At 36.1% G+C, this 72,089-nt stretch overlaps 4 protein-coding genes and 1 pseudogene across 5 annotated transcripts; all 5 read right to left on the bottom strand.

The window, feature by feature from the left end:
• Positions 1–10,396: 10,396 nt before the first annotated feature.
• Positions 10,397–11,077, bottom strand: LOC148871183 (uncharacterized; annotated as a pseudogene). The gene is made up of 2 exons (XR_016107272.1): positions 10,802–11,077; positions 10,397–10,702 (listed from the first exon to the last, which is right to left on the bottom strand). The product of XR_016107272.1 is annotated as an uncharacterized LOC148871183 (transcript).
• Positions 11,078–19,005: 7,928 nt separating this feature from the next.
• Positions 19,006–21,338, bottom strand: LOC148871182 (uncharacterized). The gene is made up of 4 exons (XM_088968743.1): positions 20,922–21,338; positions 20,036–20,247; positions 19,678–19,945; positions 19,006–19,483 (listed from the first exon to the last, which is right to left on the bottom strand). The coding sequence occupies exons 1-4, from the start codon at positions 21,171–21,173 to the stop codon at positions 19,175–19,177; spliced, it is 1,041 nt and encodes a 346-aa protein (XP_088824869.1). The 5' UTR covers positions 21,174–21,338; the 3' UTR covers positions 19,006–19,174.
• A 19,080-nt stretch (positions 21,339–40,418) lies between these two features.
• LOC148871181 (uncharacterized) lies at positions 40,419–43,096 on the bottom strand. The gene is made up of 5 exons (XM_088968081.1): positions 42,655–43,096; positions 42,114–42,367; positions 41,801–42,012; positions 40,984–41,248; positions 40,419–40,867 (listed from the first exon to the last, which is right to left on the bottom strand). Exons 2-5 carry the CDS (start codon positions 42,363–42,365, stop codon positions 40,571–40,573), a joined length of 1,026 nt encoding a protein of 341 aa, XP_088824207.1. The 5' UTR covers positions 42,366–42,367; positions 42,655–43,096; the 3' UTR covers positions 40,419–40,570.
• A 3,563-nt stretch (positions 43,097–46,659) lies between these two features.
• LOC148871180 (uncharacterized) lies at positions 46,660–51,765 on the bottom strand. The gene is made up of 5 exons (XM_088971589.1): positions 51,574–51,765; positions 51,038–51,291; positions 50,698–50,909; positions 47,576–47,840; positions 46,660–47,207 (listed from the first exon to the last, which is right to left on the bottom strand). Exons 1-5 carry the CDS (start codon positions 51,662–51,664, stop codon positions 46,911–46,913), a joined length of 1,119 nt encoding a protein of 372 aa, XP_088827715.1. The 5' UTR covers positions 51,665–51,765; the 3' UTR covers positions 46,660–46,910.
• Positions 51,766–62,075: 10,310 nt separating this feature from the next.
• LOC148871179 (uncharacterized) lies at positions 62,076–64,519 on the bottom strand. Its single transcript, XM_088972852.1, has 5 exons — positions 64,387–64,519; positions 63,881–64,134; positions 63,568–63,779; positions 62,783–63,047; positions 62,076–62,666 (listed from the first exon to the last, which is right to left on the bottom strand). The coding sequence occupies exons 2-5, from the start codon at positions 64,130–64,132 to the stop codon at positions 62,370–62,372; spliced, it is 1,026 nt and encodes a 341-aa protein (XP_088828978.1). The 5' UTR covers positions 64,133–64,134; positions 64,387–64,519; the 3' UTR covers positions 62,076–62,369.
• Positions 64,520–72,089: the final 7,570 nt, after the last annotated feature.

Genomic DNA, 72,089 nt, shown 5'->3' with positions numbered 1-72,089 from the left:
AAAATGTGCACTTTTAGTGACGTTTGCTAAATGTCACCAAAAGGCTTGTTTTTGTTTTGTTAAAGTTGCATTCTTTTTTTTTTTCATTTAGATTTTTTTAGTATCCCAATGATTTCAAATTACCTGCTTTACACTTAATTCATCACATTCATCCATATAATCATTTAATTGACAATATAAATATATATTAAAATATAATAAATTAAATTTCAAAATTATATTTAATAAGAAAAATATTTACAACTAAACACTTATGTTTAAACAAAAAATATATAAGAAAAGAAAAAAATGTATCACCCAAAGTGAAGGGATTTCCCGTTTACATTGGCATTCTCCCTCTCCCTAATCGTTACATGTGCATGAAAGGACCTTGTGTCAGGTATCTCTTTGATATCACAAAAGACAAAATAATGATGCTATTTTTTTGCCAAAAGATATGAAAGTATAAATATAATATTTTTTTGACAAGTATAAACATAAAGTTAAATTTGACTTATTGTATTGGGTTTGATGATGGAGTTGCATCATGGGAATGGAGATCTCTAAGGGGAATCCAATTCATGACTTTGCATAAGGGAAATATCATCATTTAATTTGGGAGCAATTTTTTTCCAACATTCTTGTATTTTTAGGTAAATGTTTTTTAAAGGAAAAGCAAGTTAGATGTGTTATTCATTGATACATATATAAACCTTGATTGGTTAAACTTAAAACCCCAAAAAACGTGAAGCACAATCAAAAACATTGTGCCAAATTCAAAACAAATGCAAATGAACCCAAACCAATTAAGTTGAATGTCAATCAACATTCAATTTCAAATTCGGTTCTTTCTTTTGAGTGAAATTGGATCGAACCAAACTGTGAACAATCATGTTTCTTTCATATTTAACATGACAACTGGTGTAATGGGATTCATGTAACGAACCCCAAATAATTGGTGAATTAATGATACTTACGATATCAACTATAGGTTCCATGCATATATCTAAGGTGGTTTTTATGTATTGAATGGTAGAGAGCAAGATGTATGACACCATAAAAGTTTTAAACTATGGATTTATTTTGGATTTAGATATTGTAGTTTTAGTTCTCAATAAGGGAGAGAGAGAGAGAGGCAGAAATGCACTTCAAAGAAGTTTAATGGGTTGAGAGACAACATACTCCAAAAATGATAAGACCAAGTCTCCTGGTACGTGGTCTCCAGTCTTCTATATAGTATTATTTTTGTGAAATCATACCTACAGAAAATAGCAAACATCTGCACTAAGTGAATTAGATATAAGAAAAAAAATGTCAATGTGCGGAGAGAACTGAAATCCATTAGATTAATTATTAAAATATCCAAAACAGATGGTCCAATTACAATATCCAAAGTAAATGGTCCAAATGAAAATCAAAACATATAAAGATTAACTACCTCTCTTAATACTTAGGGGCCATGTGATAGCAACTGAAGTGGCTTAACTGAATTGACTTATTGTTTTCTCTTTTAGTGTATAAAATAATTAAATAATAAAATATTCAAAGGTAACATACCCAACCTAAGTTCAACTTTAGCCACTAAGTAGCTCACACCATCCTTAATAACTTATTCATTAAGAGACAAAATCATTTTGTTTAGCTATTATTATTATAAAACAGCCCCAAATAATCTTGATATTCATGAAGTTTCTTATAGTGTTAGCACCAATATTGTATTAATGCAGGACTGAAGTGGCGCGGAAACGTTGGGATGGTGGGAAAGGTTTTCGACGACATTTATCTGAATGTCATTAAAACTAGAGCGTAGATATCACAAAATCTCATGTCGTTAAAACTAGTGTTAGCACCAATATTTACTTTTAATGAGTTTAACCCAAAGATTGTTCTCCTCATTTAGTATTTTCCATCCTAGTTTAGCAAGATTTGCTTCATTACCCATTGGAGAACTCCTAAACCTCCCCATCTTTCGGGGGTACAAACGCATTTCCATTTCATTAAGTGAAGGGGTTTCTTCCCATTATTGTTGGTTCATAAAAATTTACTCTGAATTCTTTCCAGATCCTCATGATATATTGGGGCATCATGTTAGTAGTGGAGTTTATTAGAGTAAGTCTTCCCGCCAAGGAAAGGGAATTTTCTTTCTAATTTGCTGACTTTTGGATCATTTTCTGTTGGATGAAGGAAAATGCATTATTTGTAACATCCTTGAGATCATTTTTTGTTAATTAATGGAGCTCTTAAATAGTTCTTCCTTTGGAATTCTTAACATCCTCGAGATCATTTTTTAAAGCTTTGGGTGGATGTTATTTGATATAAAGACTAAGGATTTGTTGAAATTTGGCGTCTGGCCTGATGCTTTCTCATAATTTCAAAGGATCTCCTTATTTTTCATGCATATAGGAACTATAGTATTTGCAAATATAATAAAATCATCATCAAATTGCAAAATGGGAATTTTTGGACCCCCTCTAGATATTTTGTACCCAATTTAATTGGTACTAGTTTCTGTATCTTTTTTTAGATTCTTTGCAAGAGCCTCAGCACAAAGAACAAAAATGTAAGGGGAAAGAGGATCCCCCTGCCTAATACCCTACTTGGTTTGAATTCAGTAGTAGGGATCCCATTAATTAAAATTCTGTTAGAGACAGACTTGATACATTCCATTACCTAGGAAATCCATTTCTTATAAAAGCCAAATTTTTGTAGAACATTTCCAATGAAGTCCCATTCCAACTTGTCATAGGCTTTCTCCATACCAATTTTGCTTGCCATAATTCTAGTCTTTCCCTCCTTTTTTTCATAGAATGAATCATCTCATGGGCAATGATAACATTATCATTAATTTGTCTATTAAGAATAAAGGCACTTTGATAAGGGGAGATAATATTGTCAAGAAGTATTGACCAGAATCTTTGCAATTATTTTGAAAATGACATTACAAAGGCTAATTGGCATGTAATCATTTGCACGTTTTGGGTTCTTTTTCTTTGGAATTAGAGTAATAAAAATTTGGTTCAAAATTCCACACATGTTCCCATTATGGAAGAAGGCTTTAACAAAACCATAGAGGTTAGAATAACCAAACAATGTCCTTAGTGCTCATCCAGACTATAATTTCAAATAAATTAGTCTACCACAAAGATCTCAGAGGAGATTAAAATGTCATAAAGAAATCTCCCCTTGATTAAGAGTATTCACCTCAGTTCTTAATTCATATGCATGGGCAACATTAAGTGCCTGAGAATGTCTCAGCCACATTATCCCAAATTTCTTTAGTTGTCTCCATCCATTAAGTCTCATTTTACTTGGTTAACCAACCCGCTACTGACCGAACATAAAAAGATACAACCCAACCTATTAATAAATGGGTGGGTTGGACGGATTCAATGGGTTGGGTTAGAAATTGCCACCCCTACCCACATTGACCTGAATAGTCTTACATATGAAGTTTCGAGTAGTAATTAGTAATCGCTTTATGTAGACACGGCTTTATGATTGCTTTCTGTGGAGTTTTTTATTCTATCACTATTCATCTAACTCCTTGTTCGTCATTCCAGGTCAATCACCTTGGCCACATCCCCTGGTACCCTTTCTGATATAAAGATGCTGTCACTATTTGCTTGTGGGTCATTAATTTTTAGAAGTGCTGCATGTATAGTGAATGACATTCTGGGCCGTGATATTGACTCAAGGTATTGTTTAACTGATGTTTGGTCCCTGGTTAAAATTAAATTTTTGATCTTTTCCCCATTTTACTGGGGAAATGCATTTTTAGTTTGTACATGTTCTATATTCACCTTCTGAGCTTCAGTGAAGTATGATTACTGGTTAAGGGAACGATGAAATCTTAAGTTTTGGGTGTTCAATTGACAAAGCATTGTGTACAGTCATGTTCTATTATTTCGTTTTCATGTATAAACTCATGAGTACATGTAATACTATAAATTTGCTATGTTGTTTTTGTATTTCTCATTTTTCTGATATATTATTATAAGTACATATTGTTCATCATGACTGCGATGGCAATGAAGGTATCAAACTAGAATCACATAAACACCCACGGTGACACATAAGTCAAAGAGGACCTACGACGAGCTCATAATTGGCCATTGACCTATGATGAGCTCGAAGTCACCATGGACCTGCGATGAGCTCAAAGTCACCATGGACCTGCAATGATCTCAAAGCCACCACGGATCTACAATGATCTTAAGGCCACCATGAACCTATGATGAGCTTGGAGCCACCATGGACCGGTGACGGACGAAAATACTATCAACCAAAGTGACACATAAGTCAAAGAGAACCTACGACGAGCTCATAATTGGCCATTGACCTATGATGAGCTCGAAGTCACCATGGACCTGCGATGAGCTCAAAGTCACCATGGACCTGCAATGATCTCAAAGCCACCACGGATCTACAATGATCTTAAGGCCACCATGAACCTATGATGAGCTTGGAGCCACCATGGACCGGTGACGGACGAAAATACTATCAACCAAAGTCGTTCGTAACAGGACATTCAGTAGGATTAAGCAGGACACGTCAGACTAGCCCTGACACCACCTATGCCATGTCAATATAGGAGACATGCGAAAAGAAGTAGCACACGTGTACTATGAGAATCTTTAGACGAAAGGAAATTTCATCTTAGAGAGATCCCATGAGACACGTGGCAAACCCCTAACAGTGTCCCCCTAAAAAATGACATCGAATCAAAGATTCTATTTCCAAATAGGAGTCAAATCCCTTTTGCCTTTAAAACCTCAAGATCCCCCCTTATAAAAGGGGGTGTGAATCACAACAAACGGACGACTCTGTCGATAGAATCTTATAGCCTACCCTTGCTCTTAGCCTTCCTTTGTCCTTCAAGAAGACCACCACACTTAGCCTTATCACACCATTTACAATTATCATCTTTCATTATCCTCAATGGGGTCAATGAGGGGAACTACTATGGGGGCTCCTAAAGATTATGATATAACATATTCAGATTATAGATGCTAGATCTTTGATATTCAGATTTAACTCTTGTTCCATTTTGGTTTCAAGATCAGCCATTCTTGTAGGTGACAGTTTAACTAGATGGGGTTATGATAATTTATTAGGATATGTTTGATAAATTAAAGGTAGTCCCCCTTCCCTTTTTGGTCCTGGTTATTCATGGTAAGGATAGATAGGCTTTCCTGATTGTACTCTGTAGGTGACAGTTTAACCAGATAGAGTTATGATAATTTATTGGGAAATTTTCTAATTAGTACATTGCACTTTGGGCCTAGTGCCACTTTGATCCCTCAAAGTTTAAAATGCGACAATTCAGTACCCAAACTTTCAAAACATGACAATCTAGTACATGTTGTTAACTACTATTAATTGGCATTTGAAAAAGACACAAATGCCCTTTGAGTGTCATCTAATATTCTTTATCAACCATATCCAAACATTGACAAAAAATTAACAACATTAGATCATTGCCTCTTCTATTCAAGAAAATTGGAGTCACCAAAATGCACAATCAAACATGACCCCAACTTTCTTGAATGGAAAAGGCAAAGATTTGGGACTATTAATTTTTTGTCAATGTTTAGATGGTTGATAAAGAAAATTAAATAATACTTGAAGGGCATTTGCATCTTTTTCAAATGTCACTTAACGGCCAGTTAACAACTAATTAATGATAGGTACTATATTGTCACGTTTTAAAAGTTTGGATACTAAATTGTCGCATTTTAAATTTAGGGGACCAAAAGTAGCATTAGGCCCAAACTATAAAGTACTAAGTGAGAATTTTCCCTAATTTATTAGGATATGTTTGACAAATTAAAGGCAATCCTCTTTCCCTTTTTGGTTCGGGGTATTGAGGATAAGGATGGATAGACTTTCCCGATTGTATTTTGTTAGCTTCCTTGTTTTTATCATTGTAAATTCTATCTTGATAGAGTCTTACATGTATTAGCCTTATATTCTGACTTTTGTAGCTAAATTTGAGGTTTTGTAAGACATTTTACATTTTCAGCATTATTATACGTTTTTTAGTTGCAAATTTTAAGTAAAACAAAAATAAAATGAAAACTACAAATTGTATTCATCATCATTGTACTGTATAGTTTCAGAGAGAAAGGCTAAAATATTGCATTAATAAAATATGAGAAATACATCATATTTATAAATGCAGAAAGATAACTCTCAAAACACTTCAAAATCTTTCCTCACTCTCATCCCAATCTTATCCTAACTCAACCACTCAAATTATCTGTTACAATAATTCCTTACACGTCCCCTCAAACACATGTGGATTAGGGATGATTCTGCATATGTTCGATCAAATTGCTTGCTGCAATTTGATGATGTCTCCAAACCTCCAAGCTTGTTGCGATTATGGCATGTGGCAAGAAGTTGATTTTGATGTCGTGCTGAGCAAAAAACTGTGGTTATTGAAAACATCAATGGGCCAACACGGGCCAAATTTAAAATGGGCCTGTGGAATTATATTGTCACCTGGAGGGGTTGAATTGACTTGGTTCTTTTATGGAATCGTCAAATTCTTCTTTTGGCAGCGTAAGACTACATGCTCATATTCCTTATATTCATAGCATTGTATCTGAGATAAGTCATTCGATTTGGATATATTCATCAAAAATGTTCTCTAATCCAAAATCTAATTTTGCATCAAAAGCAGACTAACTAATGAATCTAATTTCTTCTCTGAGGGATTCTCCCAAAACTGCATCAAGAGTGGGTGAAGTGCCCCTACTCATATGCATTAAAAAATGCATCAACTTTCTGTTATCAAAATGTTCTTTCATAGCTCTAATGCAGCAAGCAGAATTGGAATCACCCATATGGACCAGCTCATGTTCTGTTTACAAGTCTTTTCACCCTAATTGTAAGAAATATCTCTTATCTCTATTTGTTACCCTCGAACGACGGTCAAACCTTTTTAACGACCTAATTGCCCTTCATCTAATATTGTTTGGATGCATTAAAATAATATATTGAAGGCTGGGGCCTAGATGCTCTCAAAGAGGCAAGTATCAGTGTCACACTTAATGGTGGTGTTGCTTCTCTAATCGATCAAGATAACAAAAACTGTAGTCTAGACCTCATTGTGGCCTCCTTTCCTCTCTCTGTTGCAGATGCTATCATGCAATGTTGGACTCCCTGTGAACACGCACATGGAATGGACTATTGGCGCAGTGGTAGATCCAGGACCTTTATTTATTTGAGTGAAGGCAGTTGTAAAAAAAATAAGTTTCTTCGTATACATAAAACATTTTCAAATCTGAGTGGAGCCAATTATCCACACAGGCTTTTACATAGATTCGCCGGTGACTATTGCAGAATGGCTCTCTTGTTACACGAGCTGTGAATTTACCTCTTTGCTCCGTGCTTTGGCATTATTAGTGTTGCTGGTCAAAATGGGCTGAGGGCGATATTATTAATTCACTCCCAAGGCGAGGTGGTGCTGAGATGCGGTTGATGAGGCCGAGGTCCTAAGTGGCTCAGGACTAGTAGGTCGGTCTTGCATGGAGTGAAAAGAGGAGAATATCAAAGGCCCCGGGTTGGAAATCAGGGCAGAGATTCACAGGGGAGGTATAGAGTGGACGAGGTCTGAGGTATGAACACTCAGACTCAGATGCCGTCCATACATGAAGAGCGCGGTCATCTGGAGTCGCCAGGTGACTCCGCGCTGTTGGTTCCGCAAAACCCGTCAGGTTCTATCCTGTACGAATGCCGCTAGGGGTGAGCATTCGGTTTGTTCGGTTAAAAACCGAACCGAAAAAACCGAATTTTCAAAAACCGATATATCTATTTGGAAACCGAACTTTGCAAAAACCGAACAAACCGAACCGAAATTTTTTTCGGTTAAAACCGAATCTACTTGCTTCTCTCGATCTTTCCTATGCGTTTATGCAAATGCATATAAAATTTACGAGACAAATTTTAAGCAAAGCACTTAAAAACTAACAAAAATACTAGGAAGAAGTGAAGATTAAAAGGGAAAAATAGAAAAAAAAAATACTTGTAATTAAAGATTGAAATGGCAAAGAAGAAAACAGGGAGGGAACTAAAATGAACCGAAAACTATAGATTAAAGAAGACCCACCGGACTCTCACTTGTTGCTGCCTGCCGGAAAAATTGGTTTGCTGGATGTTGAACCTTGGACTTGGAGTAGTAGAACTGGAACTCGTAGCTTGCTGCTACTTTCTTGTTCAGACGCTCACCGCTGCAAGGGACTCACCAACGTATACGCTCACTGCTGCTACTTTCTTGCTCAGACGCTCACCACTGGATATTGAACCTTGAAGATGAAGGTCGATGGTCAAAGAGACAAAGACTAATGGGTTTTGGCCTATGGGTAATAAACCTTTAGGCTTTTCACTATATTTGTCTTAAAAGTTCAACTTTTTAGGTTTTGACTAAAGGCTAATAATCTTTGTGCTTTTCTTATATTTGCATATTTATTGATTTACCCCGTAAAAGTTGGGTTTTTTCGGTTAACCGAACTATTAAATCTCACAACCAAAACCGATAACCGAAGTTTGACAAACCAATTTTTAAAACCAAAACCGAACTGATTTTTCAAAATAATCAAACCGAAAACATCAAAACCGAATTTTTGGTTTGATTATTTGGTTTCAACCGAATTCACCCCTAAACGCTCCCCGCCTAGCAATGTAGGCCCGCTATTGGGCAGGGCCACATGTGCCTACATCAATTAGAATCTTTGAAGGTGGTGGTAGAGCTGAGGTTAGACTTCATTCAGATTGAAGGAGATGAACAAGTAGTGATCACTTCTCTGTTGGAGGACCACTCTGATCCTCCTTGGAGGATTCAAACGATTCTTGCTGATTGCAGAGACTTACATTCTAAGATTTCCCACTGCTCAGTGAATATATCAATAGAAGATACAATATGGCAGCCCACCGTCTAGCGAAGCATTTTACTTCTCTCTCCACCTCATTATATCTCTGATCTTTTATTAGAGGACTGTAAATTCCAGAGCATTGGTTCCAGATTAATGTATTTCTAGTTTCCACGTGTCTAAGATTCTAATCTAGGACCCCTCAGCATTTGGGTAAGTGTAAGAGATGCCGTTCTAACATTTTCCTTAAAATGGTCCAAGAAGAATTGGATATTCCTCCATTATTTCAAAAATAAGCAGTGGTTTCCCACTATTCACCAATGTTTTAAAAAATGATTCGGAATCGGTTTTGGTCACCAATTTCTAAGTCAGAGGTTCGACCATCTGATTTGAATGAATGGTCCATTTCAAATTTAAAAAAAAATAATTAAAATAAAAAACAGTTAAATTCATTGTTTGAGTCAAACATGTTGACAATTTGATTGTCGGAATCAACGAATCATTGACCAAGTCAATGGTTTTTAGCTAAAAAACATGCTTGGGTAAAATAGAACTGGTTCCCGAGAACACTGCTTCCCACTTGACTCCACTGACAGTAGGCTTTTTGCTACCATCTCATCAAAATAAAGTTTTATTTATCATCCTAAGGTCGGGCTGAAGTGGTTGAACTAAATAACTTATTATTTTTCTTTTTAGTGAATATATAAAATATTTGAATAATAATATATTCAATGGTATTGTGAAACAATAAATCCATGGCTCAGCCTGTTTCCTATGTCTGCGAGAGAAAGAGATGAAGAAATTCATTATATATCAAACAATGGAATACAAATATGAATACTTTCAAACTCTAGTGCCCCCTACACCCAAAACCTTATCTCTGTTTGCCTTGTGTTTCACTCTCTTCTGTTGAATTTTAGGCTTAGTTTGGAAAGAATACAAATACAAATATATACAGTATAAAATACATATAAAATAATACAGAATATAAATATATATTCTGTTTGGAAGGAGTACAAATACAAATATGTAGAGTATAAAACTTTGTACTTTGCATTATTTGCACTGTACATATTTGTATTTGTACTCCTTCCAAAAATAGCTGTACAAAAACAAATATGTAGAGTTAAAACCTTGTATTTTGTCTTTATTTTGTATGTATTTATTCTGTACATATTTGTATTCCTTCCGACCCAAATATGTGAAAATGGGTTGGGTCCACCCAAGCCCTTTGCATCCTCCACAGATCTCAATGAAAAAGTGAATTCAAGGCACAAACACAACGAAAGGTATATAATAACCTTGGTTTAAGCTTCAGCAATCAAGTAACTCACAATCTCCTTAAGAACATGTTCAATTAAGAAACCCACAACATTCAATATGAATTAGAGATTCTACATGAAAACCAATTATTTCAGTAAAGAAGCCATTTAGAAAATAAAGCCTCCTTAACAGCTTTTGTTAAGAAGAAGGCAGGATAGACTGTTCAATTGTTCATGGAGCAAATTTATGAATCCAAATGAAATTATAGCAGCAGTAGGCTTTTAAATAAAAGGCTACTTTCCAAGAAGAAGAGCCCTTAAAATGTCTTCACATGTCCTAGTATCAAACAGGATCAGATGTCCACCATCAGGAACCTCATGATACTGAACCCAAGGCAGCCTTTCTGAGACAAAGCGTTGTAGGAGAACTGGTATCATCCTATCTTCATACCCTTGCCAAATGTGAACAGAGCCCTTATTATGAGGGAATGGATTACTTAGCTCCATAGGATCAAATTCCCAGGTGCCAAACGCCACCATCAAGTCTCTATGAAGAGATTCAAACACACCTTGCTGCTTTGCCTTAACCTGAAATTTGTAAGCATCATTGCTTTTTGCTATCAGGTACTAGATATGACCCAAGTAAGGAAGCTTTAAAGACCTCCATTGTACAGGAAGAATGCCTACCTGTTTACTACTGCCCATGGTTCCTGATATCTTCTTCAGGAGTTCTTTGTCTTTGCTGGAGAAAATTTCCGGTTTCCCCATGGCAACAGAGGATGAAGGGAACCAGTTCTGAGTCATCCACCAGTACAGTAGTCTAGGGGTATAATGTGCTATTCCCAGTGTCCATTGATCCTGCACGAGCTGCTTCCTGTATGCCTCTCTTGAAAGGTTTGAAGGAAAAGAAGGCCACCAGTAATTGATGGCAGGAACTACAAGTGATGCACCTGCTAGCCTGTAAATATGAGTTTAAGGCTAACACATAATAGAATAGAATGTTTAAACAAGAAAGATCAGAGTGACAGAAATTACAAAGTTAGTACATGCCTATGTGGTATATATTTAAGGCAACTCCAGATGGGGTAACCCCCCATAGAGATTCCAATCACATAGAACTTTGGTCCAATCTCCAACTGATCAGCCAGTTGCTGAATGTCAAATGCTTCACTCTTCACTGTGCGCTTTGGGTTAGGATCACTTTCTCCATAACCAGCTCTGTCAAATGACAGAAAATATATTCCCATCTCATCTATGTGTTTCTGTAAACAAAAACAGTGTCAAGTCAACTATAATCCTTAGCAATGTTTAACTGGGTCATAGAATTATGTACGCTAAGGGGAAAAAGGAAACCATAAAGAGAAATACAAACACCCAATGAATCTGGCTTTGGGTTGGGGCAAATGAAAAAAGGCAAGTTTTCTAACCTCATTACTGCTATTTAAAACGACTAACTGAAAATGTGTACTTGTCTAAAGAAAGGAAGGAAAATCTTTACAGAGAATTAATTGGTATTGATTTCCCATTTGTGATTTGTGAACCATCTAAAGCAGTGTTTCTACATAATTTTAATATCTTAAATAATGCTCCAGTGCACATGGTTACATCTCAGCGACTTGTCATTGGGAGATGCTCCCAATACACAGTTGGGATATACTACTAATCAAACCCTTTCAACTGGCCACGGCAACCCCACATGGGAATATATTCCCATGAATGACAAGCGAGATGTTCCCAATGTCTGACTACAGTGTCTTGTTGGTATAATCTTGGGAGCATTTTGTTGGTAGCAGATTCCTACTCATGTCATACTTTGAAATATTTAAAAGGGTAAATCTCAATCACATCAGTGTTAATTGTTTTAAAATTTTTACAATCACATCAGTGTTAAATAAAAAAAGAAAAATAATTTACCCGAAAAGGAGTATACGGTTTACCGGAGATGATGTAAATGCATCAGTTTGTTCAGTAAAGAAACGGTTTATCAGAGCTGGTTCAGCGGAACTTCGTCACCAACTCCTTTGACTGTCGCTCCCCCCGATCCCAATTGATTTAAATACAAGAGAAGATCCCAATCGATTTAAATACAAGAGGAAAAAAAAGAACCAAAACGAGGCTTACCTGATGATGTCTTGGCATGAAATCGTTAAGTGAACAGAGCAACTAGGATAGAAGAAACGACGCCTCAGGTGTGGACTTCGCCTGAACTAAGGGAAGAGATCTCCAGGTGATAGCTACTATCGCCGGTTTTCACTCTAAGGTGAGGTCTCAGGTGGCGACCCCTACCAAAGCAACGAACAGAAGTAATAACAGATTTCGACAACCAATAAGAGGGGAGAGTGAAGAGAAGTTGCTTGGTGTTTCTGTTAACAGGAATCTCACTGTGAAATCGTTGAACGGCAACATCTCGGCTCTGTTCCAGCTCTAAAACTCAGAAACCATCATCATCTTCGACCAAAAGATTTTCAAACCCATCTTATGACTAGAGTATTTTAGGAGATATCTTGGATGTATGGTAACCAGGTCTGGCACAAACCCAATTCTGCTATTCACACTCGAATCCAATTCTGCTATTCGCTGCCGAGCAAGATGCCAACCGGTGAAAGAGAGGGACCTTGGATTTCAAAAGAGCAGCAAGCGATTATTGGTTATTTGAGCGAATCTGAAGCTTCTCACAGAGGTGGACTTCTTATGGATCCGGGCGATGGAGTCGGTCAATGACTATTAGTATACGGCACCATTGGTGAGGGGATGGTGTGATGGGTACAGTTGCAAGATGCTATGATTCAAACTCTCTCACTGAACTACGGTTTTTTGGCAACTTCGTCTGCACTTTGTTCATTTGAATTAACCCGCGACGAGATTCTATCGCAACTCTCTCTCTCTCACTCAACGGATGCCAGAGCTATTCGATTTTAATGGCAATGGAATCCACAGGCGACGAAGTTGAAGTTGGAATCGGAGTTGAAGTTGGAGCTCTGCCGTCATCTGCCTGACCGAGTCTACTGGACACAACCAGAGACTCGGAACACCACGACCACAACCGCTGGAACAAACGGCGACAGTCATCGAAAATGGCGGGTTTCTTCTCTTCTGTCGCAATGGAGGCTTCGTCAGTTCCGCCGTTAACGTATAGGAAATATCGTTGGTGGTCAGACGAGCTTGAGTTGGTAAGATATAAGCAAGTTGCTGAGCGGGCTAAGCCAGTTACAAGGGGTTTGCCGGGAGTGGTTGTTCATCCTACACCTCGCCCAAGGTTAGAACAATGGTGGATTTGGTGCAAGATAAAGAGTCGATGGGTAGGTGGGGTTTGCCGGGAAATGCAGCAGTTCTTGCCTCAGGGTCAGGGTTTTTCAAGCAAAGCTTTGAAAAGATTGGAAATTAGGAGTTCTTGCCTCAGTAAGGTTTTATTTTGAAAATTTGATAAATAAGGAAGGACAAATTTAACATTTCGATCAGCACTTAAGGATAATGTGAATTGTAAAAAAATTTAAGGAATACGATATTAAAACAATAAGAGTATAGTTTGTCAATTTGTGAACAGTAGGGATGGTTATTACCCTATTTAAAATGGGCTTTGCTCATGATTGAAAATAGACAAACATGTGATGCCCAAATTACCCCTTAGGATCTGTTTACATGTTCTTTCTAGGGTTAAGTTTCTTGTTAGATAAAGACACTTCATTCTAGGGTTAATTTGTTAGACGAAAACATGGGAAGACAAGGCAGAAGAGCAGTGGCATTGTTGGATTGGCTACGAAGAGCAGAAAAGTCAGGAAGAGTAGTTGCTTCCATTTGGCTATGTTTTTAGTCCGGATCACCCACCAAGAAAATATGTTCCAATGCCCTACCAATATCATTTGACACTGCACCTTTCATCTCTCATGCATGACAAGTCTCACTTTTATGGTGGACCCCAGCTTCATAGTGAGATGTCTGAACCCAAATGAAATTGATAGGATGTTGGAATGGAGTCTGAATCTTCTCCTCACAAAGCGTGTCTCACACCAATCTCATAGCATATCCTAGCCTTACATTGGGAATATTTCCCAAACTTATATTCATTATTCATAGAGAGATATTCCCAATACAGGGTGAGATGTGTCTGTGAAATCAGTGTAAGGCGCGCTGTGTAAGGATCATTGGAATGTAGAAAGTGGTTCATTTGGTGGGCACGCAATAGATTCATCTTTGATGATAGGAAATTTGAACCTTTAAAACTTTTTTCCCGTGCATAGTCTTATTTGGAAAGCCTGGCACGGACCACGATACAAGTCCGCCCAATCCCGTGCTGGCTGTGCCACGGGCCTAGGCTGGGCCAGGTCGTGGGCCTGGGCCTGTGTCAAGCCACGAGCCTGATCCTTTATGCTTTCTAAAACTGCCTTGTTTCAGATCTCGTACTTCAAACCTTGCCTTTACGAGTAGTGGACGGTAGATCCCGCCACCTATAAGGGATGTAGATACAATCCTTGTATTCTGTCTAAAAAGTGGAAACTACAGCTTTATCTGATTTGGATCATGTGTTTGATTAAAGCACATAGAGTCTAAGATACTCATGGTTTTTATCCTGAATTGGGGTAGTTTGGGCATGTAAATTATTTAAATGCTTACGTACAACTTCTATTAATGATTGCTGAATTTAAGAAAAATGCCAAAAAGTTAGGGTAAATTTTGATGATTTTTGCATAAATAACATATGCATCATTGCTTGTGTGGCCAGAAACCACCTTAGCCAGATTTTAGATTTCAAAGCCTATGATATAGGAACCTCAACTATTAGTCTTGCTGAAGCGTGGGCGGCTTGAGAAGCTCACAATATTGCTTTCAATTTTAATGAAAAATCCGTTATCATTGAAGATGATTCAAAACTTATTATTGACCGTCTAAATGTAAAATCAGAGCTTTTCTAGTTTGTTTTTCTTGTTTATTATTCATTGAAAATTCAAATATATATAGATATATATGAATGCATAGCCACACAGCCACCGAACTCCTAAGCTTATGGCAACTAGAACTCCTAAGCTTACAAGTACTCAATCTTTCCTGTCCTATCTGAACAATTCATGATAAGGAAAGAAAGAAAGAAGATATACACAAAGAGGATATATATATGGACAAACTCCTAATCCTAACACCCCCCCTCATGTTGGAGCATGCAGATTGTGAATGCCCAACTTGCGGAGAAAGTATTCAAATTCTCTACAACCCAGTGCCTTTGTAAAAATGTCAGTCAGTTGAACGGTAATCGACACGTAAGCAGGATGAATGCAACCATTTTGAATCTCATCATGTGCAAAATGGCAATCAACTTCAATATGTTTCGTACGCTCATGAAACACTGGGTTTGCCGCAATATGCAAGGCTACCTAACTATCACAATATAACCGCATTAAGTTTGAATGCGTAACTCCAAGAGCCAATAACAATCCCTTCAGCCATTTTAATTCACACGTGGTCGTGGCCATAGAACAATACTCTGCTTCTGTTGAAGAACAAGCCATAGTGTGTTGTTTCTTAGTTTTCCAGGAGATGGACAATTTTCCAAGAAGAATAAACCATCCAGACAAAGAACGTCGGGACAGAGGACAGCTCGCCCAATCTGAATCACACCATGCATATAATTGCAAGTCACAATCTGAACGCAAGAGAATTCCTTGACTAGGATTTCCTTTCAAGTAGCGCACCACTCGCAATGCAGCCTCCCAATGTCTTTCTTATAGTTGCTGCATAAATTGGGACAGAACATGCACACAATAAGACAACTCAAGATGAGTTGCTGAGAGATAAATAAACCTGCCCACCAAGCGCCTGTATCGCTCAGGATCAGATAAGAGAGGCCCATCTGTCAAAGCGAGATTGTGATTCTGCTCCATAGGAAAAGGAGCAGGTTTTGCACCAAGTAATCCAACTTCAGAGATAATATCTAGAGCATACTTTCGTTGAGACAGAAAAATTCCTATTGAGTTTCGGGCAACTTCAATGCCCAAAAAATATTTCAATGGTCCCAAGTCTTTCATATGGAAGCAGTCACTCAAATATTTCTTGAAGACTTGAATTGCCATACAATCATTACCTGACACGATAATGTCATCTACATACACGAGAACAAGCACATGCACCCTGTTTCGACGAAAGGTGAATAGGGAGTAATCTAAACCTCATTGCTGAAACCCATATGTCTTCAAGGCTGCAGTTAATTTAGCAAACCAACATCTCAGCACTTGTTTCAAGCCATACAGAGATTTTCATAATTGACATACCATACCTGGTTTATCTGATTGAAAACCAAGAGGCATTCGCATGTAGACTTCCTCATGAAGGTCACCGTGCAAGAATGCATCATGTACGTCCATTTGATGAAGCTCCCAATTTCTAGCTGTTGCGACTTCAAGAAAGGTACGGACAGTAACCATTTTTGCAACTAGGGCAAAAGTTTCCTTATCCTCAACCTGCTTGTTCCCAAAAATCATGAGACAGGCTTTGTATCTTTCCATTGTCCCATCAGCATTGTACTTGATTCGAACACCCATTTGCATCTTATGGCTCGTTTTCCGGATGGAAAAGGCTCTACGGTCCATGTCTGATTATTCTTAAGTGCCTGTATTTCTTTTTGCATTGCATCCCTCCATTTTTCATCATTTACGACCTCAGCAAAAGATTTCTATGTCAAAGACCGGTGTTTTCACATTTCATTAGAATTGCATTCAACGCCATCATATCAATTTTTTCTTACGAGATTCGGTCTCCAAAATCCATACATCATGACTTAGAAAAAATGGGTTTTAGTGACGCTGAAGTCAAAGTGATGCACTCTTGTCTTATTTAATATACCATAAAAATTGCCCTTATATTGAAACTTGAAAGCTGTATTTCTCTCTCTTTGATTCCCTTGCTTTGGGTACTGCAATTAATATATTTGTTTATTAGAGGTTGGAACAGATTCAAGAATACAAATTGAATACAAATTAGATTTTTTTTTGTGAGATTGATTAATGAGCCTCACCATAGGTTCATTAGAACCTAAGCCCAACCCGTAATGCTTGGTGTCAGCCTTGACCTGTAAAAGCTAAGTGTATAATTAAGAATTGGAGTTTTTATTGTTCACTTCAACCTAGAGTCCCATGTACAGATGGGGTGAATCTTGACCGTGGATCGATGCCAAATCGATAAGTAGGATTAGGATGTGGTTTATAGGGCGGAAGTCTACTAATAGATTAAGAGGGGGCTGTAATTTCAGATTTCTGAGGTGAAATGCAGTCTAATTATCCTTAAGGCTCAGTTTGGAAGCAGTACAAATGTAAATATGTGCAGAATAAATACATACAAAATAATATAAAATATAAGGTTTTGCACTCTACATATTTACACTTGTACTCCTTCCAAACTCAGCCTAAAAAAATTTAGGAAGGAAGATTCTTCTAACAAGGTAGTTCTAATTCTTCCAAGCAGTAAGTCAGTTAACGTCTACCATCATTGAGGCTTTGATGAGCTTTTAGCTTGGGGCTGTCAAGGCCTTTCCATTCAATTGGTAGGGTTTCTGTCTATTTGAATTGAAATGCCGCTAGTCCATTCAATAATTTTAACTTCGAGGCTCAAACTTGGATTCAGTCCTCACAAAACTGGTGTGAGGTTCTCAATGCTCACATCAGGCTCATAGCCACTTGCAACTGTGTATTGGAAATATCTCAGTACTTTTATGTTTTTATTCATGGAGAGATATTTCTAATATGCAGGAGCAAGTGGGTGTGAATTAGGTGTGAGTACCATTTTGTGAGGACTGAATCCAATCTCGAGGATCTCAGACCAGCCAGTGCTACTCATCTCTACCATTTTGTAAGCACTTCACAGCTCTCCTGTGCTATTCATCTCTACCCTAAGCTCCTGAGCTTCCAAGCTCCTTCACATCAACTGACTTGATCGTCGGAGAACTCGTCCCGGAAACAAAAATTTAGGGTCTTTGATGCTACTTTGTGATTGTAGGTCCAATGAATCTGAAGATCATTCCGGTTCTCTCCTTGTTGCTGAACGAAGCAACCAAATATGTATCTATGTACTTGCGTATCTTAAAAATTCTAATAAATCTGATTTTTTAAAGAAGATTACAGCATATTTTTTTAAACTATTAGTGAATAAGCAAGTTTAAAATTAAATAAATAAGTAAAGAACAACAGATTGATTATTTATAGAAAAAAAAAAATATATATATATATATATATATATATATTATTCACAACTTACAAGTTGACTTAGTTTTCATTAGTAACTTCAGAAGTAAAAGGCTTAAAGGCACTGATTTGTTGTTACCCGATGCACTTGTTAAGTACTTTTTACAAATTATTAGGCTCCGTTTGTAAATAGTACAAATACAAATACGTTCAGTGTAAAATTTTGTATATGGTCCATATTTGTAATTCTAAACCTTATATTTGTACTGTACATATTTGTATTTGTACTATTCCCAAATGGAGCCTTAATAATACTGGAAGTCAATTTACATCAGTAAGTATGCACTTGTTATTACCTGATGCAAACTTCATTGTTCTAAGCTGAATGCTCCATCTACCTTCATTCACGCTTCAACCACATAAAACTTTTACCAGTTCTCCAACTGATCAGAAAGTTCTTGAATGTGGTATGCTTCAATCCTCAATGGAGCTTTGGGTTTAGATGGCTTTCTCCATGTCTAGTTATTTTTAGCTAGTGGGAGACAATATCTCCAACTCTTCTCTGAGTTCTTAAATTGGACCCAATAAATAGTCAACCTTCTTCTATTTAATAAAAACACCTATTCATGTTAGATAGAAATGGAAGATCTAACAAAAATCAATTGCAACATCATAATATCATATGCCTTAACAAGCAATTCTCCCATAGAAAATAGAGGCCAAGTCTACCAACTGAAAATTTTCAACTAACTGGTATCAAACCTCAAAGTGTAATTGTTAAACATTCTATATGGAAAGTATATACATTCTTGCCACATTAGGTTATTAATAAAGAAGTATCACATGGGAGATGGAACAATTTTATCAATCAAGAAGCCATTGCCGCTAGCTTGGCTTATGAAGCAGATTGCCCCTCTCCAAGAAGAAGTGCCTTTAACATGGATTCATATACCTCCCTATCAAACATGATGAAATGCCCACCATCAGGAATCTCATGATACTGGATCCATGGTAGTCTTTCTGCTACATAGCGTTGTAGGAGCGATGGAACAAGCCTATCATCATATCCTTGCCATATATGAACAGAACCCTCATTGTTAGGAAATGGGTTATCTAGATCTAGAAGATTAAATCCCCAATCGCCAAAACTGGCCATTAGGTCTCGATGATGAGATTCAAACACACCCTGCTGTTTTATCTTTTCCTGAAATTATAGACAGATGTGTTCTTTGAGTGCCATCATATAAAAGGAGCTGCTAACTGGACCAAGTGAAGAAGCACATTTTCTTGTGCTGAATTTTGACTATGGGAGTAAGTAATCATATTTGTTACTGCATTTGACATCTTGTAATGGAACAAATAACCTTAGGCAATCACTGGGGAAAGTTAGTTAAATACCTGGCCAACACTTAAGTCTTCTGATAGCTTCTCCAGTATCTCTGTGTCTTTTCTGTTGAAATTTGCTGGGTGTCCCTCTAATGCAGAAAGTGAAGGGAACCATTTCTGAGTCATCCACCAGTACACTAGTCGAGGGGCATGGTGTGCAATAGAAAGTGTCCATTGGTCCTGAACAAGAAGCTTGCTATAGACCTCCCTTGATAAATTGGCAGGGAAGAAAGGCCACCAGTAGTTTACAACAGGAACAATCATGGCTGCACCTGCAAGCCTGCAAGTATGAATTAGAGACCAAAATAAAAGGATTGTTAAACAAGATCAAAGGAAAACAGCCATGAATCTAGAATTCAAAGAGACATGCCTATGTGGGATGTATTTAAGGCAACTCCAGGTAGGATAACCTCCCATGGAGAGTCCAATTACATAAAACTTTGATCCAAGCTCCAACTGGTCAGCCAATTCTTGAATGTCGAAAGCTTCACTCTTCACAGAGCGCTTTGGGTTTGGATCACTTTCTCCGTATCCAGCTCTGTCGAATGATAGAAAATAAATTCCCAGCTCCTCTATAAGCTCCTGCAAATCATTTTAGTGTCAAACACTCTCTAACTGATAGCAGTACTTAATAGGGAGAAACCCTGGCAGATTCTATTTGTTCCTTAGAGGAGAAAAAGGAAGAAAGAATGATAAATGATGAACTGATCATGCAATTGTGCAACAGAAACCTTTTTCTTGGCAATCCTGTTTTCTAGTACTGTATACATCTACTGTTTCGTAGTGTTCTCTTTCTCCTTTATCTAATTGAATTCCTTCTGTTGGAAGAAATCATAAACTTACCTCAGGATGAGATGAGAAGAAAAAAAGATCCGTAGAAAGGAATAAATCAAAGAAAAGATCAAATCAATTAGCATATGAAATTCAATTTACAGATCCAAAACAAGTCTCGACTGCATCAGTTACAGCCACTACTAAAGTGCAGATGGTTAGGAATTTAAACTTGAGCCTATCTTTTCTCCTAAAATATCAGGAAAAATTCACACAGTGGGTGGCTGGGAGGCTTTCTTCGAAACCTGAAAATTCCATTCCTTTCATTCAATCTAAGCATTCCTTGTATGTGATGTTCAAGTTCAAATTAAAGGTGGTTGTGTCATGAGTGTAGCACTAAGACAGAAATGTAATTCAAAAGAGAATTTCAAGAAAAAACATCATAAATCAATATCTGGGTAGGTGGGAATTTCAGGTAAAATTACTTGAGAGGCAGCTATGTAGATGTCCTTGGAGCTATCAAAGCCATGAACTACAATGATCTTGTAGTTGGCCTCCGCCTTGGGGACTCCTCTCTCCTTGTAGGCCAGATATCTCCCATCACTGAGCTTGATTCTAGGTGAAGTAACAGGAGGTCCATCTGGGGAACCGCAGATCTTTGGAGGTGGAGGCCGTGTGGCCTTGTAAGCCCAGGCCAGAAGCCCTCCCAACCAAACCGCTGCTATCCTCCCAATCATCCCTGAAAGAAAAAGACTCTGAAATTACTTATCATTTGGCTTTCAGAACCATCAAAAGCAAAGCACACCCGATCCTGAAGAAGAGCTTTCAGTAGTGTCTTTAGAAGAGTTCCAATTGATATTTGGGGATCTGAGAAAACCAGAGCAGAGTCAGCACAAGAGAAGAAAGATTTCTTTTCTTCTGCCCTTCTATTGGCAAAATTTATTTCCACGTGTTGGCAGTAGAAAATTCCTTATTTCCATTAAATACGTGACAAAATTTTAGCGTCCATAAAATTGGACTCTTCTGTCGGCCGACTGTTTGTTCGGTTATTACTTGTTAGGGCTGGGACGTGTTTTTCCTGAGTTCTGATCTCCTTTTGGCCCTATTAAGAACTTGGAAATCGGATTTCGTCCTCACATGATAGTTTGCAGCCGTGCATTAGAACTTAGAAGACCGTCGGAATTGGGATCTGTTCCTGACAGAGTGCGTTTTACACCGATCTCACAGCCACATTCCACTCTGTATGCCCATCAATAATTTATATTTATAAGTATATCTTCTTATCCATTTATAAAAAAGAGAAATGGATGAGCGTCTATCTTTCAACAATCTGATTTTATATTTTCAATCTTACCCTTCTCCGAATTCATATTTCAAATCCAATCCCCAAATCAATTCTATCTCTCCCTGATTTCATATTTCAAATCCAATCCCTTTTTAAAATGCCTAAACTATATATATATTTACTTATTTATTTATTTATTTATTTATATAATATATAATCTAATATGTTTGTATCTCTATATCATTTATAAAAATAAGGATGGTGACAATGTTCTGTCAAAAAGCCTGATTTTTTCCTTTTCATTTTTACTCATTATTATGTTTTTTATTTTAAATCTTGATTTTCAGTTTCCATTTTTATCCTTTATTATGTTTTTTATTTTGCCAATTTTATTTAATTAACAGTTAACACTTGTAATTGGATAATCTCTATATCTCATCATTTATAAAAATGAGGATGGTGACAATGTTTCATCAAAAAGCCTAATCTTCATTCCATTTTTACCCTTTTATCATGTTTTTTTATTTTAAATCTTAATTTTCACTTTCCATTTTTACCCTTTGTTATGTTTTTTTTCCAATTTTATTTAATTAACAGTTAACACTTATAATTGGATAAAATAAATAAAATAACAATAAGACTACTGTGGAACCTATTCCTTGCTTTATTTGATCTTCTCCCAAAGCACCTACTTAATGAACTTCTTCGTTGATTAGAGCCAACACATGTCAAGTATAAGATGGTTTGTCCAAACCACGAATTTGAATTGAAGGGAAGAATGGATTTTTTCAACCTCTCTCTTTTCATCAAGGAATAATCAAATGATTAAATGAACCTTCTTTTTCTCCCTTTTTTTTTTTTTTTCAATTGTCTCTGTGTTAACGTAATAAGTTGTATTGGATCAAGAAATGCTCTTAGGTCCATTATATTGATTCATTTTAGATGTTTTTTCTCGATGATCATTAGGCCAATCCAGTAATCTGACACTCTACCAATGTAATATAATAGGGATTGTGGTTGGTAGGGCCATAGGGGTTTGGAATGCATTTTGTCGGCAGGAGATCTGAATTCTTCTATATAAATCGAATGAATGTTCAATTCAAATTCGAATATAAATGAATATGGATTAACCTATATCCTAATACTAGCCATTAGATATGCAAATAACTCCACCATTGACAAGCAGAACGGTACGAGGCAAAAGGCCAAATGTCATCATTCACATATGAAGCAAAGACATAAATCCTAAAACCCCAATTCTCTCCTTTAAACCCTTCTCTACATATTGTATATCTTATCCACTCTCCCTACTTTACAGTAGGAAAGATGAAGCAAATATGGCATCTCTTACAATGTTTTGTAAAAAAGCCTAATTTTCACTTTCCATTTTTACCCTTTCTTTAGTTTTCTAATTTTATTTAATTAACGGTTAACACTTGTAATTGGATAAAGCAAATAAAATAATAATAGTTTTTATTTTTCTAATTTTATTTAATTAACTATTCATGCTTATAACAAATAAAATAATAATAAAACCACTATGGAACCTACTACTCTCTTCCCTTAGGCCTTATTTGATCTTTTCCCTAATAGGGCTGTAATCGGATCGGATTCTAATTGGATGTAGCAAAATTTGCATCCAATTCGAATATTAAGAACCTACATTCAAATTTGATCTGAAATTCAATTGGATTTAAAGACTTGGATTCAAATTCGAATCCTAACAAACTCATACCAGATTCGGATTTAATCTGACTCCACTTTAAATTCTCTAAAATACCAGTAAAATTAAAAATTTATTTATTTTCAACTTTGATATATAATAAATCAATATAAATATAACATACTAAATTCATTATATATAAATTCATATATAATATAATATTTAAAATATATTTTTTTATAAATTTTAATATGATTATATAGAACTTATATATTAAAATTAATAAATATTATAATATAATCATATTCAAATTTTAATCAAATCGTATTGGGTCAAATTCAAATCCGATTTGATTATTAATCGGATGTAGATTGTAACATCCAAATCTGATCTGATTACTTAAATACGTAATTTGAATCCAAGATAATCAGATTGGATGTTGAATTGGGCCTCAGATTTTTGGGTATCATTGACAGGCCTACTCTCGTCAGGCCTACCTGACGAACTTCTTCATTGAATAGAGCCAACATGTGTCAAGTATTGGATGGTTTGCCCAAAACCCACAAATTCAAATTGAAATGAGGAATGGAATTTTTTGACCTCTCTATTTTCATCATTGAACAATCAATTAGATGATTAAATGAAGCCTTTTTTGTTTTTCTCCCTATATTTTCAGGTATTTTTCCCATTTCCCCTCTATTTCAATTGTCTTCATTAACATAATAAGTTGTATTGGATTAGGAAATGCTTTCAAGTTCATTATATTGATATGTTTTATGGTGTTTTTTCTTGACAATCATCAGGCCAATCCAATAATCTAACACCCTACCAACGTAATACCATATGGGTTTGATACTTGGTAGGGTCGTAGGGATTTGGAATGTGTTTTGTTGGCAGGAGATCCAGACTCTTTTACAAAAATCGGACAGATGTTCAATTCAAATCCGAATATAAAGGAATCAAAATCAACCTATATCCAAACGCTATCCATTAGATATGCAAATAATGACCCCTCCATTGACAAGCAAAATGACTTGAGGCAAAAGGCCAAATATTACCATTCACACATGAAGCGAAGAGATAAATTCTAAAACCCCAGTTCTCTCCTTTAAACCCCTCTCTGTATAGTGTATATCTTATCCATTCCCCCTACTTCACAATAGGAATGAGGAAATAGAAATGGTGTCTCTTTATCCTATATATGCATCTTTCTCCTCAAAATATAGAAAAACAATATAAATTACAAAAAAAAAACAAAGAAATACATAAAAGCATTTACAAAAAAAATAGAAAATCATAAAAATTTATATACCATGCTAAAAAAATGAGAATGTGAAATACACAAAAAATTTACAAAAAAATATAGAAAATCATAAAAATTTCTATACCATATATATCTTATATACTAAAAAAAATGAGAATGTTGCAATTGGTTTGGTCAAAACACCCTACTTTTACTTTCCAACTTTACCCACAACTTTCTATTTTTTCCATTATATATATTGTCACTACAAAATAATTATGAAAAACATAAAATGAAGAAAACAATATAAATTACAAAAAACAAAGAAATACATAAAAAATTTACAAAAAAAATGTAGAAAATCATAGAAACTTATATATCATACTGAAAAATGAGAATGGTGCAATTGGTTTGGTCAAAACACTCTAATTTTACTTTCCAACTTTACCCTCAACTTTCTATTTTTTCTATTATATATATATATATATATGTTATGAAAAAACGCATAAAATGAAGAAAATAATATAAATTGTAAAAAACAAAGAAATACATAAAAAAATTACAAAAAAATAGAAAATCATAAAAATTGAAGAAAATAACATAAATTACAAATCTATATCCGATATATAAAAGTATAGTCGAACCTCACCATTAATATCAAATACCCATGCATCGCATGGGCCATTCCACTAGTTATCTATAAAAGACCGAACCCATCTCTTTTATGAAATTTTCATTCAACTTCTTCTACCCTCATTTGTCTAGCATATAATGAGGATATGTAGGGCATATTTATCATTTCCTCTCACTGTAATTGAAAGGGAGAGACAAAGCCCAATTTTGCAAAAAGTTGAACAATTTCTCTATTAGAAGTAATCCACTACTCAGTAGAAACCGAGAAACAAGGCCTCTACTCCACTACTCAGTAGAAACAGAAGGCCCTATCTCCCACAACCTTCGAGTTTCTTTCTCGTAATGTAATCCACTTCTGCCTTTTGCATGAATTCATCTCCCACAACCTTGGACTTTCTCTGAATTTAATCCACTTCTGCAGGAATTTGGAGTTAATATAATCCATGCTTGTTTTATGCAGAACTAATGGACAAGTAATTTATGCGGAAATAATGATACGTAAGTCATGGTAAAATTGAAACTATGCGGAAATAATGGAATGTAAGTAGTCATGGTAAAATTGAAGCTATGCGGAAATAGTGGGCAACTAAATCCGTTAAAAGGAACAAGTTGGCAACCCATTACATGTTATTTCTGCATACTGAATTTTATCCCCCAGGATTATGGTTGTCAATGGGTCGGGTCTACCCGATAGACCTGGACCATTCGAACTGTATTTATCGGTTCTGGTTCTATGATTTATTCCGATGAGTTGGTTCTGTTTTTATTTTATGTGTCTCGATAAATATCGGTTTTGGACCGGTTTTATTTTATGTAAATACAAATTCGGGACTGGTTCTGGATGGCCGAAATGGAATCTTTTTAGAAAGAAGGGTAAATGTGGGTATTTTTGGCTAAAAATTGGCAAGGTGGGGTTTTCGGGGATTCTGGGTTGATTAGTAGGGTCAGATTGGCCCAACTGGGCCTAGATCAGGCATATCAGGAAAGGGCTTGATTCTATTAATCTAGAGCCTCGGAATGAAATCTTGGTGCGATGGAGGGGTAAGCAAAGGTGTTTTGGGATGAAATTTTACAGGTGGGTGTTTTGGGAGGTCTTGGGTCTGATGGTGGGGCCAGATCTAGTGGTTGAGGTGTAAGTATGGGTTGATTGCGACCATCAGATTGGTATCGGATAGGTTTAACGTGAACCTGAGGTCTATCAGGGTGAAATTTGAGTTTTCTGGGTTTTTAAATGTTTCGGAGAGGTTGAAAAAGTCTGATCGGGTGTTTGAGGTATCTTGGAGGTTGAAACGACAGACCGAGCAAAAATCGGGTAGTGACACCATATTAACTAATCTTGGCATAAATATCTATTGTTTTAAGTTCTATTCTGACCTCTGATTGATATGACAATAGTTCTATTATTTTAAATGGCTTATTTTGAACTCCCTTCGCACCATATAACAACTTCCATTGTTTTCTCTGGCCTCTATGCTATCATGGATATAATCCAAGAGCAAGAGTTAAAAAATGGGTAGGTTCTTTGGGTAGAGTTTATAAGAGTTATTTACCTCCTATAACAACATGACTTTTCTTTAAAATGGTAGCTAGCAAAGACTGATTTTAGCAATCAACATTGCAGTCACAATAGTTTTAGAGAAACGCCACCAAGCCACTTCAGTATTGGTAGGCAGAGTCCCTCCTAATAATTTACATCAGGCCATCCCCCAGGATTTCTTAATAAATGGTCACAAAGATTCAAGAATAAATACAATGGTTCATGCTATTGTATTATTAACAAGGTTTTGGTATTAGCCTTGCAATCATAATTACCTAGTCTGTTTGTTTAAGCAGTTTGTGATTCATGATTTTAGAAAGAACCCACTTCTTAATTATATATTGTTAATGCATATTAAATAGTATAGTATTTTATCACATTAGAATTTTTAGCACTCTATTTTGGTGTTACTTGAAATTTGAAAGTCTCCTGTAAATCACCACATACACCGAATGCAGTTGAATTGACTTGTAGGCTTATTTATACTGAAGCAGTTCACTTATCTGCAAAGGAAGCTAGCAATTTAGTAACCATGTTTACAATAGCACACTTATATCATTTCTCACTACTTCAATGCAATCTATTTCCTTTTGGGCCTGCCCCTTGCTCTTTTAAACCCTTCAACCTGTAACCTGTAACTGATCACTTTGTTACATTGGGTGCTTTAGATGTCAAAATTAAGGTGATGTTTGGCCTGTGATATCAAACTCTTGCAAACTACACCACTAAGCAACTACCCAGTATATACAGGTGTGTACCATTTAGAAAATTTCCTATAACAAAATCCAATAGTAGAAAATGGTACTCTATCCTACTATTAAAAGGAATTTAGTGAACAGTTCTAAAACAGTCCAGCAGTTCTAAAACATATAGTGTGTACCATTTATATTGTCAGTATACAATATACAAAGGTTTTGCACTATAGACATTTGTATTTGTACTCTTCCTAGACTCAACCTAAACTGTACATGGAAAAACAAATTAAGCTCTTAATTGGGGTTACTGAGATATCCTGCTAATGGATGCCCAAGGAAGTTATATCAGTTAGAGAGAAATGCTAGAGTAATGATCTTTCACATCCTTTGTACCCTTAGGGTGGCAGGGGATTTGGCTTGTTGGATTGTCCATTTCCCTGTTTTGTGGTGTCATACTTCTATATCATTCTTTATGTTCTTTTTTTTTTTTTGTATTTCTTTTTTTCACCTCTTCTTCATCCTTATTGAATCTTTTGTTATTGACAAGGAGGGTGTTGTTAAGAGTTCAATCATATCATGTAAATGGAAGTGAATGCAATAAAGAAGTACAATTAAGAATGCCCCTTCTTGCTTTCTAGCAGAATTCTTCTTTCATAATGAAGACTTTGGTTCCTCAGTTTAAATTTCCAAGCCAATACAAACTTATTTCTTCATTGATCTTCTGTATCTTGAGTTTGGAGAGATGGGGCTGAAGGGGTTCCCACAAAAAGGTTGTTTCTTCATCACAAATCACAGTGTCTATATTTTGAAGGTCAGAGGCTAACCTTGGCAATTCCTTGACTCGGGTTGGTTCAGGTTAGCTGGGTTGGCCAGACTGTTGGCAGACCTAAATGCCATGTAGTGTTGTATACATGCTCCTTGTGAATCATCCTTTCCTGACCACTGATTTATATTCATCTTACTTTGCAGATTCTACTTCAATTTTACCATGACTTACATTGCAACAGGAATGCTTTGTTCACATCTACTGAACTTTTCTTTGATTTTGGAAGTTGTACTCTCATGAAGGATAATGTGGCCTCTGAAAAGTGGGCTTAAAGGAGATTGGTTACCCATGACTTCACCCCAAACCAGTATGAAAAGCTAGAATTGTTTCAATGTTACCAAATCAGATATTCCCTTTTAAAATTTTCATTACCGATTGTAACTTATGCTATTTAGAGAAAAAAGTGGATTCTCATTTGCTAATGTATTGAGCAGGTTTTTATCACCATCGATCTCATCCTTGGAGAAGGCTTTTACAATTTTGTCAAGATAATGTTCTTCACCATTAAAACTATCCATGACAGGAAGTACAATTTCTTTTTAATTTTCCATACTTTAATTATTATCATCACAACCTCCTCCCACGTGCAATGCACGTGTCTATTTATTAGTAAATGCAAATATGGGAGGTGTTCCCGATTTGGGACCAGGCTGTGAAGTCAGTATGAAGCGCACTCTGTCATGAGCAGATTTGAACACTTGACCATCACCCCAATGAAATGCCAATAAAAAAAATTGCTTGATGTAATGTTTTTGTCTTCAATATTTCAAGGGTTAAAATTCAATATTCAATTGGGACTCACACCAACCTCACAGTATGTACCGGCTGCACATAGGGAACATCTCCCATACTCGTATTTATCATTCATAACAGTGGGATGTCACTGTGAGGTTGGTGTGATGAGTGCCCTGTGAGGAGCAGACCCCTACAGAGTGCACTCTACACACGCCCACAGCACATCATTGTTGTGCATTGGGAATGGGAGATGTTCCCAATGCATGGGATTGATGTGCTGTGGGGCACCCATCTGATCTCAATATCAAAAGAGCTTTGACCAATCAAAGCACCCCTATGAATTTTGATTAATACCACTTGATTGGTCACCTCTACAATGATACCGGTTGATTGGGTATAAGTTTTTCTAGTATCACAGTGGAACACACTATATTTGATTAAATTACCCTAATTTTTTAATTTGGTCCCTTTCTAATTGTAAAGACAAAAATATAATTTGAACAATCACTTTTTTCACATTCAATTCCCTTTAATTAAGTCTTATATTTAAGGATTATATCTTCCATTAACATTCATTGAATCCTATTCTTGTTTAGAATACCCTTATTTCTGAATTTTGTTCCTCTCTAATTGTAAGGGCACAAAATGTAATTTGAAATACTACATATCTCATCATTCAATTCCCTTTCAATAAGTCATATATTTCTGTTATTAACTCCCATAGTTTCATTGAATCCTATATTAATCAACTATATTAAAGAAAAATAAGTATGGTAAAGAATAATTATTTTTATTGATGATAGAAATAAAATATAAATTTAAAACCAACCAAAAAATGGAGTTATTTTACTATTTGGTGACGAGTCAACAGTTCAACCTTTTGGATCAAAAGGTGTCAACTCTTGGTGTCATAGTTAAACAATAATAAAAATTAAAGAATATAAAACACATGCGAATATATGATTGGAGAGCTCAAACCATGGATCATTATGGATTTAATTCTGACTACTGATGGTCCTCTCAACATTAAATTCCACTAATTTAATCCATGTTGATCAATCATTTTAAAAATATACAAAAAAAAAAACATATGATGGATATATAATCCATTTAAATTATAGACTATTTATTTAATTAGTGAATCTTTCATTGGAAAATAGTCAAGTTGAGTAAGAAACAAAAATTCTTTAATTATTAGATTCAACGAGAGATATCGAAAGTTAATACCTTAAATTAATATAGGTTTGAATGGGAATAAGATGAATTAAAATTTAAGTGGCAATCCAAATTCTGTTTTTTTTTTGCCTTCATAATAGAAAAATGTTCGAATTCAAAAATATGGTATTTTAGTTAAGATAAAGTCAAAATCTTGGACCCCATTCATATTTTTAGTAGTAATATAAATGCATCAAACAAGTGATCATGATGATTTAATATCACCATCTCAACTTGGCCAATTTGCTAAGCAAAATAATGATTTATACTAATGTTTGTTTTTTATGCATTATTAAAGTATGAATAGTTTCACATGAGTTCTAGACTTTTTCTTGACTAAAATACCCATCATTTTGAAATTGGCCGCTCTCTATTGAGAGGGTAAATTGTAGTTTGAATGCTACTATTCAATCTATTATATTCCCTCTCATTAAGTCCCATATTTGAGGTATTAACTTGCACTCTCTCTCAGTAAATTCTATATTTAAGATATCTTTGTTTCTTAGCATTACATTCCACTAATTAAATCCATGATGATCAATAATTAAAAATAAAAAATAAAAACACAACATTTTTACAATTGACTTTTAAACAAAATAGTTTTTTTCATATGGTGGGTAAGCAAATCAACTTTTTGGGCCAAATAGATCAACCCATAATGCCATAAATAATAATAAAAATTAACAAAGATAAAAAACAAAAAATAATGAACAATTATAGAAAATTGGGCACATTTCTAATAATATCTGTTTGTTATATTAAACAAAAAATATGCATGACGAATACAAAATATTTTTATTAATGATGGAAGTGGAGCACAATTTAAAATTGACCTATCAATGAAACCATTTTACTAGTTAAGTGGTAGGTCAATAGTTTAACCATTTTGGTCAAATGTGTCCATCCCATGATGTTATAATTAATAATAAAACTTTTAAAATTAGAAAATATATGAAGAATTATTTAAAAATACAAAAAATAGAAAAACTTACACATATCCCAAACATTATATATTAATCACATTAAAAACAATTAGTGTGATAAATAAGAATTATTTTTATTAATGACATAAACTATACAATTCAAAATTGAGCTAAAATGAAATCATTTTTTATCTAGGTGGCATGTCTAGGCCAACGGTCCAACCTTCTAGATTAAATAATCTTATTCATAATGTAATAATTAAATAATAAATATTTAAAAAAGAAAGAAACACAAAAATATGGAAAAAGTACATAAATTTTGTGGAAAGATTTTGGACATATCTTTAATATTATATATTCACCATAATCAAATTAAAATAAATAATTATGAAAAAGTAAGGTATGTTGTACTAATGATGAAAATGGAATACGAAATTTAAAATCTACCTAAGAACCAAGGTTCCAAATATTGACTTGACAAATAGGTCATTAGTTAATACCTTAAATCTACATAAATTTTATTTACTTTTTTTTTCAAAACTGGTTTAGAGGGGTCGGTAAGTCCTGGCTACCCTCTGAACCATGGTCTGACCTAATACAACCCCTATAAGGACGTATTGAGAAGCTCCCGATATGATACATATCAACCGATATAGGCCGATACGTATCGATACTTTGAACCTTGCTAAGAACAAAACAATGTTTTGCATCCATGTGGTGGGCCACAATTCCGTCATCCAGGTCAAATGGGCTACCCAATGATCTCATAATTAAATGGAAAAGTTTTTTAAAATAGACAAAAAACGCAATAAGTTGCAAAAAGAATATAGAAATTTTATAATGGGCACATCTATAATATTCATTGAACTAAAAAAAATAAAAGTGACAAATAAAAGTTATTTTTATTATTGATGGAAATAGAATACAAAAATTAAGAACTCATGACTCTAATACCAGGTCAAGTGGTTAAATTATTCAATTAGCTAAGTCACCATGTTGTTATAACTAAGTCGAGGTCTTTATAGGCAAGAAACTTGGTGATAGGTCATCCAATCCAACCAATTGATTTGATTACAGGATGAAAAAAAAAACATTGATTAAAAAAACACCAATATTCTAAAAATCGACTAGAACCACCTTTCCCTCTTAGTTAGGAAAGTTAACTTGTGATGCCATAAATTAGATAATAAAAATATAATAGTAAATGTTATAAAACTTTGAAAAAACTTGAGCATGACTTTAATATTATATATTCATAATATTAAACAAAAATATATGTAAAAATGAGAGTTATTGTTATTAATGAAGAAATGTATAAAATACTAAAATAAAAAAGGAAAACTAATGTCTTATCCATGATCTATTGACTTGACAAATGGTCATTAGTTCAATCAATAAGGTCATTTGGTTCCAAGTTTTTGTTTTTGCAATAAAGTAATTTTAGTTGAAATATACTTAGAAATTTGTTTGGATGGTTGCTCAATATCAATCTAACTATCCAATTCAACTGAGTTGAAAACATTGTTATAAACTATAAGCCAAAATATTTAAATTAGGTATTTAGGTTGAAAGATAATATATCCACTAATAAACCATGCTTCAATTATCTTCATTTAATGGTTTTTTATAATACATTGAAACTATCGTTATTTGAAATTGCCACTATAATGCACATGCACATTTACTAATACTATAAAAAGTAAAAATAAAGTATTAAATTTTTGGACATGACAAAATATCCATTTTTTTTAATTTCTACATCTCCATTGTGAGGGTAGAAATGTAATTTAATCATTTAAATGCTATTTTTCAATTCCCTCTATATTTTTTCATATCATTAAATTCCATTGATTAAATCAATACATAATAAATTTAATAGTATGAAAACCTATATTTTAAAATCTACCCAAAAATAAAACTATTTTTTACATCTAGGTGTGGGTAAACAATTCAGCCATTCGGGTCAAATGGTTCAACCCATGATGTTATAATTAAATAATAAAAATTAAGAATAGATAAAATATAAAAATTTGGACGCATCTCTAATATTATATATTTAACATATTAAAAAAATTAGTATGATAAATAAGAATTTTTTTTATTAATGATAGAGGTGGAATATAAAGTTTAAAACTGACAAGAAAACAAAACCATTTCCCTATCTAGATGGTGAATCAATGGTTCAATCATTTGGGTCAAATAGGTAAATCCATGATGTACGTGTCATAGTTAAAAATAAGATTTTTAAAAATAAAAAACATAAAAAAATTATAGAACGACTTTGGCCATATCTCTAATATTATATATTACTCATATTAAGCAAACATTAATGTGATAAACAAGAATTACTTTCAATAATAATGAAAGTTGAAATTTAGAATTGATCGAGAAACAAAATCATATTCATGCCAATCCAAACCGAGTTGGTCAGTTCTCAAATTATTTCATTCAGTTTTGGTTCATCTAATATATTTATTTAATAATACCGTTATAGTTTTTTACATTTAAATTTATCTTTTCTAATTTTAAATCTTTTGAACAAACCTACCAAATAGAAAACCAAACCAAACCAATGCAACTCAAGTTTGATAGTTTTCACCAATGGTCTTCAATTGGTTTTAGGTGACCAACAACCCAACCTGACCAAATCAGTTCGATTGACAAAATAGCCTACTGGAGTCAAACCAAACTAACCCATTAACACCCCTAGGTGGTGGGTCGACAATCCAATTTTATGGGTTAGATGGGTCAATTCATGATGTCATAATTAAGTAGTAAATACTTAAAACAATTGAAATAAAAAAAATACATAATTTTTTTAGAAAACTCATTTGAACACATTTCTAATATTACAAACGAATAAAAGTGTAAAAATAAGAATTATTTTTATTAATGATGGAAATAGAATACAAAAATTTAAAACAAGCCCAAAAGTAAAACAGTTTTCTCCACCCTAATGGTGAATTAGTAGTTCAATTGTGTACGTCAAGTGGGCCAAACCATGATTGAGATAATAAATAATAAAAAAACACAATGTTCTATAAACTATAAAAATTTGTAAAAAAAAAATGGCACATATCTAATATTATATATTCATCATATTAAAAAAAAAATAATATGAATTATTTTTATTAATGATGAGAATGAAATACAAAAATTATGGAGAAAGAGAAACTAATGACTAACCCATGGCCTCACCTCACTGACTGAGTCAAATGGCAACTAAGTCACCATGTTGTTACTTGTTAACCAAGTCCATGATTGTTTTGAAAGCAAGCGGTTTGGGGGTAAGTGGACACAAAATCACAATCACGTGATGAATCAACTAGTCTTAACTAGTTAATTTGACCATGGGATATAAAACCAATGTTCTAATAATTATTTGGAATTACATCTCCCTCCCAATCAAACAAGTCAACTTTGTGATGTCATAAATTCAATAATAAAATAAAAAATTAAAACATTTTATAAAATTTATTGATTTTTTTTGAAATTGTAAGGTACGTATTAAAGAGAAAGAGAATAAATACAAGGAAACTCAGCCCAATGCAAGGAGAGCCACTTGACAAAAAATTTAGCATTGTCTTTAATATTACATATTCTTTATATTAGACAAAAATATGTTTGAAAATGAGAATTGTTATTGTTAAGGATTGAAATGGTTAAAAGACAAAGATGATTAATGTCTTGACCATGGCCCATTAACCTAGTCATTTGGTTGATGACCAAATCAATGTTTTTTTTTGTTTTTTTTTATTTTTTTGCAACAGAATGGTTTGAGTTGAAACATACTTAGAAATTTGTTCAATTGACAATTGGATAATCAATCAATACAATTGTTTAGTTCAACCGCAAGTTGAAAACATTGAAATAAACTAGAAGAAGATTTGAAGCTAGGATTTTAGATTGAAAGGCAACAAATCAACCAGTACAGCATACATCAATTACTTGTCTTTGATACATGGATTCTTACTACTACTACTACTACTATAATGGCATAGATAAAAAATACTATTTACAAAACTGATTTATTTACAATAGTAACTGTAAGGACATGGAACTAATGAATATCACACATCACACAAGATGCGGTAAAGTGTAATATGAGTAAGGTGGCATATCTGAAATCTGAAATCTAAAAAGTTAAAAAGATATTAAAAGTTTCTAAAATCTAAAAAGAGGCATAGTTGCTTTTCGATTTTTTAGAGGCTTTGAATAAAGAATGTTGTTTGTGTTGGACCAAACCTTTAGCTTTTGAAATTCATTCATTTTATTATTTTAACCCCTAAATTAGACTATGTGGTAATTTTGAGTTCAATTTGTACTATTTAATAAAAATAATTTATTAAATTCAAAATGATATTGAAAAATATGAATAAATTATAAAAATAAAAAATAAATTATTAAAATAAGAAATTTTGAAAATACATATAAATTTATAAATTAAAAATAAATTATTGAAAGTTAAAATAATAAATAAAAATAGTAATAAAGTCCATGAAGCAATGAAAAAATATTTAATAATTAGAAAATTAATATCTTAAAACTATTAAAATATTTAATAATTAATACAAATAAAATCTGTTGAATGGAGAAGAAAGATGAATACGGTGAACACCGTAATTGCAACAACAATGAAGAGGGATTCTCAGTAGTCGTTAGTACTCCATCAAACTATTGCAATTAGAGTTGAATGCAATGATTCCAGTTTCGCTTGTCCACAATCCCACGTTGTCTTCACTATTGAGAGTTGCAATGGTTGTCGAGAGTTGTAGCGATGAGAGATTGCCGTTGTTGAGAGTTACAATGGCGATCAAAAATGAAAAACAGAGGATGGAAGCTGTGGGACCATAGAGGAAGAAGAAGAAGAAGAAGAAGAAGAAGAAGAGAGAGAGAGAGAAAGAGAAGGCTGGAGGAATCATCCACCACCGCTGGTTCATCGGAGAAATGCAAGCATGTCTTTAATTAAAGGGTATTTTGGACTTTTGGCCTGGTCTGAAATGCATTTGAACTTGTTCAGCGCTTGGCCTAAGTCTTCTTATTTCAGATCTAAAAATATTTTTCAGACCCAAATTCAAATACACTTCCAACTGCTATTTGAAAAGCAACATTTTCTGACTTCATATGAAAAGTGTTATCAAATACCACTTGAGTGATGCCAAATCCCAAGAAAAATCTCAATAGCCATGTCATGGAATATAAGTGTATACGAGCAAAAAATATAAGTATACAAGTGCTGAAGGGTAAAGAAGGGATATTGTAGCTAGTGTGTTCATACGTGTGTGTTGGGAAAAGGTAGTGCCCCAAGCATCGAGGCCCTACAAGAACACATGGTGATTCTCCAACTAACTCAGGTGGCACAGATCAGGTGAATTCTAGTTCTTCCTAAGTAACATTTTAGAAAGAAGGATAAAATGAACTTTCCTCCTTGGGAAAATCTATAAATAGGGAAGTTCCCAAACGCAATGGGGCATTAGTACCATTCTCATGAGACCCTGTGAGTGAAAACTGTTCCTGTTTGAAAAGCCCCCTTCTTCCTGCCTCTTTTCTTAAATCCCCTAGGGGTGTCAATGAATTTGTTTTGCATTGGAATCCGAATTGGATGGACCAATAAGACATATTGAATTGGACCAGTCCAGACTTAATAGTCCAAAGTATTTATTGGATTGGATTGGACTTGGCCCATCCATAATGAATTTATACGGGATTGGGTTAGATTTAGACAATGTCTGATCCATTGATAGAAGATAAGAATTCAGGTGTCAATAGATTAGGTTTGAGTTGGAACCAATCTAAATTAAAACGAATTTGAACAGATTGGACTGTCCAAACAATGAATTGGACTGGTCCAAAAATATTCATTGGACAAGATTGGACCAGGTCCATTTGTCAATTGGACCAGGCCCCGTTCCTCACCTTCCTTGACCACCAATTTGGGGGCCATCTACTGTCCTCCCAGTAGAGATCCTATCAATGACAATCCCCACATGACACCCTTACAAGTTACAATAACTTTTAAGAATTTAAATCCATTGACTTGCTTTTTTGGTAAGTAACAAAATTAAAAGAATGAAATATGTATAGAAAATTTGATTAAGTAATTAAAATATAATAGTTCATTTTTTTTATTGTGTCTTGGACCCTTTGATTATGATCTTGTACATTTTCATGGATCTAAAATATTTTTATATTAACTATATAATACTAATTGATATATCTATTAATAATATTATTGTATGATATTCACATGTCCTATACTCCCATTATTGTAGATTAACTATTAAAGTATGCATTTCTTATGCTTTTATACCTTATTTGTAATTATTCTTTATCTTTTTACTATATCCATGCATATCCAAAGTATATCAAAATATTCATTCATTTTCAAAATTATTGATATGATATGCCATACCAATATTTTGAACCTTGCTGGTATCTTAAACGTTCTATTCAAACATATTGTATGGCTGAACTCAAACACTGGCAAACTTTCTCCCAACGAAAAGACCACATGAAGTAAAGGGGAGGGGGTATGAAATTATCTCCATTCAAGAAACATGGATTCCAATAGCTTGATGATACTTTTTTTTATAATATATATATTTTTTGGTACTTAACACAACACACACTAACTTTTCAATGGAGGTGGTAATAGCGGGATTTAAAACTGCATACTACCCTTCCATTTGTTATAAAAATAATTACTACCCTTCCATTAGTTCACCATCACATTCTGCTTACATGTGACATCACGTGACACATTTAATTTTTTAAAGACCCAGTTTTACCCTCTACATTTACCAATGTCAGTTGCACTCTGACAATAGGAGAGAGTGGAAGACGCCCTCATCTCTAGTGGCTCAGATCTCTGCATGGCACCTCTCTACCGTCTCTTGCATGGATGCCCCTCTTGTCTTCTCTAACATTCCCTTAAACCTCTTATAGCTCTCTCTCTCTCTCTCTCTCTCTCTCTCTCTCTCTCTCATCCTATCCTCCATTTGATTCCTGGCTAATAGTCTCACCTGAGGGAAGTTTAAAATGCTTAAAGGCATTCATGAGTCCTGGAGATGTCCTCAAATCAAACCAACGAAGGGAGGATGAGAATCAAAGGGAGAAAGATGCTACAACTGTTGGAAAATTACATGAAAAACACACCTGCACACATATCTTAAAAAATAGTTTTTTCTATTATTAAAACTAGTTTTCAACTTATCCCACATTGGAAAATTACTAAATTTGTTTTGAGTTTTTAAATAAGAGTTTATTTACACTCCTTAGAAATATAAGAGGAGAGTATGGATGCTTGCTACTATTACGTATGTGCGGTGCAAATGAGTCGCTTTAGAGGCACTATTTGATCGGGTGTGATTGTGAAAAACGACTTTGACTTTTGGTGCGAGGCTGATCATTGATGTTTCAACGGTGATGATTCGATCAAGTGTGATCAAGAGACACTATTCAAACTTAACAATCATTAATGGTTAACTACCTTTTAACAGTCCTTTTCTCCATGACTCAGGAATTATTTAAAGTGTGTGAATCAAGCAATTAAACAAGTTTTTGAAAATCATTGTTGTCCCTCACTTTTTGTGGAGTTTCAGCCTTTCGATTTCCACTAAAAACCATTAGAAAACGAAAGAATGAATCTAAAAAGATACAGGGGGCATAGAGACGGGTGTTGGTTGTGGTGAAACAAGACAAAGAGAACAAGGACTACAGAGAGGGAGGGGGGGGGGGGGGGGGCAATGGGAGTCGGATTTGCAGAAATAGCATGGGCACGATTCATGGTTTCATGGTGAAAGAAGACAACACAGGTAAAATTTCAACTCTCTCCCATTGGTTTCTTCTCAAAAGGAGCTGCCATTAGAGAAGGAATCAGATTTGCAGAAGTTTTTACGTGTGAGATTGTGAGAGAATACCGGGGTACACAGAACCATGGATGCCCTCCAAAAGAGCTCCATGTCATCCATACTGTGCATGAGAGATGGTTTTTCCTCGTTCATTGCAACGTTACTCTCGTTTTTATGCTCTGTTGGTCGGAGGAGGTAAAATTGGCAGCCACGACGAGGAGAGGGTTGCTGGTGGACATTTTGGAGGTGGGAATGATGATTGTGGTGGTGAATACAACCCCACAGCCCATCCCAGCCGTTACTGAGAACATCTTCCCACGACATACAGAAGATGTTTCCAATGCACATTGAGATGTGCATGTAGGGCGTCTGTGGGGTGCCAGCCTGATCTTGACAACAGGATGCCCTGTAAACCGAAATACAAATATTTGATGTACAAGCAGGCTATGGTTCCATCTAAAACATGGTATAGTTGTAAGTGGATATTCAGAAAATTGTATGGATATTTTGGACATTTTAATCCTTTTATTAGAAGATTCTAACAATAAATGTGTTAAAAAGTTCAGGGGAGGTGATTGCATTTACTAAACTTCAAGGGAGGGTGGGTCTAGCAATTGTGAAAGATTGCGAGGCCTTATGATATGGCCAAGGCCAAACAAGGAGAGGGTTCATATGGCCAAGGCCAAACAAGGAGAGGGTGTTGGAACATATTTTGCTGGCAAAATGGCAGGTGATCCGGACTCATTGGACCAGTGTGGTACAGGGGAGCCTGAAGGCATGGGCTTGTCATCAACCCATGCCCAGCACCCGGGGTGATATTCCTCCTCAAATATTATAAATTTATGAAATACTATAGCGCATAGGGGCGAGCATCACAGCAAGCTCGGCTGGCCGGCTGGGCTTTGCCCATCTTTGCTTCAGCAGTTCAGCCTAGATTACCTACCACCTACACTGCAACAATTCCATCTACGGTGCTTGGTTTCATAGAAATTACCGAAGAAACAGAAAGAGGAAAATTTCTTTGCAATTTCACAAAATTTGTTAAGAACTTTCCCACAACATTCTGTTTCCCTTATTTTCTCTCAAACCAAACATAGCTTAAGTGAACCAATTGCTAGACCAGTACAGTACATCACAAAGACGTACCAAGCAAGGAAGGTCAAATGGAAATGGCCATCAATCATGATCAACTGCCGATTTTGTTATATAAGAGTATATGACATGTAAGGGTGTGTTTGTCAACATGTATGGTTTTGTTTCTTAAAACAAACACAGACTGCCTAATCAACAAAATCGCATTGTTTTCTTTTGAAAAAACAAAAGAATTCATATTGACAAACCACCTCCTAAATATTCTAATGCAATATGGAAATAGAATTTTCATCTGAAAATGGATGTAGAAACCATGATGGCTGAAGTAGATAAAAAAAAAGGCTCTCACTCAAAAATTGGGAATAACTAGAAGAAAATTCATCAAGAAACAGAATAGAAGGGGTGAAAGCTTGATACATTCATAGAGGGCAACTAGACTATTTCTCTCCAAGTAGAAGTGTCTTCACAATGGCATCAGGCATGCCATCAATGTAGGGAAACATGTGGCCTGAACCCTTAAGCTCATGGTAGTGAACCCAGGGAAGCTTTCCAGCAATGAAGCGTTGCAGGCTAGTAGGAACAAGCCCATCTTCATCTCCATGCCATAAGTGGACTGAAACTTCATTATTCGGAAAGGGGTTTTCGAGATCCATAGGGTCAAATTCCCAATTACCGAAACCAACACGCATGTCACGATGCAGAGACTCTGATATGCCTTGCTGCCTGATCTGTGCCTGAGGATCCAAAGAGCATTCACAGGATCATTTCATGGGGCACTATAGCTAGAGAAAGAAACCTTGAGCAATAGAGACAGTTCATCATAAAGCTAGGAATGGACCAGAAAAGATACCACATAGGCTTCTCTCACTTCAAACTTGTGGAAGACCTCTTTATCTTGGCTACAAAGAATGTCAGGGTTATGGTCTATAACATTGGAAATAGGAATCCATTTCTGGTTATTCCACCAGTAGGCGAGCCATGGTGCATAATGAGAGATTCCCACAGCCCACTGGTCTCCTGGAAGTTGCTGCTTGAAAGCTTCCTTTGACAAGTTGGTTGGAAAGCCAGGCCACCAGTAGTTGACAACAGGAGCTAGAAGTGTTGCTCCAGCCAGCCTGCAAGTATATAAACTCCCCATTTAAGATCTGAACTACAGAGTGAACACACTACAAGGAGAAATGCAGAAATAGATGATGAATATAGTTCTTAAAAGGCAAACAAGAAAAATCAATATAATGAATCAACTTTTAGGATCCAGGCTTGGGGGTGCTTCACTACTATCTTATCACCTTTGATATGGTGTTTGTCCTTGTGTTTTTTGCAAGTTAGCCAGGCTTGAAGCCCTATGCTACCTTTACATCTAGCCTGCGTTTTCTAGCTAAAATGGGTTGAAATATGAGAAACTCTAGAGCAACTGAGTTTATGCAACTCTTGGAAACTTTGACCAGACATAGAAGAACCCATAAAAAGAAATACTACAACAGAAAAGTTGGATGTCTTTTCATGGGTTCCACCTTTGTTTATAAGGTAAAGAGGTCCAAGAGTTGAATGTGCAACTTGTTGTTTATCGCATTCCTCCAGAAATTTATAACTGGAAAGTGGCTTCAGAACAAAGAAATTTCTTTATGAAATTGTAGAACAGTACTGTCCAAGTCCTAACAGCTTACCGGTGAGGAATATACTTGAGGCAGCTCCAAATCACTTGTCCACCCATGGAAAACCCAATCACATAGAATTTAGATCCCAATCCCAACTGGTCAGCCAGCTCTTCAATATCCAGAGCTGTACTCTTCTCTGTTCTCTTGGGATTAGGATCACTCTCTCCATACCCAGCTCTATCAAAAGACACCAAGTAGACGCCAAGTTCTTCAGCAGTTTCCTGGAAATAACGCCATTAGCATAAAAAAATTCTATACTCGGATATGGAATTCAATGACTCAGACTACCAAAACAGTTAAAGCAAAATTAGGCAATGGATACCTGTGACAGTTGGATCACATCATATCTGCAAGAATCAAAACCATGAACAAAGATGATCTTGTATTTGGCCTTGTCTTTTGGGACACCGTTCTCTTTGTAGGCCAAATGCCTACCATCTCTGAGTTTTATTCTAGGCCCTGTTACAGGTGGGCCATTTGGAGAACCACAGATCTTGGGTGGTGGAGGTTGGATGGCCTGATAAGCCCACGCAAGAAACCCCAAAAGCAGGACTACTGATATCTTCTTCAACATATCTGTAACAGTGAACATCCACAGACATTAAGGACACCCATTTAAACCAAACCTTGACTTTCAGATAAAAAACCATTTCTTTTCATATATTCAGCTCTAGAAATGATAAGAATCCAGGTCTTGATGGAATGAAATTTTGTATCAAATTGGTTTTACTGTTCTTTCACAAACTTCAAATCGAAGTTAATATTTGAAAAACGATTTAGGGAATGTAATCTAAAACAACGATATTGTAAAAAGATTAATCATCAAAGAACCAAATGAATCAGAAAGAAGAAATGAAACCCACCTGGAGGAAGTTGAAATGAACTGTTCTCAATTGCTTTTGGGGTGTGACTTGTGAGCCCTTGCTGATGCAGCTGATATCTTTTTGTTTGCTCCCACCATTTCTACAACTGCTTTGCCCTGGACCTTTATAGTGAAAAATAGAAGAAAAGTCTCCACAAGAGATTGTTGTGAAGACATATAAAAAGAAAAATTTGAAGTTCGATTCTATATGAGGTTTCTGAAAATCTCTAGCTAGTAGCTACGCCTAACTTTTTTGACTTTGGACTGGAACGGCTACGAGGAATTGCAATCGGAACGTACCCTGTGAAGAATCGTGCAATCGGAACGGCTATGAGCATGCGTCGGTTCAGTTGCATGGCAGAACCTGGAATCTACTCTAGCTCTTGAGGTTGGTTCCAAGCTTTTGGAATTGGAAGTTTGGAAGGTTACGGGGTTGGTTCCAGGGTTTACCTTTGGAACATGTTCTTTTTTTTACTATCCCTGAGGAGTGCAAATGGATCGGAGCATGATCCGATCCAATTTGTTCAAATTCGAATCACCCCCTGTTCGGATCTTCGTATCAGATTGGATTCGGATCACCCCTATCTGATATATATGACAAAAGTAATTGAAAAAAAACACTTGTATTTTATGTTTTTTTTTATTTAAATTGATATATTTTATTTTTTATTAATAATTTATTAATTTTTAAAAAAAACAAGTCAGATCAAATCAGATCCAAAGATCCGACCTATCAATAGGATTCGAATTCAAAGCAAGGCCTATCAGATCCGATCAGATCTTCGGATCGGATCGAAATCGACATGAACAATGTCAGGTCGGATTCATATATGCCCTTATCCGAATCCGATCCAATCCGTATGCATCCCTACTCTCCCTCTTAAAAAAATGAAACATGTCCTTTAACAAATTGATTTTCAATGATAATATATAATTTAAAACTTATATTATGTTTATTGATTAAATTGATAATTTAATATGTAGATTATTATACTATATTAACATAATTTAAAATTTTAATTTTATAAATATTATCTTTTACATTATTTATTATAGACATACAAGTATAGCAAATGATCAAGTTACTTAAGTAACTCAATGGTCAAGTGAGATCATGGCTTTTGTAACAATGAGTGCCTGTGTTCAAATCTTCACATTCTTAAAAATATTTTGGAATTTATTTCAAGACAAATTTGATTCCAAGGTTGATTCCACTATGGCCAACTAAGGCTGGTTTCAAGGCCAACCAAGGCCGCTTCATCGGATTGATTTAGGTAGGATAAGCCCCTAAACCCTGGAAGGGTAGGGGTCAGTTTCAAGAATTTAGAACCAGACCCTACATGTTAGAGATTAGATAAGATTTGGCTTCCATATGGATGGGCCTGATGGGTCTCCTACTAACAGTGCAATACATCGTCAGCAGTTATTATTATAGACTTACTAGTTACTAACGAAATTGGGAGGTATGCTAATTTAGTAAGACTAATTGATGGTTGGAAGTTGGAATTTGGAAATGTTTTCCTTTTTTATTTTTTTTAATGTACAAAACAGCATATTTATTAACTATAAGAATTCAGTGCATCAGGATTCAAAGTTTCCAGAAACCATTCAGGAGGAGAACCAGTCCTAAGTCTACCAAAAAAATTCCTAGCATGCAGAACTACTATTCTATGAATACACAAGACACAGATGAGAAGTATTTATGACAGTTTGATTAAGTCTATTAGAGGAAAACAATGAGAGAAATTTCGCTCTTGGAATGGTCAACCCAATTAGTAGGGGACTATTGTGTGGAATTTTTGGAACGTATGGCTGGTCCCTTTCGATTGTAATGACAACTAATGGAGGAAGAAACATCAGTTGATGTAAAAGTCATATTTGCAGGTAGGGGTGTGAATGGATTAATTTTGGGTTGGATTAGTTCAGATTTAATGGTCTAAAATATTTGTTGGGCTGGATTGGATATAATCCATCTGAATTTATATTAGATCGGATTGGATTGAGCCAATATCTAATTCATTGATAGAAGATAAGAATTAAGTGTCAATGGATCAAGTTTGGATTGGAATCGATCTAAATAACAAATTTGAATAGATTGAACGGTTCAAACATTGAATTAGACCAATTCAAAATAGTCCCAAATATTCATTGAATTGGATTGGACCTGGTCCAATATAGTGGAAATGTAGCTATTTGTCAGTAGGTAGACTGTAATGAACCAAGTTTTTGTTTGGGTGCAGTAAGTAAACTAGAAAAGTTTATTCTTTAAAATCTGCTAAGTTTCTGGGCTTTTTTCATTTGGGGGGATTCCCTCTTGTGACATGTGATGGAGATATTTGTCTGATGGTCAGAGAATTTCACTGTTGCAGACTACCTAATTTAGTGGGCGTTTGGTAAGTTGGAACATCTTGTTTTTCTTGTTTTTGTCCATCTCACTCATACGTCATCAAAGCCTCAAAGGTGGGAAAACTTGCTCATTGACTATTGTTTTGTTTTTCCTGTTGAGTGAATGAGAATGACTCTGTTTTGAAAAAACAAACGGTTTACAAGTTTCTATAAAGCGGATATTTCTTAAGATGATACTTTTTGTTTATTTATTTATTTAGTAATAATTGAAAGAGATGTGTGACCCGTTTTTTAGGAAAAACGTGGCAGTTGACACTACAAACCCATCAACCTTTCCTCTGGAGTATTCAAATTGTGTTGGTTGAAAAATTGAAAAATTTATTTAGATTAGACTTCTAAACATCCAAGTTCCAACTTTCAACTACCTTTATTTTTGGTAGTTGAAGTACTGATGATCGCCAGCCCTTTGGGGGAATTCAGTAGTGAATATGAACACCTTTATTCAGTATTAAAGGTTATGAGAAAAATGAAAAAAAAAAAAAAAGCTTGAGAGATATTTCAAAGATTACATCCGTTGAATTCTATATATACTAAGTAAGACTGTACCTAAGTTGCAACTGGGTGGTTGACATGATAATAATTAAAGTATAAAAAATAAAGAAATTAAAGAAAAAAATTTAAATACATATATAATATTATATATTCATCATATTAAATCAAAAGAAAAATTTGAGATGATCAGTTGACGGTGGAAAGAAGACAACAAAGATGGAATGAAGAAAGTTTCAATAGTGAGGGCAAAGGATGAACAAATTTGTTTGAATAGATTTATCAATGAATTCCTCATTTTTTTCAAAAATGCATTCTGGTGAGTAGATGAGATAGGCCCAATTCAACTTATAATCAAGTGTTTCTCAGAGTTTCTAGATAATGAACATAAACACTGGATGCATGCTTAAGTCTGATAAAACCAAAGGTGAGCATCATTCAAAAAATAAAAAAGCAAGGAGAATCTCAATAATTTAGCAATAGTTAGTAACAAGATAAAGAGAAAACTAATATTTTAAGTCAAGAAGTAGCCACGTGTATAAGCTCAATTAGCTTGGCCTGTTTGTGAGAACAGCTTGCCTGAACTTGGCTTGTGCCTCATGGCCTCTATGGCACATTTAGATCCACATGAGTTTGAAACAAGCTTGAATTGTATAAAGATATGGTGCATATACTCATGTAAATATATCCAGAATTCCAATATTTATTTAAGCAGATCTGCTAAGTTTTATAGCCAAAAGGTTGTAGGTTCAGATTTAGACATACTACGTATCATCCTGTTTTTGAAACTCACTAGAGATATAGCCTATGAGACCGGATCTAGTAGGCAAACCCTTGTGAGCATATACACTCAATTTTCACCAAAAAAAAAAAAAAATTGTACATTCAACAAATATCTAATAGATTACTTAGGAATTTGCTTTAAATCATTTCTAGGATAAGTTGGAGGTATTTATGACATAGCTGCTAGAAAATTTACTGAGTGTTTATTCAATGTGTTCACTAGGGTGTTCTACCTGATCGAGTGATTCGGACCCTTTTAATTATGATTAAAATAGTCATTATCTTATTTACTTAAAAATTAATGCACAGTTCTTAAAACACTGATACATTATAAATAATATCGGCCAATGTGGACCGATACCTTATTTTCTATCTATCTTTCCAAAAAAACGAATACTCATGGGACCATATTGGCTGATACATTTAGAACTTTAAAACCTTCATCAGCAATGATGGCTGAAACAGAACCTATCAATTGAAAATTGAAAATAACCAGAAGAAAACCCACCAAGAAACCAATTAATTAGGAAGATCAAACTGAGGGGTGGTTGATGGGCAGATACATGCATCTATAGAAATTTACTTCTCTCCAAATAAAAGGGCTTTTACGATGGTTTCAGGCATGCCATCAATGTATGGAAATATGTGACCTGAACCCTTGAGCTCATGATAGTGAATCCATGGCAGCTTTGCAGCAATATAGCGTTGTAGGCTAGCAGGAACAAGCCCATCCTCATCTCCATGCCATAAGTGAACCGAACCTTCGCCATTAGGAAACAGGTTCTCAAGGTCCATGGGGTCGAATTCCCAACTCCCGAACCCGACGATCATGTCACGGTGCAGGGACTCAAAGTCTCCTTGCTGCCTGATCTGTGCCTGTGGAGAGCCAAAGAGAATTTTGATTAATCAGAAGTGTTTGATAGTATGTTCTCTATAAGGTGTGGTGTGGTTGAAATCACATGGTTTGAAGTTTGAACCATACTTCACTTTAGATAGGGTGCGGTATGTATCAGGACCAAGCAACCCACAAATATCCATAGAAACGTTATAAAAACTAGTGGAAATCAAATCTGCATTACACCGGATGGTTGAACCAGTGGCCTGGTAACCTTTCAGGGTCTAACCAGCTGATTAACCGGAAAACCCATGACCCAATGAGCTTTCCAGTTCTCAAGCCAGTCCAAATCTGGGATTAAAATTCATAGAGCTAGCTAGGGATGGATGGGCCAAAACAGATACCATACCACATAGGATTCCCTCGCTTCAAACTTCTGGAAGACCTCTTTATCTTGGCTACAAAGAATATCAGGGCTATGGGCTATAACGCTGGAAGCAGGAAACCATTTCTGAGTGTTCCACCAGTATGTGAGCCAGGGAGCGTAGTGAGACACTCCAACTGCCCAACGATCCCGGGGTAGTTGCAGTTTATAGGCTTCCTGGGTCAAATTGGTGGGCAGCCCTCTCCACCAGTAGTTGACAACCGGTGCAATTAGTGTTGCTCCTGCTAGCCTGCAAGCATTTCAAACTTTCTATTTCAGAATTGCGATACATACCATAGTTTTGGTATCATATCAAAACATATCGATCCATACATATCAGTTTTCAGGGTCATTGATACATTAAATACAACGATTTCTGACTAATGACCAGATCCAATGGAAAATAGCCTTCCTATAGATGGCCTGATTCAATTCAAGTTTGCAACCTGAAACTTCTTGTTAAGGCTATGTTTGATTTAAAGTAAAAGGTAGAAAAAAGAAGGAAAAGACAGGAAAAACCTATACAATATTTGTAAAAGTTTCCCCACCTTTTCTTTCCTTTGCCTGCATTTTCCTCCAAACGAAACATAGTCTCAAAGTTTTAATATTACTTTCGTATGCATTTCCGACAGTTGCTTATCTTTTAGTGGACAAAATGATTAATAATAAAATACTTTAAATATAGTAATGGACCCATGTTTTGATTCACTAAAAGATTTATAGTGAAACAAGATCTCCTGAAAGCAAAAGTTATGTGCACACCCTGAGATCATGGCATCTGGTCACGCTTAAGGAATGCCTGCCATTGAGTTTAAGATACAATTAATTATGGGAGATTCCCAATGTGTGTTTGGATTCTGCGTGTTCATTTATGGTAAGTCAATTATAAAAAAGTAACTTATGGCATAAGTTAAATTATTGTTAATTAAAAGTAAGTTCTTAATTCTTTTACTTGGCGTAATTTACTTACATTTCTGTTCATGGTCAGATGATATTGTAGAAAAAGAAATGCTCTCAAGGCCTTGTTTGTTTGCAGTGTAATTTCATTTATACTGATGAAAATGCATGGAAGTGCAAATGAGTTGAGTCCAAATTTTAGTTTAATTTTGTTAGAGGTTTTACTTGTTTTCAGTCACTTCAGCTGTAACTAGAAGGCCCCTTAAGCATGGCTTGTGGCTAGCACTGGTACAAAATAAAACATGGCCTCATAAGGCCCCATTTGGGAGGGCTTAGCTTTATCTTAGCCTGTAAGTGGCTTCTTTGAAATAGCTAAGAAAAGAGGCTAAGCAGGGGGCTACACGAATATGCAATGGCCAATTTGAGTCTCTTGTATCTCAAGTTTGAGGCAATGTGGGTTATATCCTCCCCTGTTTTCTGTTTTTGGGTATATTTTTTATTAATAAAATAATTTTAAGATAGATAGTTACCCCTCCACTTGGAGTAAAATTTGGTGTTCGACTTTTTACAAAGCCAAAAGTCAAAGTAATGAAAACTTTCCCGAAACAGTCACTAAACAGGCATTTGGTTCATCATACATCTATCATATCATATTTTATAATAATAATAATAATAATAATAATAATAATAATAACAACAATAATTTATCACATAAATTAATATATATTTTTTTAATTTTCTAGTGATAATCAGTTGACATCAATAGTAAAGTTATCTGTAACACATCATATATGAGAGCTATAGTTGAGGTCATGCCGTGCTTTGGGCCTAAGTCATCAAATATGTTATATTACTAATTTATATCATATCACATATAATATATGTATAAAATATATATTATTTATATTATATAAAGCAGATATTTTGATTTTAAGACAGGTTATAAAAAGTAAATAAAAACATTATATTGTATAAGATTTACCCTATCTTTATTTGAAAACCTGCCCTTACATCAGTAATTTATATAAATATAAAATATTATATCTAATATATTGAATATGTCATTTTATAATATATCGTATAATTAATATAAAATGACCACTTTGGAGTGTTCGTGTAAAGAACAAAGGTTTTTCAAATTAAATTTGTTCCAGAAGAGAGAATACAGGAACATGTTGGGCACTTCTGTAGACAGGTTCAGCCAAAAACCTATGCTTGTCCATAATAAGCATTAATTTAGCCAAACACATATGAGACACCTCTTAATTCTTTATCATTTTTTTTCTTGAAAATGTAAATAGATTTGAATGTTTTGATAAATTTATTAAACATGGTATTTACATCAAGGGCAAAATTGTAACACAAATCCGAAAAAAAAAATAATTGTTATTTGCCACAGTAATAAGAAAAATATAATATTTAGTGTACAAGCTTTTATAGAATTAAAATATTAAGGAGAGTCAATAATTATACTGTTAAAATGAATTATTGCAGTAAGCTGTCCTTATGCAATAAATTGCCTCTTACCTTTTGTTTTTTAAATAAGATAATTAGAGAAAGGTTTGGTGTAAAAAAACTAGCTGTAAAAAGTAATCTGGAGTTTTTTTTTTTTAATTTTTTATTTATTTGTTTAAGTGAATTGAGTGGTTAAACCAAGTGGTCCTACAATTCGATTCATGACTCAGTGACCAAAACGGTTTTTCAGTGTTTTTAACCCATTGTTGATGTCCTTGAGAGGTTATTGGGTTCTTGTATTATTTTATTTTTTATAGAAAAAATCTATGATATCAGAAAGACATGATCTTAGAGGAACCTTGACCGATGAAAACCCATCTATAAATTTTTATAAATACCACCGGAGTGGTTAACATGTTTTGGATACCAATTGATCGGTAACAAGTGTTTTTGGATATCATATCTTTCAGATATTATAATTAATCTTTTTTTTTAAATATTTATATCTTTTCAATATTATAGTTGAACTCTTTTTTAAGATATTTATAAATTTTAAATATTATAGTTGAATCTTTTTTAAAATATTTTATATTGACAACATTATAGGTCGACCCATTGATCTAAATGGTTGAACCTATAACCAATTGACCTAGAGGGAAAAACAATCCAATCTCCGGGTCGGGTTTAAAAAAAAAAAAAAAAAAAAAAAACTGGTTTACATCCGATATGTCTGAAAGAAATGTTTGAAACCGTACCTATGAGGGATATATTTGAGGCAGCTCCAAATCGCCTGTCCACCCATGGAAAACCCAATTACGTAGAATTTAGATCCGATTCCCAACTGGTCTGCCAGTTCTTCAATATCCAAAGCCGTATCCTTCACGGTTCGTTTGGGGTTAGGATCGCTCTCTCCATACCCAGCTCTGTCAAATGACAGCAAGTAGATGCCCAGCTCTTCAGCAACTCTCTGTAGAAATTAGAAAATACACCACTGGAATCAGCAACACAACTCTTTATCTTCAGATATGAAATCGAAAGTCTCAACCGAGAAGAAAGAAGCAGAAGTGAAACCAAAGCGCAGAGAGATGAGTAAACCTGAGGCAGTGGGATGGTATCATATCTGCAAGAGTCGAAGCCATGAACGAAGATGACTTTGTATTTGGCCTTATCTTTTGGGACGCCGTTCTCTTTGTAGGCCAAATGCCTTCCACCTCTGAGTCTTATTCTAGGCGCTGTCACAGGTGGGCCATTTGGGGAGCCACAGATCTTGGGTGGTGGGGGTTGGATGGCCTGATACATCCATGACAGAATCCCGATGAGTAGAAGGACCGAAACTTTCTTGGACATGCCTGAAAGTGTTGAGTTTTCACCACAGAAAGTCATAAACATCGAGCAGATCCATTAAATTCAGATCAAAATCCAGTATTTTCCGATGCATCACTACAATTTAAACAACTTAAGACAACGAAATCTCGATGTGGAAGCGAGTTCATGTAGATTATATTATAGAAAGAGAAGGAACCCAGAAGTCAGAGTTAAGCAATGGGGCAATAAGAGATGTGATGTAATAAAAGAAAGAATGTGAAGAGATCAATCAAACAAGTGAAAGTGAGAAAAGAAAGAGAACCCACCAGAAGGAAGATGGAATGAGTTGCTTTGCATTGATTTTCGTGTGTGAGCCCTTGCTGAAGCACCCGATACTTTTCTGTTAGCTTCCGTCATTTCTACAATAATTGATTTTCCCTGTACCTCTTATAATCAAGAGTCTGGAAATAACAATATATAGCAATTTATGAAGGTTGATACTTTTGGCGTACACCTCATTTATTTGATACCAACTCCCAAGTCCGAGAGTTTACCAACCAGCTAGTTGGCGCCTTGCAATGCGGTTAGGGTATTGAGTTTTTATTTTACACAGAATATATACAATAATACACCAACAGTTTTAAAATGACTGGTATTCAAAAGTTAGATATTGTGTGCAGCTTTTCCCTTTTTCTTTATTTGTTTCTTTCATTGATGAGTGGAAGATTCCATATCTTTATCTGGCAAATCTGTTTAATGCCTTCACCTGTTCTAAACTGTACGTTTCTATCTACTGATATCACTTGGGAAAAAATTCTCGATCATGCCTCGAGTGACAATTTGGTCATCGAACCTTAAAATGCCATAATCCTGTATCTGAATTTTTGAAACACCACAATCCAGTTCTATCGTTAATGAACCGTCAACTAACACGTAAAAGGACATAAATACCCATCTCATTTTCGATAACTGTGCTCGAGTCATTTTCAAAATCATAAAAATGACCTCCACTAAAATAACATTTATCTCTGAGTGGAAATAACTATTCACTGCTCTAACTTATCGAAGAGTACAGTTCACGCCGATGCCGATAAGCAGAATACGCCACCGGAAAAAACTGAAATCAAAGGAAAAATATCATCGGAGAGAATGCTTGTTGCTGGTAAGGTTTAAAATTTCGACACGATATGCCCCGTATTTGGCATATCGTATCGTATTTTTGAAAAACAAATACAAGATATGCATGTAAATTGGGCATTTCGTCTTTTTTTATATATATCAGACCCGTATCGGAGGTGTATTGGGGTGTATCGCATTGTATCAGTAGCGTATTGACGAAAAGGATATAGCCAAAAATTGAAAAAAAAAATAAAAGGGGAAAGCAAGCTTTTTTTCCCTGAAATAAGCCTTTTTTCACCCCCAAATGACTCTAAAATTCCAAACCTCATTCCTAAAGAGTTAGATTTGCAAAAATTTGCAAGAAACAAGTGTGAATCGTTATTATTTTTGAAGATTTTTTAAAAAATTAAAAAAATGGCAAAAATAAGTAAATTTTTTTCAATTTTTATAATATCTTGTGATTTCTTTTTTTCTTAAATGTATAAATTCATATTGATCTACATTTCTTACATTGAAAATCACAATTTTTTTTTTTGTGTTATCAGTAGATTTATGGAAATTTTATGAAGATATTTGGGGAAATATAATTAACAAAAAAATTGAAAAATGTAATTTTTCTCTGCTTATAAAGACCAAATATGTTTTAGATCTATGGATTTATCTATCATATCCATAGAGCAATTGAAATTTCTTCTTTAATATTTTTTTGATTTTTTTATTTTTAGAATAAAAAAATAAATAATAATTAATAATATTTTATCATTTTATCACAATAATTGAATACATTATAATTCTATGGATGATCTATCATATCCATAGACCAATTGGAATTTCTTCTTTAATTATTATTTTTTTATTTTTTATTTTTAGAATTAAAAATAAATAATTAATTAATTATATTTTATCACTTGATCACAATGATTGAATATATTATAATTCTATGGATGATCTATCATATCCACAAAGAAATTGAAATTTCTTCTTTAATAACTATTTTTTGAATATATTATATGATGTTAATTTATTTTTTATAATTTTTAAAATAAATAATAAATAATTATTAATTATATTTTCACTTAGAAGTTGTGCCAATGCATGTTTTATGGTTGGATAGGAGGGTTGGGTTTTTCTTATCCCATAAAACATTAAAAACTTGAGAATTTTAATTTATAAATTATAGTTAAGCATAGGATTTTTTTAATGAAATTATAACTAACTACAATATATTTATTCATAAAAACATTAAAATATATTAATTTAAAATTTATCAAAGTATTTATAGTGTTTCCAAGTGTATCTATGTGTATCTTACTTTTTCTCCGATACGCATGTGTATCCAAGGTATATCCTGATATGTCTCTTAAAATTGTCTTTCTAATACATTTGACGTTTCCAATACTTTCAACCTTGGTTGTTGGAATATAAAACATTTATTGGGAAAATATCACCGGAACTGAGAGCATTTGCTGCCATTAGAAGTGTTTTTAATCCCACTGTCATCGGAGAAGAGAACACTTGTTGTCGCGTTAAAGACAAACAAGGTTTTTTTTTTTTTTGCTATTTTATTTCTATCTATTTTTCTTTAATGAATTTCATGTGATTCTTTTGTTTTATAACATGAATTTTAATGCCCTTTCTTGGTTGGTTTTGTTTAAAGTTCACATCCCTTTTGCTTTAAAGCATGAATTCAATGTCCTTTCTCTGTTTTTTTTTTTTTTTTTTGTGAGATTTGGATTTCAGAAACCTAATTAGTGATCCTGGACTTATTTTATTTTTAAATGGTGATGGTTATTATTTTTAAATGCTAATATTATTTTAATTATATATCCTTTTATTCTCTCTGCAACTCCATATCTTTAGAGTTCTGAACTGCAATTACTCGAGACTTTATTATTTTGATTAATAATATTTTTTTTCCTTTTTTAGCTATTTCTTTGACACCCTTTTCTTTCTTTGGGGGCGTTTGATAACTCTTTTTAGAGGTCTGGTGTCCGAAATATCTACTTTTCAAACACCGGACTCGTTTGGTATTGCATCTGAAAATAGATCTGATTGATTTTTCAAATCTGAAATCGTAAGCACGGCCCATCTCTTAACGCGCTCAGACACATTTAAGAGATACTATAAAGTTAAAAATACCCTTCAACAAATTTTGAAATGCCATGATTTTTCCCCAAACCTAAACTCTATCTCATTTCTTCTTTCTATCGCTGCGTGCGTTCTCAACACCATCACCGCCTACGTTCTCAGAGATAGCATTGGAAGACCATCGTTGTCTATGTTCTCAAGACGACTGCTCTAGGTATATTCATGGCCATCCCTCCTTTTCTTTCAATCTGACTTCTTTGTCTTCATAGTATTCTTCAATTTTTAGAGTTGAAATAGCACCTACATGCCAGACGCTAACCACCGGTGAACAAGCATCAAAGATATATTCTTCTTCTTCTTCTTTTTCTTTGAGGCAAAGATCGGCCTCAAAGCATATTTCTCTTCCCGTACCTCAAAGCTTCTTCTTCTTTTTCTTCTGCAAAAAATGGCCACAGTTTATGCGACAACAATGAAACACACACATATTTGTCTTAAAATACCCAATTATTTGCTTATGAAATATAGAATTTATTTCTAGAAATTATTTCTTAAAATACCCAGTTATAGAATTTATTTGCTTATGAAATAAGGTTGAGAAATTTTGTAAAAACTTTTCTGGAATTGATTTGAAACTTATCAAATACATACATGGGTTGAGAAAGTTTGTTAAAACTTTTCTAGAATTCATTTGAAATTTATCAAATTTTCTAATTTGTATTCCCTTAATTACAAGCCATATTACTCATATATATTTATATTGCAAATTAAAATGTATTCAACTCCCTTTTTTCTCAAGATAGAGGCCTACCTGTATATATGGCAATGGGACTACAGCCACATATGGGGAACAACTCCCCCAGAATTTAACATACATGATGGGTGATATTCCCAATGTGAGATTGGATTCTATATGAACAGAGTTGTTACTTGTAGGAGATCTGAATTACTTGAAGTATACAAATTCATTCATGTATGTTAAATTTTGATGTTTTTCTAATTATTGAAGTATTCCCATCTACTTTATCTTAATTAATAGTTGTTTTTAGTAATTATTAGTTACTTTTCTTAATTATTAATTATTTTTATTAAAAATTAATTTTATTAAATATTAAATATTTATTTTGAATTTGATAAATTATTTTATATGAAATAGTATAAGTTGAGTTCAAAATTACCAAATAGTCTATTCTAGGGGTAAAATAGTAAAATTAGGAGATTTCAGATGTTAAAGGTTTGGTCCAAAACAAACAAGCTTATCTATTCAGAGCCTCTAAAAAGTAGAAAAGCATTTGTCTTTAATATCTTTTTAACATTTTAGACTTCAGATTTCAGATTTATCAAACGCCACATTCAACTTTCTATCTCTCTTTCTCTCTTTGAGTTTCAAACTTGTACGTTCTCTAGAAACTAAACTCTTTTTCTTCTCTAGAACAAGCAAAAGCAATTCCTCTTTGTTTCTCGTACTTATGCAAAATACTAAATTTCTATACTTCTAATTGTTTTTGTGATTGTTTTTTGTCAAACCCATCTCTCTGTTTTACCCTTCTTTTATTTGTTTAAAGAGAAAGGATAAAAAGGTCTAAAAATCACAAACAAGGGTAATTTTGGCATTTTATAATTATTTAATCCGCATATGGTGTTGATTGATGGTCTATTAATGGCAGGTACCAGATTGTCACGTTTAAAAAGTTCAGATACTGAATTGTCGCATTTTAAAGTTCAGGAATCAAATTGTCACTCGAGCCAAAGTACAAGGTACTGATATGGAATTTTCCATATCACTTATAAATTGCTCCACACAAGTGATAAAATACATCAGACCCACAACCATTCAACCTCTCAATGTAGGCCCATGTATTTTATGAACATTATTATAGGTTCTATAGCTTGCTCAATAACTAAAGCATTTAGCTAATCCGAATTCTTACAATAGAATTTAATTAGTCATCTATATACAGTAGGTTTCGTCCTCACAAACTTGGTCTTTACACTGTCCTCACAAAGTCACAACCCTTACAGCTGTGCATTAGAAACATCTTCCCATAAATGAAAATATACAAGCATGGAGATGTTCCTAATACACGGTTGCAAGGGTTACGGGGACAATGTGATGACCAATTTTGTAAGGACAAAATTTAATCTCCCTTAACCTTAAAATTTGTTTCTTGAGTGTGACTTAGGCGGTGTTTGGCATAGTCTTTATCTCATGGATGGGTCTATTTCGGTCTCGTAACCTTAAAATTTGTTTCGGTCCCGTCCACGGGATGAACACCCGTTCGGCTGGCTATGGATGGGACAGGTCCACACCGCAATTTCTCATCCATGGCAAAAACTCATGGTTAGGGTCCGCTCACACTCTATTTTTGATCCCCTACTTCACACTCCCTAAAAGGCTAAAACCCTGTTGCCTATTTCACATTTTAATATTTTTGAAAATAAAATAGTAATTATTTTACTTAATTTTTAAATTTTTAATGTTTTTATCAATAAAATAATATTTTTTAAAATTTTAATTATTTTACATTTTTACTATTGTTTTTATCAAGGTTTCCGAACCACTGTTGATCTGGACGGTCGGACCGTTCGACTCGGGAACCGTCCAAGAGAGCGGCTTTGTTTTACCCTAAACCTGGTTTTTGGCCAAAACTGTTGAAAAAGTCAACAACCCATTGACCCGGGTGGTCGAACCATCGACCCATCGACTCGTTTAATGGTTTTTTACCATTTTTATTTTTAACTATTTTTTTTTTAATTTGTTTGTCAGAACGGGCCATCCGTTCGAATCGGACCTGGAAATCGGTGGCCAGAATGGTTTCGTTTCCATGTCATTTTTTAAAGCGTTGGTTTTTATAAGAAATTCATATTTGTTGGTTAATATTAATTCATTGATGCATTTTTCAATATATTTATCATATAAAATGAAAAAATTAGATATTTATGATTAATTGTGTAAAATTGTCGATCATTCATAAATGTATATGAGAGACATGGAATCAAAAAGTGTGGTGTGGTGTGGACTGGTCTAGTCTATAGTTCAGAACAACTAAGGACTGTGGTGTGGTGTGGATTGGTCCCTGCCACAGGGTGTGGTGTGGACCAGTCCACACCCACCAATTTCTCCTCCACACTACACAACACCCCCTTAGCTTTCTATTGTCAAGTTCCTGTTGGATGGTTTAATTGCACTCAAGTACAAGTCATTTACACCCCTTGGTCTTCAAATGAATCAGCCCATATCTTAGCCAAACAAACATGATTGCTCCATTTCTATTTCCTTCATTTGGTTTAATTGCACTCAAGTACTGTTCTTAGAGACTGGTTTGAGCTAAACTTCTTGTTGAATGGAATTTGTAGTCGATAATTCAACAAATAACAAATATGCAGTCAAATTAATAAATAATAATATCATGTTCATTGTATGCAATATGTATTATCACAGCACTTATCATGTTCATTCATATAACAAATTAATAAATAAGTAAATAACAAATTAATAATATATCAAATTAATATTGATCGAGATTCAATATATTTCTGGATTGCATTTCTGTTCAGGAAATATTGAAATGCATTTTAATATTGAATCTGGATTCATATAGGAGGAAGAAGAAGCGACAGAGGACCTGTATGCACTACGCAATATGCACGATTCAAGAAGGAGGAGGAGGACCTGTACCTTTGTACGCAAATCGATTTGTCTTCCTCCCTCTAATATTCTTGATCTTGAATCTTGAATTGGGTCTATGAGAACTGAGAAGACAATCTTGAATTCGGTTGAACAATGAAGGGGGAATAGCAGTTTTGGTCGATGGTAACTCACATTTTTTGGGGTTTTCACTTTTTCTTTTAATTTTTTCCAAAATTACCTGTCATAAAATTGAGTTTTCCCACCCAAAACCCTTTTAACTTGAGGCTATTGCCTCATGTAAATTGAGACGAAAGGCTAAATGCCTACGCCTCACTAAAACTGAGGCTTACGCCCCTTGAGTTGAGTCACTAAAACTGAGGCTTACGCCCCTCGTTGTGCGAATGAGTATGCATTGCAAACAAACTGAACTTATAGAAAATATTAAGGAACCGGAATTTGAACTCTGATGCATTTGTACTAAAAATGAATAGAATTTACACTGCAAACAAATGAAACCCAAGGCTCGAAATAGGAAGTCAACATTTCCAAAACTTCCATTTGTTAAGTAGAGACCAAAGCTTTTTGATGTATGAAATCATAAAGAAATGAGATTCCAAAAGTGACGTCTGAAAACAAAACCTGACCTATTTTATTATTTTTATTATTGAACTTTCAATTGAAGGTGCAACTTTCAACTTTCTTCTTCCGATCTTCTGCAGACTTAAAAATTCAGTTAACTTTAAGAGTAGAACAGGTGACATCAACTATTAGAACATCTTATCTATACTTAATTTTTATAAATTCTAAAAGATAGACATGTTTACATAAGCATGGTATTAATTAGTTTTTCCTACTTGTTGCGTCAAATTAGGTGGAGTATGGGTATGGTTTTCCAATTCAACTCTATGAAACGATATGTTATATCTTGACCCATCCTTTTGAATCACAATCTTATATCCTATATGCATCTATATGTAAATATTTTTTTTCTTTTTCATTTTTTCATAAGTTTGTATATACTTGTTGAGATCAAGGTTCAAAATATCGATACGTCGGTAGGAGCGTATCCGATGATATTGATACTGTTTTTTATACTTTTTTTTTTCAAAATCGATTCAGGGGGGCAGTTTAAGGCTCTTCAATCCTCTGAACCGGTCAGAACCCTGATACACCCACTGTAGGGACGTATTGGAGAGGTCCTGGAACGATATGTGGGCCGATACGTGTCGATACTTTGAACCTTGATTGAGATATATAATATATTCTAACATTATATAAAGCTTAATCCAATAAGGTACCAACTCATTTATTGGTAGAAATATAAAATACCAACTTGAATCGTATGAAAAAGGGTTTACTATAGCATATATGCTTGTGCCGATTATATTGTATTACATGGTTGGGGCAGGGTAAGGCGGGACAAATTCCGGAATCCTTGTTGTCTACAGGAATGGGGATGGGATTAGGATTTTTAGTCCGGATCAAGGTTTTTAAAATTGAATCGAACAATGAATTGATCAGGGGTTCGGTTCCCAGGTCAACCGGTTTGACTATTCGAACCCAAGGAATGACCTATTTTGACAAAAAAAAATTAAAAAACCACTAAAACCATTGGGTGGTTTGAATGATTCGAACAGTTCGACCAGCCAGATAAGTGGGTTTTTAACAAAATCAATGGTTTTTGACAAAATAATGATTTTGGGGTAAAATGAAACCGATCACCTGATCAGTTTCTAGTTTTTTCAGTCCGATTTTAAAAACCATGGTCCTGATAAAGATTTAGGGCCAAGATGGGGCGGGATATTTGGCATGCAAAACCCAACCCCACCCCTTTCCCATTTCCATTCCTAGCGCATCCCCCAAAGCCCATAAACTGTCAACCCAAATGTAGTGGGACCTCAGCTGCTTTTGCATCACCTCTACAGAGTACAGACAAGGTTGGAGACCGCGAAAATGCCATCTTTTTCACAGAGTATTGGCGATGTTCTCAGAAGTTGAAAATCCTGGTTTTAATTAATGGTGTGCAGATCCCTCAAGAGTAGAGATTATAAATTCGCCCACTGTATTTTTCCTTTTTCCTTTTCTGATTTAGTATTTTTTTTTTATTAATTAAACCGTTTTTTGGTAAATACTAGTTGATATTAATTAAGCTAGAACATGAAACAAGAGCTGTGGATAAGCTCTATTTGAGGAAAAAAAGTGTAAATTAAGCTACATCATAGAAAGACCAATTGTAATGGTTTGCTTTAATCATTCTTGTTATCAACAGATAAAAAAAAACAGCCTGGTCTGTGTCATATTTATACTATATTATGGATTAACATAATTCTCATATAGAATATTAGATATAATTTGCAGGATTTGTAACTCCTAAAATTAAATACAACGCATGTCCATGGAGACTAAATAATTAAAACAGACAACTACATTTATTTCTGATTACAGTAGCACCACTCTTTTGCATTATATAACTGTGTACTTAAATGGGTCAACGTTCTAGATGCATTGCACTAATAATATTTTAATACTTAATAGATCAGCATTTCAGATATAGATGTGAAGCTAGTTCAAGAAACGATTAAAAATAGCCAAAAATAGAAGATAAAAAGAGAATAAAAGAAGTTAGGGAAAGAATGAATGTGCTAGGCTATATTAAAGAAAAGGCAAAATATAAGGATTCATATTCTTTTAGTCAGTCAAGGGATCAACATGTAATGGTTGTACATACAGGAATTTGTGCCTCTCTATTCAAATAATCCCACTCCACAGACTTCATATGAAGGACTACAGTTTTGGTTTAATTTGGGTTTCGCCCAAGTCCAACCATGCCTGTAGCTGGCAAAGCCCATCTAGGTCTGAATATGGGCAAAGCTTTTAGCTCATGTTGAGGGAATCCCTCCTAGCGAGGGCCCATTTGGATATGTAAAGTTGTTCACTGCTTAGTGTTTAGATGAGGTCTCTTGAGAAAACAGTGTACGAACATGCTGAGAGCGTAGCATCCAGTATATAGGAACATCTTCCCATGAATTTAACATACAAGTACGGAAGAAATTCTTTATGCTCAGTTTGGAATGAGTACAAATACAAATATGTAGAGTGCAAAACCTTGTATTTTGTATGTATTTGTACTATACATATTTGTATTTATACTATTTCCAAGCTGAGCCTTATGTATTTCTGGATGACATGCTCTCAACATGTTTGCACACTTTTGTTTTTCGGAGATCTGGGCTCCTCAGTGGTTCACCCAAGCATATCTTTATCTATAGATTGTTAGATAATAAAAATCTATTTAGAGACCTCATCTAACAGCTTAAGCTTTTAGATTGAACGGTTCCTTGAGATAGTATCAGAATTGTTAATTGCTACAAAGACTTGTTTACTTTGAAACACTAAAGCTGTTAAATGTAGTTTGGCAATGGAAAAGAAGAATATGCCCTGGACTTATTTCTGCTTATGTGATGGTGATGGCATTTTCTGAGGGCATCTTTTATATTATTGTGGTTGTTCAGCTTCATGCTTTTAAAGGAGTCATCTTCATCGTGATGTACAATAACCAAGGATCATGATCCAACTTTTCCTAAAGATTGATCCATCATCCATGTCTGGATCCACCCGAATTCATCCTTGATGTCCACAACCAACCTAAAGATTCATATGGATATTGCACAGGGATGAAGTGATTTTGATTTTGGTGTCAATTCTTCTGCTTTAATTTGTTTTTTATGTATGTTGGGTACATAGCAAGAATCTTTTTAGTCTAAAGAACTAAGATCCGAATAAAACCCCATAATAACCAAAATGGATGAAGTGTAATCCAAGGATAGCTATGACTAGCAACTTTTTATCTTTGAGTAGTGGCTGTTATTGGTCATTAGACCCAAGGTTAAAAATATTGAAAGGAAATCTTAAGAGACCTATACACTTTGAATATGTATGGATATGATGAAAAAATTAGAATATTGATAAAAAAAATTAAGATACGCGTGGATATATGAGAATCACTCAAATAATTAAAGAGAACACATACATTAATAGTTTAGTTGTGTGAACAACTATGACACACACTTTGGGAAATGTTGAAAATTAATGACAGAAGATGTAAAATGTGCATGTATATCACTATTCTTGGAAAACTAATTACAAACTGTTTTCTTCTTTAATTTATTGATGATTGTGATTTAATATTCCCTCTCACACTTTCACCCCAATAGAAAATTCATCAAAAAATAAATAAAAAAAAAAACAATAGAAGGGGAGAAAGCTTGATAGAAGGCAACTTGACTACTATTTCTCTCCAAGTAGAAGTGTCTTAACAATGGCATCAGGCATACCATCAATGTAGTGGAACATGTGGCCTGAACCCTTAAGCTCATGGTAGTGAACCCAGGGAAGCTTTCCAGCAACAAAGCGCTGCAGGCTAGTAGGAACAAGCCTATCTTCATCTCCATGCCATAAGTGGACTGAACCTTCATTATCCGGAAACGGGTTTTCGAGATCCATAGGGTCAAATTCCCAATTACCGAAACCGACAATCATGTCACGGTGCAGGGACTCGAATTCGCCTTGCTGCCTGATCTGTGCCTGAGGATCCAAAGAGCATTCACAGGATCATTTCATGGGGCATTACAGCTAGAGAAAGAAACCTTGAACAATAGAGACAGTTCATCAGAAAGCTAGGAATGGGCCAGAATAGATACCACATAGGCTTCTCTGGCCTCAAACTTGTGGAAGACCTCTTTATCTTGGCTAGAAAGAATGTCAGGATTATGGGCTATGACATTGGAAGTAGGAAGAAATTTCTGCTTATTCCACCAGTCAGTGAGCCATGGTGCATAATGAGACAACCCAATAGACCACTGTTCCCCTGGAAGTTGCTGCTTGAAAGCTTCCTTTGACAAGTTGGTTGGAAAGCCCGGCCACCAGTAGTTGACAACCGGAGCTATAAGTGTTGCTCCTGCCAGCCTGCAAATATATTGAACTCCCCATTTAATTAGATAGAAGGAACTACAGAGTGAATTGAACACATTACAAAAAGAAATGCAGAAATAGAAGAATATGGTAATTACAAGACAATAAGAGAAAACAAGTTATAGATACAAGGTTTTGGATCTGGTTTTGGCCGTTTGTGGGTGTTTGAACTACTATTACCTTTGGTTTGGTGTTTGTCCTTCTGTTTGCTTGGAAGTTAATTTGCCAGGCTTGAAGCCTTGTGGCCACCATGATAACTGGTTCTAGCCTGTGTTTTCTAGCTAAAAGAGGTGGAAATATGATAAATTCTAGAGCAACTGAGTTTATGCAACTCTTGAATTCCTTGTGTAGACATGGTGGAATCAATGAGAAAAGACATTGTACAGGAGAAAAGTTGGAGCTAAATTCTATTTTTATGGCATTCTCCAGTAATTTAACAGGCTTGTGGCTTCAAATCAAAGAAATTTCTTTATAAAATTGTAGAGTACTTACTGTCCAAGTCCTAACAGCTTACCTGTGAGGAATATACTTGAGGCAGCTCCAGATCACTTGTCCACCCATGGAAAACCCAATCACATATAACTTAGATCCCAATCCCAACTGATCAGCCAGCTCTTCAATATCCAGAGCTGTACTCTTCTCTGTTCTTTTGGGATTAGGATCACTCTCTCCATATCCAGCTCTATCAAAAGACACCAAGTAGACGCCAAGTTCTTCAACAGTTTCCTGGAAATAACGCCATTAGCATCAACAATTTCTATACTCGGATATGGAATTCAATGACTCAGACTATCAAAACAGTGAAAGCAAAATTAGACAGTGGATACCTGTGACGGTTGGATCGCATCATATCTGCAAGAATCAAAACCATGAACAAAGATGATCTTGTATTTGGCCTTGTCTTTTGGGATACCGTTCTCTTTGTAGGCCAAATCCCTACCATCTCTGAGTTTTATTCTAGGCGCTGTAACAGGTGGACCATTTGGAGAGCCACAGATCTTGGGTGGTGGAGGTTGGATGGCCTGATAAGCCCACGCAAGAAACCCCAAAAGCAGGACTACTGATATCTTCTTCAACATATCTGTAACAGTGAGCATCCACAGACATTAAGGACACCCATTTAAACCAAACCTTGACTTTCAGATAAAAAGCCATTTCTTTCAATACATTCAGCTCCAGAAAGTGACGAGAATTTTCTTTTATCTTTTAAAAACTTCAAACCAAAGTTAGTATTTGAGAAAGGATTTAAAGGATCTGATCTAAACAAACAAAACTATAAAAAAGATTAATCATCAAAAAACCAAATGAATCAGAATGAAGAAATAAAACCCACCTGAATGAAGTTGGAATGAGCTGCTTTTGTTTGCTCCAACAATTTCTACAAGTGTTCTCTCTTTATACTGAAAGCTTGTAGAAAAATGGTGCTCTGCCTGTACCTTTATAGTGAAAGCTTGGAGAAAAATCTCCACGAAAAAATTTTGTAATTTGACTTTACATGGGTCTTTGAAAAGTGAAAATATCCAGCTATAACTTAAGTTATTTTGACTTTCAATTTGGGGATTATGACGAATTGCAATCACATCATATCATCAACGTCTCGGGTTTAGTATCCATATGGATGGGTGCTCCTTCCTAATTATGAGTTTATGACACTACAGATACAACATTATGAGTGAACCCAATGTAGTAAGAACGACTAATTGATGGTTGGAATCTGCAAGTGAAGGGACGAGAGATCCATCATATGGATCGCCAAATCCTGTAGGTATGTTGGGCGAAATTTCAAAATTTTTTTTTTTCCCACGTGGGAATCATATTCCCTATTTTAGAAAACTGCATTTTCAATGATTAATTTTGAACCTAAACCAGAACAGATCTGAAAATAAGAGGGAGTGGAGGGTTTTACCTGATACGAAGTAATAATAACCTCCAATGAAAGTGTTCACACCCAAGGAAATATCCAAAGACTGCTTCCACCGAATATGACACGGTGCAGGGTGAAGCAGAATCAGTAGAATGATTCTTCATCAAGAATCTGATAGAGGGCTAGTGAGCATGACTTTTGATTACCTTTTCTACCAAAAGGTAATATCAAGAACACTTTTTGATCGCTCCCACAGGTGATCGAACTGGTATGGTGGCAAGAGCAGAAGACAGGATAGTTGAACTACAGGTTCTTCTCTCATTGTAATTTCTGAACTGATAATTGTGTGTTGGAGGTTCTCCCTGCTCCTCTATTTATAGCCTTTAAAAGAGCATATCCTAATCTCATTAGGAGTTTCCTAATCCAAATCTTGTATTTGGATCTAAACTCTCTTTAAGAAATAAGGATAATCCATTATCTTATCTGCAGATAAAGATCAGCTCTCCTAATCTAATTAGGAGTTTCTTGATCCAAATCTTTATTTGGATCTGGACTCTCTGAGTGGATAGGGACAATCTCTTATCCTATCTGTTGATCTAAATCCCAGAACCTCCCCCTTTTAATTAATCTCATTAAGCCAACTTGAATTGGGCTTTAGACCCATTAAGTCCATCTGCTCACTTACCCTGCAAACTGTTACCCAGTTGGATATCCTTGTACAGCGTGGGACCCAAACATTGATCTACACATTAGCCACAAGGGTTCAGCCCAGCCTCTGTTACAAGGTCTAGCCGAATTCACTGTAGGAGACAGTGAACCCCTGAGTCCATCACCATAGTCTCTTCATGGGCCCAACATTTACACTAAATCGTCATTGGGTCAAGCCACCTTATAAAAACCCAAGGACTATTGGTAGATGCAAGATTAGCCCATCAGGTATTACCCTCAATGGTCTTACACTTAACCTCTTAGCCCATAATGATCAAACACTGTCCGACAAGAGAGGACCTCTCCCTCGGCTACAAGGTACAGTGATGCACTATATACTCAAATGGATCCCAGGAATTAAATCCTTTTGCAAACATTTTGAAACCATAATATATATATATATATATATATATATGTATATCCCTATATAAATATATTTTGCAAAACAAATTTCAATGGTTGAAATCGACTGCTGACAGTTTTGGTTTACATAAGAGAGAGTGCATCCCCGATCATTCACTTTGTCCGACAAAGGGGCTGATCTTGTCACTATGATCACCCACTCAGATGAATTCTCGGATTGTCCCAACATACCCAGGTTTTGACCCCCTCTAAGGATCTCACTGATTGGCATATCAAAGATAGCCCAATCCAACACCTAGTGTAGTATCATAATCGAGTTTAGGGGTCAGGTGTAACATTCCAGTTTTGCCCATCTATCTCCAAAGTCTAGGGCAATATTGGAATTCTGGTCCGGTTCAGGGTTTCAAGAAAACCCACACTACATGTACCTCAGGCCTCATCCTAGCAGCTGAGACAAGCCACCCCAACCAACTTGGCGGCACATCAGTGTCAGCCTTAGCAGGATAAATCTCCCAAGATCTATCCAACAACTATGAAGATTCTAAATTAACATGAGTCTTGATGAAGGATGATTTGACCTGATCTATGAAACGGTGACACATGGACACTGACCGGACGTAAGTGATAGCTCAGCGTTGCGGCCCAGTACAGCTAGGTAACGGGCTTATAAAGCAGCTCGCCACATCATATCGCGCAAAAGGAGGAGCTCGCCATGATGCAAGATCCTGGTTCCCCGAGCTACCCCTAAAGGGATATTCCGAGGCAACTTCAGCTCGCAAACTAAGAAAACTAGCTCGCCCGAGCTCCCAAGCAAACAAGTCATCCTGAAGACTAATTCTACTAAGGGTACTCCTGAAGTATCCCGAGCTCGCTGCAAAGTAGCTCGCAAGTGAGCCGCATGAGCATTCCGTAGGAAGCTTCTATCTGATAGGCCGTACCAATCAGACTGCGCCATATCCCTCACTAATGGTGTAGTCCCTGTTTTTTCATCAGTCTGTGGCCACGTCTCTCAGTAGACGGAGGCATGCCTATCACTTTGGGGACGTGTCACTCACCCGGGTAAGGAGTATGTCGCAACAGCCACCTATGCAGCCCTGGCATGTAACGGCTGTGGCAAGGGGCCCAGTGGCGGTTGTGCCTGATCTCACAAGGAGCGCCCCTATAAAATCCCTCAGGGCAGAGGAGAAACTTCTTCTGAAAACCTTCAATCTCTCAAGTACTGAAAAAAGAGCGCAACCTCCACTCTTAGCCTTCATTTTCTTTCTTTACTTCCCATACACAATACTAACTTAAGCATCAGAGTATTCCCACCGGGTAAATCCCTGGGAATCTTTCCTTTCATCTTCTCAGGTGTCGTTCGTTGCCCGCAAGGAGCTAGTCAGCAGTCATCTAGGAGTGCCCGGATCGCGCTACATCATTTGGCGCCGTCTGTGGGAATCGCTTCAAAAAGTCTTTCTCTCTAAACTCTTTCAGTTCCTTCTTCTTCCTTGAAACAATCCAACATTCATGGCTTCTTCTAGCAACGTCGGACGAAGCACAAAAATGGATAACTTCAGGGAACAACCCCAACTTCCTACTGTCTGTATTGGACAGTTCACCATCTCCCTCTCAGCAGATGGAATCCCCAGCTTGAACGTGCCTCTCACAATGGCACTTGTCATCACCCCACTCTCTACTACCGTCGGAACGACGTTCACCGAATCTTTAGTCGTGCCCCCAGTGGCCAGCCCGAACCAAATGGAGGACCTGATGCAGTGCATGAGAGCCATGCAGGGCCAAATGCAATAGTTCCAACAACTTTAGCTCTATCAACAACACGTGCTGCACCAGGTCTCCCTGTACCAGTATCAGCAGCAGTTCCCCCAGCTGCCCCAACCTCAACTTCAACAGCCTCAGCTTCAGCCTCAGCACCTGGCCTCGCAGCAAGCCAAGTCTCACCGTTAGAGCGAACACTCTGGCCGAGGAGAGGGCCCCCAAAATCTCCCAAAAAACCAAGCCTCCCCCTACGGCAGACGGGAGAGACAGGCTACCCCAATCTCGCCGCGGGCAGACAAGTCAGGAGGACCCCGACTCGACAGGTCAACGTCGCCTCGACAGTCAAAGTTTGGGACCCCAATTCTTGAGAACCGGTTCGAGATCCTGGCAGCAGACTCCAAGCAGGCCCCTTCTGTCCATAGCCATCACCAGCAGACTGGGCTACCCCCGGCGCAAACCGTTCTAGATAGTGTGGAGGTGAGAAGCACGAACGCCGAGCCCGTTAGGAAGCAAAGGCGCCAATGCCGAGCTCGTCGATCTGTCACTCGCGATTTGCCCGAGCTCATGGGCAAAGAAGATGTATGCTCGGCCGAAGCCAAAGCTCCCTTCCTCTCAGTTCCGTCTCCCCTATCATCCAAACTCCTAGCGGTCCCGATGCCTAAGGATTTCAAGCTTCCCCCTCTTGGCAAGTATGACAGGTCATTCGACCCGAGTGATCATGTAGATGCCTTTCAGTCACAGATGCACCTGGCATGAGCCAGTGAGTCGTGCATGTGCGTGGCCTTCTCTACTACGTTCAGGGGAGCCGCCCGCACATGATACCGGAACTTGGCGCCCGGGTCAATAAAGAGTTGGGCGCAGTTTGCACAAGCCTTCACATCCCACTTTGTCACTAGCAAGCGGTGCCCGCGAATAGAAGAAAGCATCTTCAACGTAGCACAAAGGGAGGGAGAGTCCATCAGGAGCTATATCAAGCGGTTCAATGACGCTTGTATGCAGATACCGTGCCTGGATCCTGCCGTATGCCTTGCAGCTGCCAAGAAGGGCGTGAAGCACAAGGAGTTCAAGTGGCACATGGTCGTCAACCAACCCGCGACCATAACCGAGTTTCTGAAACTTGTGGATAAGTTCATAGCCACTGAGGAGGAGATCAACCAGAAGGGTGAGGGCGCACCCGAAAAGAGAAAGAGAGAAGAACCTCCCAGCCAAGAGGACACCCGAAGGAAAAAGGAAACAGCTCGGGGTGCAAAGCCGGGTCAGCTGTTCTGAGCTCCTAATCCAGACCAAGCTGATTACACTCCACTGAACACGAAGTTGGCCAAAATTCTGATGGCGATCAAGGACGCTGCGTACATGAAGTGGCCACCCCATCTGAGGGGAAATCCAAATGATAGAAATAAGAATTTGTATTGTAGCTTTCACAAAGACCACAGTCACAGTATTGAGGGTTGTAAAAACCTCCGCGACGAGATAGAGGAGCTCATCCGTGGCAGATATTTGAGAAACTTTGTACAAAATAATAATAATAATAATAATAATAATAATAATAATAATAATAATAATAATAATAATAATAATAACAATAATAGTAATAGAACAGGTTGGCAAGGGGAGCACGGAAAAGATGCTCCCATGAAGTGGCCACCCATCTGAGGGGAAATCCAAATGATAGAAATAAGAATTTGTATTGTAGCTTTCACAAAGACCACAGTCACAGTACTGAGTGTTGTAAAAACCTCCGCGATGAGATAAAGGAACTCATCCGTGGCGGATATTTGAGAAACTTTGTACAAAATAATAATAATAATAATAATAATAATAATAATAATAATAATAATAATAATAATAATAATAATAACAATAATAGTAATAGAACAGGTCGGCAAGGGAAGCACGGAAAAGATGCTCCCGAGTCCAGCAGCAAGCCGGCCGAACATTCGTAGAGGCAGCCTCCAGAGGAAAGGCCAGTTCAGGACACCATCCACATGATAGTGAGAGGTTCAATTGTTGCGGGTTGCACTTCAGCGGCAGCTCAGACGTTGGTTTGTGAGGTTACCTGGGAGGAGTAGAACCCCCCAAAGCGGCCAAGAACCGAAGAGTCAATTTTCTTCACTCAAGATGATGCGCGAGGGGTCCACTACCCCCACGACAACGCGCTCATGATAAAGCTGAGAATCAATGACTTCGAGGTCAGGCGCGTACTCGTCGACTCTGGCAGCTCGGCCGACATACTTTTCAAAGCTACGTTTGACCAGCTCCAGTTGCAGAGAAGCGACCTGAAGCCCGTAGACATTCCTTTGGTAGGCTTCAGCGGAGAAGAAGTCCCTTGGGAAAATAACAGTACCCATAGAGGTCGGCACGTGGCCTTGTGTGGTCAAATTCGAGCACAACTTCCTGGTGGTAGCGACCCCCTCACCCTACAATGCCATAGTAGGTCGACCGATCACCCATGTCCTACGGGCGGTGGTCTCCACTTACCATTTGGTTATGAAGTTCCCAACAGACTTCGGGGTGGGAGTAGCGCGGGGCGACCGGCTTGAGTTTTGCAAGTGCTACGTTGCCGCCCTAAAGGGGAAAACCAAGGTAGCCGATGACCTGGAACTGGAGTGACTCATAACTCACAAGCTGAACACTGATCCTATAGTTAGGCCCGTTAGACAGAAGAAACGCAACCTAGCCCCGAAACGGTAGAAAGCGGTCGGTGAAGAAGTCGAGAAGCTCCTCGCATCGGGCTTCATAAGAGAAGTCCAATACCCGAGCTGGGTAGCCAACCCCGTCCTGGTAAAGAAGGCCAACGGAAAGTGGCGCATGTGCGTCGACTACACCAACCTGAACCGGGCTTGCCCGAAAGACTGCTTCTCGCTCCCCCGAATCGACCGCCTGGTGGACGCGACCTTAGGGCACGAGTTGCTAAGTTTCTTGGACACCTATTCGGGATATAACCAGATCAAGATGGACCCGATAGATGAAGAAAAGACTGCCTTCATCACGGAGTTTGGCCTATACTGTTACAAGGCGATGCCCTTCGGGTTGAAAAACGCAGGGGCAACCTTTAAAAGGCTTGTAAATAAATTATTTGCATCGTTAATCAGCAGAAAAATAGAATGCTATATGGACGACATGGTCGTCAAAACTCAATTCTCACATGAATTAATACAGGACTTGCGTTCTGTTTTTGAAATTTTGCATAAGTTTAATATGATATTGAATCCAAACAAGTGTGTGTTCGGTGTAACCTTGGGTAAGTTCCTAGGATACATCGTTAATCGGCGTGGCATTGAAGCCAACCCAGATAATGTTAAGGCCATCTTGGACATGAAACCACCCTGAAAGCTGAAGGAAGTTCAGAGGTTGAATGGCCACATAGCCGCCCTAAGTCGTTTCATGTCTAAATCGGTGGACTGCTGTCTACCGTTCTTTATGGCAATAAAGAGCAAAGGGTTTGAATGGACCCAAGATTGCCAGCTTGCGTTCGACGAGCTCAAAGAATACCTTACTAGCGTGCCAACCTTAACCCGACCCAATGAGGGCGATGTTTTGGAACTCTACCTCTCGGCGAGCGACGAGGTGGTCAGTTCAGTACTAATAAAGGAAGTAGATCGGGTCCAACGACCCATCTATTATGTTAGTAAAGTATTGCGGGGAGCAGAAACAAGATACCTGAAGATGGAAAAGCTAGCATACGCATTGATAATTGCAGCCCAGAAGCTCCACCCGTACTTCCAGGCTCATACTGTTATCGTCCTTACCAACAAACCTCTGAGGCAAGTATTGCTTAAGCCCGAGGTCTCTGGTCGGTTGACGAAGTGGGCCATTGAGCTCAGCGAGTACGACCTCTAGTACAAGCCGCGAACTGCCATTAAGGCCCAAGCCTTAGCAGATTTCATTGCCGAATGCACATTCAGCTTTGAAGTTCCCAGTCCGGTTGAGCGCGAGGCTCCCACCTCGGGTGAACCCAAAGCTCCCGGATCGGTCGAGTCCAAACCCCGTGAAGTAATAGCTAGTATGGTACCTCTCCTAGCTCAGCCAACCGCGAGCTGGGATGAGGAGCCCTGGATCCTACACGTAGATGGCTCCTCGAACCAACAGGGCAGCGGTGCCAGAATAGTTCTACATGGCCCAAGCGGCATGAAACTGGAGTACGCATTACGCTTCGAGTTCGAGGCATCCAACAATGAAGCATAATATGAGGCGCTGATAGCCAGACTAGCCTTAGCCAGAGAAGTAAAAGCCAAGCACATCGTTATCTGCAGTGACTCCCAACTCGTAGTCAACCAGGTCACGGGCGAATATGAAGCTCGCAAGCTGACCATGGTCGCCTACTTAACCAAAGTTGGAGATGCCCT

The sequence above is a fragment of the Nelumbo lutea genome, chromosome 2, assembly GCF_056320005.1.
Source record: "Nelumbo lutea isolate HS-2025 chromosome 2, American lotus-T2T, whole genome shotgun sequence".
NCBI classification, from domain to species: Eukaryota; Viridiplantae; Streptophyta; class Magnoliopsida; order Proteales; family Nelumbonaceae; genus Nelumbo; species Nelumbo lutea.
This window is presented reverse-complemented; position numbering and strand designations above follow the sequence as displayed.

What these genes read in the sequence shown, in the direction of transcription:
- LOC148871180 (XM_088971589.1), bottom strand. Translation starts at nt 51,664, where the DNA reads ATGACGGAAGCTAACAGAAAAGTATCGGGTGCTTCAGCAAGGGCTCAC. An exon ending in CTCATTCCATCTTCCTTCTG is followed by an intron (nt 51,292 to 51,573) that starts GTGGGTTCTCTT and finishes CAACACTTTCAG; the next exon opens with GCATGTCCAAGAAAGTTTCG. An exon ending in AAGCGAGGGAATCCTATGTG is followed by an intron (nt 47,208 to 47,575) that starts GTATGGTATCTG and finishes GGCTCTCCACAG; the next exon opens with GCACAGATCAGGCAGCAAGG.
- LOC148871181 (XM_088968081.1), bottom strand. Translation starts at nt 42,365, where the DNA reads ATGTTGAAGAAGATATCAGTAGTCCTGCTTTTGGGGTTTCTTGCGTGG. An exon ending in ATGTGATCCAACTGTCACAG is followed by an intron (nt 42,013 to 42,113) that starts GTATCCATTGCC and finishes CGTTATTTCCAG; the next exon opens with GAAACTGCTGAAGAACTTGG. An exon ending in CTCAAGTATATTCCTCACCG is followed by an intron (nt 41,249 to 41,800) that starts GTAAGCTGTTAG and finishes ATATACTTGCAG; the next exon opens with GCTGGCTGGAGCAACACTTC.
- LOC148871182 (XM_088968743.1), bottom strand. Translation starts at nt 21,173, where the DNA reads ATGATTGGGAGGATAGCAGCGGTTTGGTTGGGAGGGCTTCTGGCCTGG. An exon ending in TCTACATAGCTGCCTCTCAA is followed by an intron (nt 20,248 to 20,921) that starts GTAATTTTACCT and finishes AATGATTTGCAG; the next exon opens with GAGCTTATAGAGGAGCTGGG. An exon ending in CTTAAATACATCCCACATAG is followed by an intron (nt 19,946 to 20,035) that starts GCATGTCTCTTT and finishes TCATACTTGCAG; the next exon opens with GCTTGCAGGTGCAGCCATGA.
- LOC148871179 (XM_088972852.1), bottom strand. Translation starts at nt 64,132, where the DNA reads ATGTTGAAGAAGATATCAGTAGTCCTGCTTTTGGGGTTTCTTGCGTGG. An exon ending in ATGCGATCCAACCGTCACAG is followed by an intron (nt 63,780 to 63,880) that starts GTATCCACTGTC and finishes CGTTATTTCCAG; the next exon opens with GAAACTGTTGAAGAACTTGG. An exon ending in AGGCCAGAGAAGCCTATGTG is followed by an intron (nt 62,667 to 62,782) that starts GTATCTATTCTG and finishes TTGGATCCTCAG; the next exon opens with GCACAGATCAGGCAGCAAGG.